Consider the following 71,555-nt stretch of genomic DNA (forward strand, 5'->3'; position numbering starts at 1 on the left):
TTTTAATAACGTAAAAGTTAGTTAGTTTAATAACGTAAAAGTTAGTGTTGTTACAGCGTGTTATGCGGATGTTTGGGTGTTTTTCGCCTTCGCCCCGCCCGCGGTGTAGCTCGCCAACAAAGTCCATAATTTTCTGCAGTAATTGCGCCACTTAGTGTTTCACACATTTTCAAAGAAGTTGAAAATTTTATGAAATAATTGTCTCATTTACTGTTTCACACATTATAAGCAAAGTGAGTTTTGTTTTTTGTTGTTGTTGTTTTTAAATAATTGCTTCATTTCATGCTTCAACCATTTAAAAAAAGAAGTGCATAATTTTTTCAGGTTAATTTCGGTTCACATGATGAAACGAGGAATAATTTTCTGAATCATTTCGCTTTGTGTTACAAAACAGTGACTTGTGGTCTGAAGCACTTGGTTTATGTATTGTTTGGTTTTCCCTAGCAGGGCATTGTCTTGTGAAGCAGTTGATTGTTTAGATGAAAGATTCAGTTAGTTTTGTCTCTGCCCTCACAGTGCATGGAATATTTCTGGCAAAGTTTAAATCCATTCCAATTTTTAAAATTATTGACATTATTTTCTCTGCATGAACACCACTTGGGATAACTGCAACAATGGGAATACATTACTGGAACAAACCTGACAAGGCCACACAGAACCATATGTGATGGTAATGCTGAATTGCAAAGAAATATGTGTGATTTATAAATGCAGGTGTTGCAATCTGAATGCACATTATAATTAGATTTTGGTACCCCCCCCCCCCCCCCCATTTATTTATTCATTTGTTTGTTTAGTTTCTGCAGATTTTGTTTAAACTTGTCACAGTGTATTTTGTGTTCAACTGGCACTTGTAAATTAATTTATAAATATTAACACCAACTTACCAATTGAGTGTATTCAATTAACAATTATTACTTCTCAGTGGAATGCAGCATTTTAACAGTGACATTGATCAAGCACAGCTTCAACAATGGTTCATTCTTTCGTGTGTTTTATTCTTACTAATATCTGAATATCAACTGGGCTTTATGTGATTCCATCTTAACTGTTCCAACAAACAGCTGGGTTATTAGAAGCTCACAAAAATACCCCGCTCTGTTCCTTTTTTAGATTCTAATTTGGTTCCGCTGTGATTTATGACTAGCATCTGAAGAGAGGTTGTGGGGGGATTGTGTGCATCACAGATGTGCTTAACATAGATTAAAATTTTTTCTTCTTCTTCTTTTCAGGGAGGCAAATTGAGCTCCCGAAGCAGAAGCGAACCATCAAGCATCCAGGTTTCATAAAATCTGAATTCTCCCTGTGCAGGTATAAACTTTGAACTGAATTCATCACAGTCTGTGTCTGCAGAAACAGGCAACCAGAGATGTCACTCAGTGCATGAACACACATGGCTCAGGCTTTTTTGGCTCTTAAAAAGGAAATGCCCACAAGAAGCCTTTGTAATGACACTGTGAAAAAAAATCCATCCTGAACAACCAAGCAAAGTAGGCAGAATCTTAAAGATGACTTTACTGGAAAAACAAGTAAGTTTCAGGTCTTGCAATGCTGCTGCTACAAAGTGTGGTGATGTCACATTAATGTCTTAAAACTGGCCATTCAATTGCAAGATCAGGATTCTATGTCAGTATATCATGAGCTTTACTTTTATTCCAGTCTTCCTATCGGTGAAACAGTCTTTGTTTCCATCTTTGAGGTAGGTTTCATCTCACTGGGAATGGTGATTGTGTGGATTGGAATAAGTGCCGGGCTTTTACAGCTCACTGTGCGGGGAAAGGTGCTTGTGGGGATTCATTTTAACAGCATTCAGTGACCAGAGCAGTGGGGCTTCATGCCCAAGAAATCAACCATTGACCGCATCCTAGCTCTGTGAGTACTCGCTGAACACAAGCAAGATTGTTAGCAATAATTGGAAGCCGATGTTGATTTTTGCAAATCATGCATGTGTTTGACTGGGTGTTGGGTCTGGTTTACGGAAAGGTTTACTGACTTTTATTTGCAGACGATGGTGCAATTTATTTATTTTTGTTTATTTTATTTATTGTTGCTGTGATTGCAGCTCTTGATAATCTGAGTGAGGACTCGGAGTGTCTGGGTTTGACATTATCCTGGCTCAAGAATGTCCAGGCTTTCCATGACTTGCTGGGCTCAACCAATGGAAATGAATCTATGCAGTGAAAGTGTTGAACTTGTCAAGAGATTCATGTGACATTCATGTCTCTGGGTCCTTGGCTTTTGATATATAGAGATTCATAGGAACACCTCAAGGGGTCATGAGGTCCCTGGACAGAGCTTTTTGTCAATGCCGACAAAAAAGATTTTCATTTTAACCTGCCAATTTATTTAGGCATTGTGAAAAAATGTGCCCATCAGAACCATGCAAACATCTAAAAATCAAATAAAGAGGAAAAAGTGTGCAAAAGGCTGTTTGATAATTGTCATTATTGTTCATTTACTGTGACTACTGACACATACACCACAAGGAAAACTACAGGGGTGTTGCAATACTGCAAAACCACAAACTTCGCCAGCTCCCTATTCATCATGTGGACATGCAAACATGTATGGTGAGCTGTGTGCATTCTGTAATTTGGTAATTGTGCACAACCTAGGTTTCTAATAAAAAACAAAAACATACTGGTTAGTTCAGGTCTTGGGTCCTGGATAGAAACCATCTAAGCAGACATCCGGTTCATCACCACCTCCTGAGAGTAGTCATGGTTCTGGATCTTTGGAAATGCCGAGATCCAGTAGTGTTCAGAATAATAGTAGTGCCATGTGACTAAAAAGATTAATCCAGGTTTTGAGTATATTCTTATTGTTACATGGGAAACAAGGTACCAGTAGATTCAGTAGATTCTCACAAATCCAACAAGACCAAGCATTCATGATATGCACACTCTTAAGGCTATGAAATTGGGCTATTAGTAAAAAAAAAAAGTAGAAAAGGGATGTTCACATAATAGTAGCATCTGCTGTTGATGCTACAAACTCAAAACTATTATGTTCAAACTTCTTTTTTTAGCAATCCTGTGAATCACTAAACTAGTATTTAGTTGTATAACCACAGTTTTTCATGATTTCTTCACATCTGCGAGGCATTAATTTGTTTTTGGTTGAAACCAAGATTTTGCTCATTTACTAGTGTGGTTAGGGTCATTGCCTTGTTGAAACACCCATTTCAAGGGCATGTCCTCTTCAGCATAAGGCAACATGACCTCTTCAAGTATTTTGACATATCCAAACTGATCCATGATACTTGATATGCAATATATAGGGCCAACACCATAGTAGGAGTAATATGCCCATATCATGATGCTTGCATCACCATGCTTCACTGTCTTCACTGTGAACTGTGGCTTGAATTCAGAGTTTGGGGATTGTCTCACAAACTGTCTGCGGCCCTTGGACCCAAAAAGAACAATTTTACTCTCATCAGTCCACAAAATATTCCTCAATTTCTCTTTAGGCCAGTTGATGTGTTCTTTGGCAAATTATAACCTCTTCTGCACATGTCTTTTATTTAACGGGGGGACGTTGCGGGGGATTCTTGCAAATAAATTAGCTTCACACAGGCATCTTCTAACTGTCACAGCACTTACAGGTAACTCCAGACTGTCTTTGATCATCCTGGAGCTGATCAATGGGTGAGCCTTTGCCATTCTGGTTATTCTTCTATCCATTTTGATGGTTGTTTTCCGTTTTCTTCCACGTGTCTGTTTTTTTTTGTTTTTTTTGTCCATTTTAAAGCATTGGAGATCATTGTAGATGAACAGCCTATAATTTTTTGCACCTGTGTATAAGTTTTCCCCTCTCCAATCAACTTTTTAATCAAACTATCCTGTTCTTCTGAACAATGTCTTGAATGTCCCATTTTCCTCAGGCTTTCAAAGAGAAAAGCATGTTCAACAGGTGCTGACTTCATCCTTAAATAGGGGGACACCTGATTCACACCTGTTTGTTCCACAAAATTGATGAACTCACTGACTGAATGCCACACTACTATTATTGTGAACATCACCTTTTCTACTTTTTTTTACTAATAGCCCAATTTCATAGCCTTAAGAGTGTGCATATCATGAATGCTTGGTCTTGTTGGATTTGTGAGAATCTACTGAATCTACTGGTACCTTGTTTCCCATGTAACAATAAGAAATATACTCAAAACCTGGATTAATCTTTGTAGTCACATGGCACTACTATTATTCTGAACACTACTGTACCTCTGGAGATCCAGAGATGCCTCGGAACAGCATAAGGGGTGATAAGGTCCCCGGACAGAGCTTTTGTAAATTGTGACACCATTGTGGGAGATCAGTAGAAAGAAGATGCAAGTCTTCAGGTTTCTGGCTCTTCCTGTCTTACTATAGGTTGTGATACTTGGGCGCTAACCAGTGTCATGATGACTGGATGCTTTTTGTTGCCAGGTGTCTTTGGAAGACTCTTGAGTACCATTGGAATGATTTAGTGTAAAATGAACGGTTACTTAGACTTGGAGGAGGACAATCACTTGAATCATGAAGGAAACCCAGTTACAAGATGTTGGCCCAGTGGTACACTTCTGAGCGTGATCCAGTGCACAGGTGCCTCAGTGCAAAGGACCCCAGCATTTAGAAAAGCCCATGGAGATGTCAACATATTACCTGGCTGGAGCAGAAACATGACTACTTTACGGAGTTGGGGATGAACCAGTTGTCTGTCTGCTTAGATGGTTTCTGTCGACGACCCAAGACCTGAACTGACCTGTGTTTTTGGCTTTAGAAATTCAAGTTGTGCACAGTTGCCAAATTACAGAATGCACACAGCCCCCCCCACCCCCCCCCCCCCCCCCCCCCCCCCCATGTGTGCATGAACACATGGTGAATGGGGAGCTGGCGAAGTTTGTGGTTTTGCAGTATTGCAAAACCCATGCAGAATTCTTTGTGGTGAATGTGTCAGTGGTTACAGTAAATGAATACTACTTGTAATTATGAAACAGCTTTTTCTGCACTTTTTCTCTTTATTTGCTAACTTCTAAAAACATTTTCATGGGTCTGTTGGGCACATTTTTCATAATGTCTAAATAAACTGGCAGGTTAAAATGCAAATGTTATCTTCACATCTTTGGGAAATACCCAGATCTCTCCAGACACTCCTGACTCACTGCCCTGAAGACTGGACACAAACGGTAGTTTTTTTTTTTCCAGCCATCTGTTTAATTTCCTTCCTTTTTCTTTTTAAAATAATCTCAGACGGTGACAGTGTCAGCTGTGTGTGTACTAACCTGTGCAGATAGACATTTTCAGCCAAACTATTTAAAAATAATACACAGCATGGATTTCATGTTTCTGCTACGCCTGAAAAAATTCCATATACATAGTGATGACAAAAGCAAAGCTCTGAAATGTTTAACCCAAATGAAGCATTTGCTGCACAAAGCAATTAAATTATCTCTTTTGGGAAAAAAGTTCTTCTGAATTCTCCTTTTTCTAGGGGTCACTTCAGTAGATCTGTTATGCATCTCTGTGTTGATTGGCAAAAGTTTTTATGCCAGATGCCCTTCTGATGCAGCTCCACATTGCATGGAGACTGGGCACAGGTGTGTTGAATTGTCTGTTTTGGAAGCAAGTGTACTGACCACTTGGCCATCACGCTGCCCCTGTGAAGAAATGAAACAGTTGCTCCAAAAAGTGATTCATGTTTAAGAAACATACTGAAAACTATTTCTTCAGAAAACAATCCCCTGATTCAAAAACTATCAAAACAATAAACAATTGCTTCAGAAAGTGATTCACTATTTCAAAACTGCAAATGAACAATTATCTGAGAAAATAATTCACTTTTCAAAACACTTGAAGTGGTAAATGAAACCATTACATCACAAAATCATTACTTCAAAAATGTTTCAAAAAACAACCAAACAAATGAAACAGCTGCTCCAGAAAATGATTCAAGTTTTAAGGAACGCAGAAGACACCAAAAGGGAATAATTGCTTTGGAAAACACTTCACTGTTTCAAAATGATCAAAGCAATAAACAGTTGCTTTCAAAATTATTCCCGCTGTCAAAATTCTGCAAACACAAAACTAAAGAATGACTTCAAGCACATCTCTTGGACAGTGTTCTTCTGACATTTTGTGTACCACATCAGGATTTCTATAAAATGGTATTCACCTTTTCTGGCAAACAGTGGTTCAATAATTAAGAAAAGTCAGATTTGCACCACCTGCATGTGACACTTCATAGTCATCGCTCTCACAAAACAACAGGCTGCCAGCTATCGTGTCATCAGTCTTTTTCTCCCGTGTTGATCCTGTTTCCATTTGTGTTGGAGCTCACGGGGCATTAATACGATGAGACATGAACTCACTCTTGGGACTCGCATCATGTGTCACATATGAAAATCCAAAAACAGAACCTTGCTTTTGCATTAAGACGTGAATCCTCAACTAAACTTAAAGCAAATAAGATGCTGATGTTAACTGTATATTAGTATGAAGTGATGTTTAAATTAGCCAATCAAAACACTGCCTGTTATTTGATTTTATGTCCATGATATAGTATACAAAGTTAGCCTCCTACTATTAATGATGTCAGGTGACCAGGCTTCCCAAACCCATGTGACATTGATTTATCCATGTAAATATAGCACTTCCTTGGGAATATCACAACAAACAGGAGACTGAGGGGTCAGCAGGTGCATGAGGATGAGATAACATGCTGGAAAAAGTGAGTGCACAGCAAACAATAGAATGACAGAGATCTGTAACCAAGCAATGTGAGACATATTGCATGGTACTGATGATGTTTGGAGTAATATCATCCTGAAACATTGCAGACTAATGTTTGTAGTGGACAGACGCTACCAAGCATTCTTTAGATGGCTTGTATTCATTTATTTACAAGATTATCAAGCACACAGACCTTGTATCTAATGAAACACAGGAACTCTCTAGTCAGGAAGCACCCCACAGTGCTGAAGACTTCTCAGCACCTTTGGCACCCATATCCCAAAGCAGCATTTGACATGCCACCAACATACCACAGTCTGAACCCATTGAGGAGAAGATTAAGTGGTCAAAGATGTCTGATATCAAAGAGTGGGTTAGCCTTGTCGAGGACTTGGACAAAGTACCACTAGCGGGAATACGAGAGCGGAAAGTGAATAGTCTCACTGAGATTGCGTACAGCCTAGCAAAGGAATGATTTGGAACAACAAAGAGAAAGGTCAATATCAAGGCAAGAAAACAACCAAACAGAAGAGAGAGAGAGATCCATCATTTAAGGAATGAGATCAAGAGCCTTAACAAGCAGCACTGAGGAAAAGGAAGGGATACAGGAGCTCACAAGCAGCCGTCGAGAGCGCCTCAGCAGACTAACAAGGGCAGAAATAGCAAGGATAAAGAAAAGAAGAAGGCCCAGTTCATAAAGAATCCCTATAACTTCACCAGGTCCCTACTCCTCCTCCTATTCAGTGGTCAAAAATGGATTTGTAAACACCTCTATCCAAAGTTAGGGATCCCAGAATTTGCGGGATGCCTGGAACACACGGGAGTCCTACGCCAGAGGATACACAAAGCCAGGTCAAACAAAAGTGGCCTAACAGTAGCCTGGCTGGACTTGGCTAATGCCTATGGGTCCAATCCTCACGATCTACTCAGGACAGCTCTGAAGTACAACCCCTGGCAATAATTATGGAATCACCGGCCTCTGAGGATGTTCATTTCAGTTGTTTAATTTTGTAGAAAAAAGCAGATCACAGACAAGTTATTTCAAATGGCAACTTCCTGGCTTTAAGAATCACTATAAGAAATCAGGAAAAATAATTGTGGCAGTCAGTAACGGTTACTTTTTTAGACCAAGCAAAGGGAAAAAAATATGGAATCACTCAATTCTGAGGAATAAATTATGGAATCACCCTGTAAATTTTCATCCCCAAAACTAACGCCTGCATCAAATCAGATCTGCTCATTAGTCTGCATCTAAAAAGGAGTGATCACACCTTGGAGAGCTGTTGCAACCAAGTGGACTGACATGAATCATGGCTCCAACACGAGAGATGTCAATTGAAACAAAGGAGAGGATTATCAAACTCTTAAAAGAGGGTAATCATCACTCAGTGTTGCAAAAGATGTTGGTTGTTCACAGTCAGCTGTGTCTAAACTCTGGACCAAATACAAACAACATGGGAAGGTTGTTAAAGGCAAACATACTGGTAGACCAAGGAAGACATCAAAGTGTTAAGACAGAAAACTTAAAGCAATATGTCTCAAAAATCCAAAATGCACAACAAAAGAAATGAGGAACGAATGGGAGGAAACTGGAGTCAACGTCTGTGACCGAACTGTAAGAAACCGCCTAAAGGAAATGGGATTACATACAGAAAAGCTAAACAAAAGCCATCATTAACACCTAAACAGAAGAAAACAAGGTTACAATGGGCTAAGGAAAAGCAATCGTGGACTGTGGATGACTGGATGAAAGTCATATTCAGTGATGAATCTCGAATCTGCATTGGGCAAGGTGATGATGCTGGAACTTTTGATTGGTGCCGTTCCAATGAGATTTATAAAGATGACTGCCTGAAGAGAACATGTAAATTTCCACAGTCATTGATGATATGGGGCTGCATGTCAGGTAAAGGCACTTGGTTGATGGCTGTCATTACATCATCAATAAATGCACAAGTTTACGTTGATATTTTGGACACTTTTCTTATCCCATCAATTGAAAGGATGTTTGGGGATGATGAAATCATTTTCAAGATGATAATGCATCTTGCCATAGAGCAAAAACTGTGAAAACATTCCTTGCAAAAAGACACATAGGGTCAATGTCATGGCCTGCAAATAGTCCGGATCTTAATCCAATTGAAAATCTTTGGTGGAAGTTGAAGAAAATGGTCCATGACAAGGCTCCAACCTGCAAAGCTGATCTGGCAACAGCAATCAGAGAAAGTTGGAACCAGATTGATGAAGAGTACTGTTTGTCACTCATTAAGTCCATGCCTCAGAGACTGCAAGCTGTTATAAAAGCCAAAATACTAGTGATGTGTTGGAGCATTCTTTTGTTTTTCATGATTCCATAATTTTTTCCTCAGAATTGAGTGATTCCATATTTTTTTTTTTCCCTCTGCTTGGTCTAAAAAAGTAACCGTTACTGACTGCCACAATTTTTTTTCTTGATTTCTTATTGTGTTTCTTAAAGCCAGAAAGTTGCCATTTGAAATGACTTTAGTTTTGTGTCATGTCTGTGATCTGCTTTTTTTTCTACAAAATTAAACAACTGAATGAACATCCTCCGAGGCTGGTGATTCCATAATTTTTGCCAGGGGTTGTACTATCACATCCCAGATCACGTCAAGGGAATGATGAGTACAGTAGCTACTTAGAAAGGGATCAGCACCAGTTTAAGACTAAGGACTGCATCACACAGTAGCAGCACCTCCAGAGAGGGATTGTCACCAGATGCACAGTCTCCCCATCCTGTTTGTCATGGGCATGAACCTCATCATCAATGAAATGGAAAAGGAAACCAGAGGCCCAGTGATGCATTCAGGGGTCCAACAATGAGCAATCAGGGGTTGCATGGATGACCTAACAATCACAACATTGTCCCATGTGCAGGCAAGATGGATCTTAGTGAATGTTGATGTGGTGGCAACATGGGCAAGAATGACATTCAAGCCAAGAAAATGGAGAACATGATTATTAGGAAGGGCAACATCAACAACAAGTACAATCTGCTCATTCAAGGCGAGATCATTCCATCCATCAAGGATAATCCCATCAAGTATCTGGGAAAGTGGTACAACAAGTCACTAAGGGACTGCAACAATGTCCGCAGCACTGAGAAGCAAGTAGACGTTTGGCTGAGGAACACTGAGAAATCTGGACTCCCAGGGAAGTTTAAGCATGGCTGTACCAACATGGCCTGCTCCCCAGACTGATGTGGATGATGACCGTGTATGAAGTCCCACTTACAGCAGTGGAAGGAGTGGAACAAAAACTCAACATGTACCTTAGATGGTGGATGGGAATCCTTCCAAGCTTCACATCAGTCAGGTTGTACATCAGATCAGGGCAACTACAACTGCCCCTCTTGTCACGTTCCATGTGGCAAAGTATTGGGTTGCTATGACCTCCAGGGAGTCAGGAGATAACAAGGTCAGGGAAGCTAGAGTAAAAACCAGGTCAGGATGAAAGCGGGAGGCCTCAGCATCATTAGCCCAAGCAGAAGGGAACCTCAAACTCAAAGACATTATCAGAGCACTATGCATGGGAAGGCAAGGTCTGGGAATGACCTGCTTCCAAAGGTGGTGAAAAGCCAACCCTTTGGAGAGGAAAACCATGGTCCTGGCAGAAATAAGGGATTTAGAGAAAGAGCAGAGGAAGGCAAGAGCTGTAAAGCTAGGTTCCCAGGGAGCCTGGATAAAATACTATCTCCTCACAAGGAAACTGACATGGGCTGACCTTTAGAAGCTGTTGAGTGCTGTCTATGACACCCTTCCAACCCCTGTGAACCTACACTGATGGAGTATGAGAGACAACTCAATGTCTAAGCTCTGCAGCCAAAATGGAACCATGGCACACATCATGGCAGGATGTAAGACTCAGGAATCAGGAAAGAATCAGGAAACATCAATGCCAGAACAGGCTACCACCTGTAACATTTGTCAAGAAGGGAGCAAAGCCACCAGGACCCAATAAATCAGGGCAAGTCTCCTGCAGTCAGCTCAAGCATGGGAGCTTAGGGTAGACCTGAAGAGGATACTGGTACAGCTCAAAGTGCCATGAGAAGAAGGGTGTGAGGAGGCATTCCAGAGGAAATCTGAGTGCTACAAAGACCTGGTGCAGGATTGCAGTGACAAAGGCTGGCAGGCATGGTTGTACACAGTTGAGGTAGGGTGCAGAGGCTTCCCAGCCCAATCAGCCTAGAAGTTCCTGGCAGCTGTGGGTCTGACAGAGAGTGGGAGAAAGAAGGCAGTTGAGCTGACAGCCAGGAGAGAGTGAGCAGTGGTTGCCCACCATTGCTGACCCGCCAACAGGAGAGTGTTATGGTTAAGGGTCGAAACAGTTTGTGATTGTTGGTAGCCATCTGATAACACAACCTCCTGGCTAAGGGCTATAGCCATTGTATAATGACCGAAGGAAAAGCATCCGTGGTTGTATGTAATCAGTAGACTTGTAATTCATATCAGTTGAAATAAGTATTGCACTGTGCACACATAGGAGTGTACAAAATATAACACTAGAAAGCTACCTTAAAAAGAATGTGCATCCACAAAAAATAAATAATCTTAATGTTAATTGTTTTATGATGCCCTGAAAGCACTTCTGCACCCTTAGAGCCCTAAAAGTATTTTCTTGATTTTACAACACCTTAAGAAACTCCCATTTTAATGTACTTTTTTTAGTGTAAAGCCCATGTGTTGCATATCAAAATATTCAGAACAATCTCAGCTTTCTGGATGTGAGACATATATTTGTCTACAACACTGATCTATTAATAGATATATAATGAAATGCTGACCAGGGCACTGGAGAGTTTCATTAGGAATTTAAGGGTTAAGCTTTAGAATACATTATATAAATCTGACAAGCTTCATTTTCAAAGCTGATTTGATGCAACTCATTTTCACTGTGACAACTTTTTGTAAGCACAGTTTTGCGATCGATAAATACGCAAACACCACATAGATTAGAACTTGGCTTCACTAGAACCAAGCCCACGTGCTCAAGAGTCAAGAGAGCTTAACCACCATCCCTCTTGTTAAATGATTATGAAGCTAACGGAAAAGAATAGAAAGTATCTGTAAAGCAAACTGAATCTAAAACTATCTGAATGTAAAAAAGGTAACTGAGAAGCTAACTGAATGTATGTCAAATGTCATGTAAAAGTAGCAGAATAAAAAGCTAACTGACAAGCCAATTTTATGTAAAACTTACCTGAATGGAAAACTAGCAGAATATAAAGTTAATTGAAAGGCTAATATAAAAATTAGTAGAATGCAAAGCTAATGGCGATGCTAATTAAAGTTAAACCTACCTGAATATACAGCTAATACAATATAAAATATAAGGATAACTGAAAAGCTAACAAAGCTAAAATTCACTTCATGTGAACCTAGTAGAATATAAAAGCTAACTTAACCTAGCACAATCTAAAACAAATTGCTTAAGCCTTAAAAATATATATATATAAAGCTAACTGAAAGGCTAATTGAGTATAAAATTTGTAAATCTAAAACCTAGATGCTAATTTAATCTAAATTGAAGAGATTATAAAACTTGCAGGATGTAAAGCTAATTGAATCAATTAGAAGTAACTAAAACAATTACATTTAAACCCATTTGCATCTGAAACTAATTGAATATAATGCTGACAAAACATAAATTGATCTTCATTTAGAACTATAACACGATGATGTCACATTAAAAAAGCTAAAACACACAAGTACTTCACTATTAGCAATAACTACAACATAATGTTTCCTATATATGTTTGTATTGTATCTGGTAAGTTATACTTGTATAACTATATAATATAAGTACGTGGGATGTGCACACTTATGAGGGGTTTATTTCCCCCAGAAATTTGTTCAAAATGTGTTTCACACTGAACAAAGCAGACTAACAATACAAAAGTTGAATGTTTTGTGCTCAATGAGTTTCAAATTGTTACATTTAGACTTTGGAGTATGAAATGTAACACTGGAAGAACAACCTAATGGAACAACTAGAGTAGACAGAATATGAGTCACGGGTGGACCAACCATCACCACTCTAAAATAAGCAGGCTATAAATCAGTCATTCACTTGATCAAATAGTGATAAGCACAACACTGATCACACTGGAGCTCCCCCTACTGGTATCAAGACGTACTACAATACAAATATGCAGCTGCTCTAAAAACAGCATGAAACACAACAACAATAATAAAGATGAGAATAATAATAATAAAAAAAAATCATATTTCCTCACAATTATGACATAGCATATTCCCCATTTGAACTTTTTGTTTTACTATTTAATTCTTTCTCTGAGCTTGTTCAGACTGCATTTAGACCAGTTCCAAGCTTATATGCACCATGTAGATGGTAATGTAAAGGATAAAACTATGTAAAAAGTCCAAAATGAAAATTGTATTTTCTCACAAAACATACACATTTCAGCTACATAGCCTTAGTGCATTTTTTAAAGATAGATTTATGTATTTGTGCCATTAAAATACACTTGTGGAAATTTTATATTTGTAGTACAGTGCAGAGGTTTTACATATTTGCTGTGCCTCGAACTTTGGGAAATTATAATGGAAAAACTAACTATGAATAAATATAAATATCAGTCTATAAAATGGGTCACCAATTTCCACCTTTAAGAATGCATGCATTGTTTTGGTGATAAAAGTTTTAGAAATTAATTTTATGTATTTAATCAGATTTCTACCATCATATTTTTATTTATTTATTTATTACTAAATGTGGTTTGTAAATTGGTCAATGGTTAGGTTTTTTATTAAACAAACAAACAACACATTTTGGACATTTCAAATTTTGTTAAGATTTAATTAAAAATTTAAAGCTGAATTATTTGGGTGAACTATCGTTATCGACAGACAAGAAAAACAAAAGCAAGAAAAATATTAAAACGAGTCTGTTGCCTGAGTTACGACAGTTCTCAGCGTTTACGATCAGCAGCTTCGTGCTTTTCCGGTAACAATCTTCCAGCCCGAAACCTGACACCATCACCATGGAAACAAACAACTGCAGTCACCCAAATATGGTCAAGGAAGAGATACGAGCCAGCAGCGTGTTGACGTCACGCGGAGCACGCTCAGCGCTGCTGTGGAATCCACTGGTCTGATCTCAGAGCAGCGGTGGAACCAAGCGGAACCCCGAATCAATAACAGTCAAAGAGCTCCGGTTCTGGTTACCTCTTTTATTATTATTACTTGCATCATCTTAATAAGTAAAAAAATAAACTATATGCCATAAAATACATCTTGATAAAATTCATGAGGTGATCTTTGAAAGTAAATGTCACCATACAGGATGATATATATTTAGGGCTACATAGTAATCCTGCTTGATTTATTTATTTATTTATTTTAATATTACAGCACATGTTTGTCAACATACATCATTAGACTATTGATCTAATTTCACATCACATTTAGGGATTTTTAAAAAGACAAGATCATACCTCTTGCACTAATAGGCGACTTGTTTTTTGCATGCATTTTAACACCATCTGAGAAAAATGCACCATCATTATGGAAGAAGTTATTACAATCACAGAATAAAAGTCGTCTACATTGATGTTCGATTACACAACATCAAAACTGACACAAGAATCATAGCTTACTGGCTGGTTACAACACAATTACAGTATGTTCAGTTACTGCATTATTTATTTCAGGGGTGTGGACAGAATTTTTCTCTCCTTGCCCCCCTGTTTGCTAGATGTCATTGCCACAGTTCTTCACTCTCAACCAGCTGATCAAATTCTGAAGCAGTTCTTTTGTTAGGTTTTGTTGCCAAACTGAATCATTTGTTCAGTGTTTCAGGCATTTTGAAACAGTGACTCGCTTTCTGAAGACATTTTTATTTGCATAAGTGTTTCACAAAAGCACATCATTTTCTCAAGTTGTTTAGAGTGTTTTGGAAAATATTTTCTGAAACATGCATTTTATTTCAGGTAAGTTAAGGGAGGTAATTGTGTGAAGTGTTCCATTTAGTGTTTCAAAACCCTGAATCATAGGCTTAATGAGTTGATTCACGTACCATTTATAATAAGTCAGTGTTTAATTTATGTAAACAATAGTTAAATTTAGTATTTAGAATGTTTCAAAAAGTTAAAAAAAAAAGTTTTAAGCCAGTAAATTAATTATAAATAAAAAATTTTTTTCTTTCAGTGGTGTCAAAATAATGAATCATTGCCTGAAACAAATAGTTTATGTAGTGTATTAAAACACTGAATCATAGCTTCTTGTCTTTTAAAACAATGAACTGGTTTGGTACTCAAATGAGCCTTTCAAAAGTGAAACATGGTGTGAAGCAATTTAAGTGTTTCATTTAATTCATTTACTGTTTCTTGCATTTTGATACATGCATTTGATACTTTGTTTTGTGAAGTAATTAAGTTACAGTTTAGATTAGATTTTTGTGAACTTATTTTCAAGTGTTTCAATTGGTTCATTTACTGTTTCAAGTATTCAAAAACGGTGAATTTCAATTGATTCATTAATTGTTTTGAATGTTTCATAAAGTCAGTTGATGCATTTTCTGTAAAACACTTTAAAACAATGAAGCAAATGTCAAATTTGGCCTTTCAAAACAGTCAATGTCTGGAGGAATTTGTTCCTTTGTCTTCTTTCAAATTTCAAAATGAGTGACTGTTATGTGAAGCAATTGGTTTGTTTTGCTGAAAGATTCAAAAAGATGCTGTGCTGGCATCATAATATTGTGGGAGGGCTTTAAATCCAAAACCAACCTGTCTTAGCTACACCTGTGATTTCTTTGCATTCACAAGGCTAAAAGAGTTGGTGAATCAAGACTTTCTTTGATGAAGTCAGATGCACCGAAGCTGCCTTTGAAGCTCTCACATCCATCAGCCAGTGAATCAATCTCAGAGAAATTAAAGGAAAACACTGTGCGGTAATTGCTACACGTTGGACTGGAAGACATGAGCGGTGTGTTTAAAGATTCAAGGTCATTTGCCACCGACTTGTAGAGGGTGTCCCAGTCTGGGAGGGAGAAGGGACCGCTCAGATCAATGTCAGGGACCGAGGCAGGCATCTCAGCCCCAGCTGCCACCTCCAGACTGGGCATCAGGTCATCCAGGTCCTCTCCCTTTAAGTCTTGCAAAGCCTCCTCCCCTGCACTTGCACACAGGAGGATGTTGGAGTTGCCCAAAATGGCGGCTGCTGCAGGGATGCACGGGATGTTGTCCATGTCTGAAGCTGTGGGGGCTTCTGCAATCGGCGTACTGTTCTGTGGGCTTTTCTCCATGATGGACAACAGCTGTGAAGAAGCCGTCTCTTCCTGCAGCACAGACTCGTCTCCAACATCCTCGTCGTCATCATTTGCAGGGAGTTTGCAGGATGCTTTGTGAGAGGCTAAGACCTGCTCCAATCTGTCCTTCTCTTTCAGCAGGTCAGCAATCTCTGTCTGGAGGGCTGATCGCTCCTCTTCAAGCTTGTCGGTTTCCTGAGATGAAAAAGGATAAATAAGATGAAGGAGGGACAAAACAAACAAACATGAGCAGGCTGCAAGGTTTGATCATTACCAGCTAGTGGCATTTATCGGGATTAATGTTTGATTTGCTGAGCTTCAGGGGCGTAGCCAGGAATTGATCTTTGGGGGTGTGGGGCCCCACTGTCCACCAGTCAGTATCGTAGTGGTTCAAGCATTTTGAAATGCAGAAGAAATTTATGAAGCACTTATTTAATTTGCTCCTGAGCATTTTGGAACATCATTTTCTGAGACAAGTGTTATTTAGTTTCTAATGTTTTGAAAAAGTGAAACAATTAGTGGAGCAATTGTTTCAGTCAGTGTTTTGAGGGTTCGACATCAAGCACTTTCTGAAGCCATTATCGTATTTAGTGTTTCAAATGTTCCATAACTAGTGTTTCATCTGATGACGTTTTTAAAAAAAAAAATGTAGTTAAATCGTAAGTATGCAGTATGAAATACACATGTTGCAGGTCATGTTCTGTCAGATGTTTGTTTATTCATGCAAAGTCCGACTGATACATTTTAAGAATATGCATTTGGCTTCTGTTGAAAAATGTGTAAAACTGCTCCTGTTAAATCCATCGCAATCCAAACAAAAAAACAAAACATTCATTTCTTTTGAACATTTTGAAATATTGAATCTGTTTCATTTAATTTCAGGCGTTTTGAAAGAGTAAATTATTTTTGATGGTTGATTATTTAGTGTCTTTTGCTTTTCAGAAACAAACGAGTCACTAAAGTGAATCAGTGGCTTGTGCATTTTGAAAAGTGTTTTTGTTGTTTTTTTCTAAAAATATTTCAAAAATATTACTTTAAGTAATCATATATTTTTCAAAGTCAGGGGTGGTGGTGAACTAGTTAGTGCCCTTGGTTTCCCTGCGGGAGGTCCCCAGTTCAAACCCCACCCCTACCACATTTCTCCATGCAATGGTGAGTTGCTTCAGTAAGGGTATACAGTGTAAAACTTGTGCCAAATCAACATGCAGATCCACCTTGGCTCTGCTGTGGCGATCCCAAGTGAAAAAAGAGAGCAGCCGCAGGGACTTACTTTAATCGTTCATTTTCAAGCTGAATCATTGTCTGTGTGAATAGTTTCATTTTGTGTTTCAAACATTGTGAAACTGAATTACTGTATAAATTTCATTTCATTTAGCTGTTTGAGCACTTTGAAACCTTGAGGGAAATTCTCAAGCAGGCCATTCATTTTGTTTCAAGCAACTAAGAATAATATTTGATGCAATTATTTAGCGTCTTCTGTTTTTGAAAAAAAAAAACTTGAATGTACCCACAGTTTTTTGTTTTTTTTTTTGGTTTTTTTTGCATTTTGAAAAGTGTTTTACTTCTGGTTTATATTTTGAAACATTTTAAAGCAGTTTTGTTTATTTCAAAGATTTTGAAGTGGAATTGTTATCTGAAAGAATAATTGTATGTATTTTAAAAACTGAATCATTGTATGAGACATCTGTTTCATTTGATGGTTTAAAATCTTTGAAACTATTGTTTAAGTATTTCACTTGATGTTGCAATACTTTTAAAAATCTGAATTACTGTTTGAAGCTATTAGTTCATTTACAGTTTCTAATGTTTTGAAACAGTCAATTATTTTGCGTAGCAGTTATTATCCTTTTTTATATGCCATTTCTGTTTCTGGAATATTTCAACGGGGGTGGTTGGGGGGTGGGGTCGGACCTGAAGTACCCCCGCTAGATGCGCCTGTGCCGTTCAGACTCACAGCTTGCAGAGTGTCGATCAGCTCCCTGCGCCTGTTCCGACACTTCGCTGCAGCAATTTTATTCCTCTCTCTCCTGATCCTCTTCCTCTCCTCGTCCTCTTTGGAGAGCTGAAACCAGTCAAGAAGAATCTTATTTTTATTTTATTGTTATTTTTCCCCGTGCCATAAAGATCCTGTCAAATCAGCAGCTGGCACTCCAGCAGTGGCAAAATGAAACTGGCGCAGACGTCTCTCTCTCTCTCTCTCTCTCTCTCTCTCTCTCTCTCTCTCTCTCTCTCTCTCAGTTCAGGCGTTAAAATGCTGCATCACTGGCACGGTCTGCCAGCCACGTGAGCGCGCATGACTCAAAGTAATTACACATTGCGCCAATTAGAGAATCCATTCATGGGCTACTGTAACTCTACAAGGAAAAAAAATGGACCGATTTCATTCAAACACTGCGATGGAGAGCTGTCATGCTGATTGATTGAAATTGATTGATTGATTGACACTTGCACATCCTTGTCCCCTCCCACCGATCGTCCCTTCGCGTACCTGCTCCTTCTGTCCTTTCCTGGTTGAGGGCTTCGCCTTGTTTGCACCTGCAGGAGCGGCCGACGCACGGGTCGCGCCGTGCGCTTTGGGCTTTGCGCGGCCGGACGCGGAGGAGACCGACCTGACGGCCGACGGCTGCACCGTCCACCTTAGATCCGGAGAGGTGGAGGTTGCATTCCCAGTCGGAGTGCAGGAATCTGCAGCGCGTGGCTCAGTGTTCTGGAAAAGCCAAATCACAGAGATGGTCACGTTTACAGATGACCTTTAAATGTGCATGTTAGATTGGATAGAAATAACAACAAAACAAAACAAAAAATCTATCTAAAAAAAAAAAAAAATCACAATAGATGATGCATCTTTGCAGAAAGTGTCTTCGTGCACTGCGTGCGTTCACGTCTTCACTATAATGTTACCAGACTGTGTGTACCTCGCCGCCGTCTTCTGGTGATGAAAGCGCGTCAGAAGGGTGCTGGCTGTGGCTGCACCCTGGGGTGTCCCCGTCAGGCGATGCCGGGCCACAGCTGGACGACGGGTCCGAGTCGGCGCACGAGTCCGGGCTCATGTTGTCATCTGATGTCATAAAAGAGCCAAATACCTGCCGTGAGCGCACCGCCGGAGCTTGGTTATTGTGCAGATAGTGAGGCCCGCCTTTTATATAGTGAGCTGGAATTTTATGAATGAAATCCGTGCGGTGGGACCGCACCATTCCTCGGGAGGGGGAAGTGAGGCAGAAACATGGGAGCAGATGTTGTTCAAATGAACGCTGATAAAACACCAGGCGTGGGGGTGGGGGGGGAATGGAATTCCCTTCGTTTAAAAATAATTGTGATTTAGTGTAGTATTTAAAAGCGTAATCCAAGGATTGTCTGCATGGAGACCCCCTGCGCCAGGAGTTGTCCACCGTCTGGACTACGTCATTTCATGTATGCATCATCTGCATCATATACATTGTGTGTCACTTCCATGTGAACACATTAACAGTGGGCAGTATGTTAGGGAATTAAATACTCTTTGAAATACAGGATCATAACTGCAATTTTTCATATTTATATATAAATTTTGTGCTTTTAGGGTTAATTCCCATGCGAGTAGATAACCTGTTTTGAAGATATCAATATTTAATCATGTGATTTATTTTAAATTTTCTGAAACACGGTTGATTCCACGCACAAAGCTGCTGATCATTCCATAAGCATCAGTGTATAGATTCCACCTGTCTGCCAGTGACTAGACCTCCAGCAACAGACCCGTCGCTGTAGTAAAACAGCCAATCGCTGAATGGACCGGTCGAACCATATATGGTGTTTCCGGGAGGACGGGGCGCGCGGCGAGCGCGCAGACGACCGTGCGTGGCTGCTGCGTGTGTGGCCCACTCATCACTCTCTCATCCACACACACACACACACAGCCACGAGAGAAAGTGCAACATGCGCTAAAAGGTTCTTCTCCCGACATCCATTGTGCCTCATCGCGGCGTCATTATTGGCCGCGGAGGCGCCGCTTTTAGGGCGCGAGGAGGAGGGTGAATCCCTGCAAGTTTATTTATAGCACGAGGCTGAGAGAAGGTTTCTGTGATTGACAGCCAGTGAACTGTAAATGCATCTACGTATCTGTAAGGAGGACAAAAAGTACTCAGAATAATGAGTTTGTTGCAAGTGGCTTGGTGCAGAGGTGGAGCTAGTAGTTCTGGTTTGGGGAAGGGGGGCATTGCCAACTAGATCCATCCATCCATTACTCCAATTAAGGAGTAATTGTAGGCCATCCCAGTAGTAATGTAATTTCAGGAACTACATTTTTGAATGAAATTATATAGACCAGCCACTCTATTCTGATTGGCTGTCAACCGTTGATTTGAGTGATTTGAAAAGTGACGTGTTAACCGAGGCCATCAAATATGGCCATTGGGTTTTGCGAAGACTTTGCATCTGTCCGTCTCTCTGTGCTCAGCAGTGGTGGCCGGCCCATAGGGGGCGCTCGGCGCTGCCCTCCTAGATGTGGAGGGGAAAAGTCATAATACGTATATATATATTTAAAAAGTATTATCAGTGTCAGTTTTACTTACTTGTATGTTCCTACATGTAATATGAATGATTAAAACAACACTTCCTCCAACTGACTGTCATTCAACAGTGCATTTCCACCGACAGGAGCAGAAAACGTACGTTCCTCGTCTTGGGCGGTCATTCAAAGCGCCCTTGAAGTGCAGCGAAATAACCAATTGTATGTAGTTACTAGGGACAATTTATTTAATTAATTAAATAATTCTCTCTCTCTCTCTCTCATTCACACACACACACACACACACACACATTCTCTCTCTCACTCACTCACACACACATTCTCACTCACTCACTCACTCACACACACAAACATTTTCTCTCTCTCTCTCTCTCTGAAGGTGGTGTGAACATTGTAATATGTACATAATGTTCTTTTGTCAATTGAAGAATTTTTCCATGTTTTTAAAGAGTGTAAATTTGATGATATTTTCCATTTTGTTAAGGTCGGTGTCATTGTGAACCCCAGGATCTGTTTGTCTGAAGATAATGGCAGTGCAGTACAGTTTGGTGTACTATGTGTGTAATTGGTGTCAAATGGTGAAATGTTCTTTGCTCAAGAACTTGAGTGTTGTATTTGTTACTGTTCCTTTCCAAAGTAGAAATGGGGCCTAATATAGCTGTAAATGATTAACTTGATCTGTAAAACTGCTGATTTTGAGAAGGACATGAAATGATTATTGTGGAATTGTAATAATTTTCCGACTGTTCACTTGAATGCCTGTACTGGAAAAGGCAAGGGAATCTATTGGCACAGTAGCCCCACCAAGACTGTTTTTCACCAGCTGCCACTGGTGCTCAGCATAAGTCCAGTCTGATGCTAAAGTCTTCAAATTGACAGGGAGCATTCTTGGGACATAGACTTTCAACAAGTTCAAAGATGGCTAACCTTGACTGATTTGAAGAGGTTAAAAACTCACATTGTGTTTTATTCTGTTCCGGTTTTTTTTTTCCTTCTTCTTCTTCTTCTTTTTAAGGGGCAGGAGTGACAGCCTATCAGAGTGGAGATGCACCGTGAAGTAGAGGTGGGCGATACGGGGAATTTTGGTATTGATCCGATACCAAGTAAATACAGGCCCAGTATCGCTGATATCGATACTGATACTTTTTCATATTTAAGCTTCATAGATCCAAAGGATCCAAAAGACCTAGGATAGAATATTGCCAACACTGTACGTGACAACAAAATACTTTATCACAATCAACATTTTTGTTTAAAAAATATCACTCAACACAACTTAATACAAAATCCCCTGAGGTAGACGGCTGACAAACCACAATACAAGGGTGCACTGCTCCGTGTTGTGTGACACAGCACAGGGCAGCGCTGCTCTTACAGACGGAGAGTAGACTTTGATGAATTTGTGTGCGCAGCAGTCAGTGCATGCGGGAGAGAAAAAAGCTTGAGTATCGACCTTTTTACATGATGATCGGCAATATCAATACCAGCGTTGGTATTGATATTATCGATATATAGATATCGATCCGCCCACCTCTACCGTGAAGTCAGTGGCTGGTCTAGCTAGCTGCAAACTCTGTTTTGTTTGTGTGTAAATATAACCTCTTTGTTATATATTATGTAAAATCTACCAAGAAATAAACACTTCTAAAACTGAAAATGCTGTTTTTGGAACCTGATAACACCTCTGAAATGTTTCACATTTTGAAACATTGAATCATTATGAAGCAGTTTTTTTTTTTTTAATTTCATGTTTTGAGTGTTTCAAAAAGAGTCACCTTTTGATGCATTTAGTTTCTTTAATTTCAGGCACTTCAAAACAAAGTGTCATCTTATGAAGTAACTTTCATTTTTGTTTCACTCATGAAGTCAATGTTCTGTTTAGTTTTCTGTAATTCAAAACATAATTTTGTGAAGCATTTTTGTCCACTTATTTTCATGCACATCAAAACAATAAATTGTTTCGTGAGAGTTGTTTTACTGGCATTTCAGGCATTTTAAAACAATCTTTGTAATGTAAGCATTTCAGTTTCTGAAGCAATTTGATGTGTTGCATTTTGAGTTGTGTTTTGAAAATGGACTGTTTTGTGAGGCAGCTGTTCCAAGCATTTCAAAGTAATCATGGATCACTGTCTGAATCAAAAGTTTAATTTAGTGTATGTCGTGTTTAAATAGGCTCATTTTGGAAAGCAGTTGGTTCATTTGTTGTTTCTTTCAGTTTGAAACAGTGGCTCATTTAATGAAACTTTTAGTTTGTCTTGCTCACTGCTTTGTGTGAAAAATATATATGAGGTTTTCAACCATAAATCCAGCCATTGGCTGCTCATTTGCCTTTTGGGGGGCTGCTTTCTTTATGTCGATCACATTTTAACTACAAGCAGGGCTGATGGACAAGTGGTTAGTGTGCTTGGTTTCACTGTGGAAGGTTCCTGGTTCAAACCCCACCCTCTACATTTCTCCTTATAATGTGGAGTTGTGTCAGGAAGAGCATCCGGCATAAAACTTGTACCAAATCAGCATGCAGATCTGCTGTGCTGACCCTGAGTAAAAACAAGGGAGCAGCCAAAGGGTCTTACTTTCATTTTAAATGTGATTTTGTAACTTTACACGGATGAATCGGATGTGTCTCTGCGCTTATTTAGCACTGATTCCTGCACATTCAGGGTTTAGATTTGGTTCATACAGGTTTTAGTTGTGCTAAATTTAGATTCATGATGACCTCAAATCCTCTGAAGTGAAAGCGATGGAGAATGAATGGAGGGGCCTCTCCCTGAGCAGAGGGCGGGGTGTCCGCTCGGGTCATTTCCCAGCAGTCCCACCCACTTCGGGTATTTTGCCCCATGCCTGGACAGTGTGTGTGGTTCAAGACCAGCAGTGTTCATAGATCCCCCCCCCCCCCCCCCTTTGCTCCTCATAATCTTGTTTTCACCAAAGCAACGTAAGCGTGAAGATGTGCACAGATGGGCCATATTTATTTTTAAGCGCAGTGACATTAGAGTTCAAAAGTTCACTGATATTGTGCAAAAAAATCAGACTGATGTGGACTAAAAACAAAACTAGGTCAAATCTCATTCCACTTGAACCCCTGAAATAACCATGAAAGCTCTCCTGTGACTTTCTTGTTTTTCTGCTATCACGGGTACAAGCTGCATGCTGGAAGCCATGAATCTTATTAAACAGCCTGCTTTCCATGTTTAAAACAAACACAGTGGGGCAGATGTGGCTGATTTGCAGGCTATTCTTGCCAACAGCTCAAACAAAACAGGAGAAAGAAACCACACAATGTAAATGTTCGGTGTCTTCTTTCAGTCCTCTGAACTGAAAACACAGACAGATGTCTCACTCTGTTGCTCTTTAACAAAACCACAAACATCACAGTGGAACAGTGTTTATTCAGTTTATCAGCAATGTTTTTATTCCTTTAATTATTTTGTCCTTTGTGATGGGTTCGGTCACTGCTGCAGTTGAATATATTGAGCTCAGGTGATTGTTATTGCGTTGCAGAGTACATACTTTTCTCTTCTTGTTTGTTCTTGATAGGAAAAGTGTTGGATCACTCAGTGTCATTCTGACGTAACGTGACGTTCACAAGCAAAGCTGCTGAACCGGCTTTTCGCTTTGTTCAGTGATTAAGTGATTGCTCTCACAACACATTCGATCTTTTTGGAGGGGGAGTATGCAAATTTAAGTACGTCACTGACAAGTAAGGGGTGGCTTGTTGCTATGACAACCAGGAATGTTCAACAAAACATTAGCGGGAAAAAATGTGAAAGGTCACAGTAACTGACACGCAACGGCTTTGATGAAATCACAAAAAATCTGCAAAATTAACATTTTCACAGTACGAAAATGTATTTTAACATCCAGTAATACAAAAGTATAGTAAATACAAATAACATCACAAAATAATTGTAAAAATTAAATGCACAAATAAAATAGGGATAAATATACAATACAGACTATATTAATTATATTAATAGTATAATGGCAACAATAAAAACAGTAATAAAATATAATAAACATGCTTTTGGCATTTGTAATGAGCAATTGTGAACATGTGGTAAAGTTGACATTTTGTATGTATGATTACTAAATTGATTACATCAAAATCTGATGACATTGTATTTGTGATTGTATTTTTTGTTGTTTTTTTTTTGTTTTTTTTACATATTAAGGTTTTCATACATGTCGAGCTTTTAAAATATGCTAAAAAGGTAGCCGCTAAAGGTTACTAAAGCAAATAGTAATAATTTTTGTTTGCATAATACTTTCAGTCAGATTTGACAAAATGGTTTAAAATTAGCAGCAGAGAATTAAGGACAGAAGAATTAATGAATAGAATGATAATAGCTAATACAAATTGCCAAATGTTTTAGAAAGTGCTATTTATATTTGCAGGATTTTTTTTTCCTTATAAAGCCTCATTAATACGAATGTCACATGTCCTAAAATCACCCATTTTTATGTCTTTAAATGCCCCTTTGTTTTTCCTTTGAATTTACATACTTGAAAATGAAAAATAAAATTAAAATAGGATGATTTTAATTTGAATTTTATTTGAGTCAAATAATATGGCCATGTTTTGAAAATCAAAAAAGCCTTTCTGCTAATGTTTTTTTAATTTTCAAATTTGCTTTTTCCATTTGAATCTCCAGATGCTTCTATAGTTTATGTACCCGTTGCTTTAAATAGAATTGAGCTGTTGCTGGCCACGCCCCCTCCTTTTCTGCCTTTCTCCCAGAGCCTGTGTGTAGTGCAGACTCACTTTGACACACAGCAAGTGTGCAGATGTGGACCTTTGTCACATATGTCTAAATTGAGCCATTTCAGGCCTAATTGTTGGTAATAGTAGTGGAACTTACATGCACAGACAATACATTTTGGGACTTTGATGATGTTTAATCTGCAACTACTATCATTTATCTGGAAAAGATTTGCATTATATCGTGACTTTAATAAAGTTTCATCTTGTAAAACTGCCAAAGTTTCATTCTCAAGCATTAATATGTAAATCTGTACGTATGACGATCATAATGGAGTGGCATTCCAAACATCCACCCTTTTTAATGACTAATTTAACGCCTCACACGGGTTAAATAAGCCAGAGGATTTACTCTCAAGAGGGAAGACCTGCTGCATGAATGACAAAACCGTGCGAAAGGCAGCCATTAATGACGTGCAGAAGTACACTAAACAAACCAGTTACAGACGTTTGTTCTGCAGCCAAAACACACCCATGCGTGAAATGCACACCAAGGTACAACTTCTGCCTGCGGGTGTTTAAACGTGCGCAACCTGTGCCATGTAGAGACATGCACGTATGTTGGTGTTGTTTGAGGGCATTCCAAATTAACCACATTCCTTTATCTCCAACACCCTCTCAAAACATCTGCCGTGTAAGCAACTGTAAATGTTTCTTTCTCCATTTATAGCCACTGTGACACATAACCAACTGAGTAGAAAAAGAAAAATACTATTCGTTTTATGTGTCACACATAGTAAATAGCATATAACATCCGGCAATACACAAGAGGCAGTTTGACTCTGAGAAATTGTGTTGTTACACTATCAACAAGAACAAAACTTTTCATGTTATTACTATGTAGCTACAGTTTTCATCAGTTCATCTTCAACTACTTATCCGGAATCAGGTCGTAGAGGACCCTAAAGCTTCCCTTTCCCAGGCCACATTTTCCACCTCTGGCTGGGGGATCCTGAGGTGTTCCCAGGCCTGTATGGAGATATAATCTCTCCACCTAGTCCTGGGTCTTCCCCAGGGTCTCCTTCCCAGCTGGACGTGCCTAGAACACCTCCTAGGGAGGCGCCAGGTGGCATCCTTACAAGCTGCCTGAGCCACCTCAGCTGGCTTATCACAAACAGGATTGGTGACCAGGTACAGCCCTGGCGGAGGTTAACCCCCACCGAAACGAGCCCAATTTACCGCCAAGAAGGACCAGGACGGAACCCGCATTGTTCCTCTTCAATACAAGGTTCGACTATCAGCTGAATCCTCCTTTCCAGCACCCTGGAGTAGACTTTACCAGCGATGGTGAGTAGTGTGATGACCCCGATACACACTCTCTGGTCCCCTTTTTTAAACATGGGGACCACCACCCCAGTTTGTAAGACCTTAGACACTGTCCCAGACCTCCACACACCGTTGAAAAGGCATCTCATCCAAGAAAGTCCCTCCACACCCAGAGCCTTCAGCATTTCTGGACCAATCTCACCAACCCCAGAGGCTTTCCCACTGTGCAGTTGTTTGAATACCTCCGTGACTTCCACTAGGGAAATTGATGATGATCCCCATCAGTTTCCAGATCTGCCCCTACTATAGAGGGCACTCTATAGTAGGGGCAGTAAATAGTAGTAAATTTCCTAAATAGTACCAAATATTTCAAAAATCTATAAACATGGCCAAGATTTGTCTATTTCCAAACATTACAACACTCCAACAAGCTTTTATTTGAAAATGTACAGTGATCAGTACAAAGTGTTACATATAAAACATAAAAAAACATCAAGCGCATCCATTTCCAAACCTACTACACTGAATTACAGTTTTCACTCCTGAAAAGTACAGATAACAGTCCAAACAAACAATGAACTAGAGCATTTTTTAATTTTCCAAACTTTCTTGTAATGCAATTACAATTTTCATTTTCAAAAAGTACAATTAACAGTGCCAACATTACATGAAATCATGAAACAAAGACAGGCTTTCATGTTTAAACCTTATTACTGTGTAACTACAATACAGCAATCAGTGCAAATATTCAATTTAATGTTAGAAAACAAACAAATGAGGGCAAATGTTTGAATTTCCAACCTTTTTTTCAACAGTGTCATTGCAAATTTCATTTTGAAAGGGTGCAGTGAATCGTGCAAATATTAAACCGAAAATGTCAATAAACAAGGAAAAATGTTTCCAGTGTCAAACGGTTTATAGCTCTAAAAAGTGCTGTTCATTCATTCATTCATTTTCTTCCGCTGCTCTAAGTTGCAGTAGCAGCAGACCAAGCAGCTCATCCCACACTTCCCTAACCTCGACCAAGTCCTGTGCTGTATAAAAAGTGCTGTATTGTGCAAAACTTTGAGTTTTTAAAAAATATGAATGATTTTTTTGTATTACTTATACTGTATATTTTTATTACTATAAAGGATTGATAATGTGGGCTGTGACTGCACTGAGGGCACACGATGAGGCATGTTTTAAAAGGACTCTGCCTTCAGGTGAGGCACCATATGTGGTTTCCTGACCTTTGGCCTCCTTACAGTGGAATCAAAGTATTGCTTTTCTCCAAACTTACACTTAATCCTGGCAGATGACTCTGGTACCGTCACTCTATCCTGAGAGGATGTTGGATATCTCCACTTTCCAGGGTTGTGGTGAGACAGCTGAGGGTGGGGAAGCCACAGGGATTTGGGGCAAAGCAATCTTTGATTCTACTTGATTTTATTTGTATTTATTTGCAAATATCATATATGTCAAGTCACTTTTCATTGTTTTAAAAAAAGATTTAGTCACACTAAGTGGTTTCTAGAGCAAAAAAATTGCCTCTTTTTTTTACCTCAATAAATATTTTACTTTAATTTGAACCAATTCTCTGCCACGTATTGACACATCTGTCATGAATAAAACTTCTGCAAGTTTACTTTGTTGTGTAAGAAGTTCTTTTGTTGACCAATATGCACTTGTTCGGTTTTCACAACAGCTCCTGTGTTTATCTTACATAACGTCACGTCGCTGTCGGCCAATGGTGCGTTTCCCAGTAATACCAGCCCACTTTACAGGATGCACCATATTTGGAAAATGACGTCTTGGGGATCCCGGTGGTGGAATATTCCATTTGTAGCGCACAGAGGTTCAGTAAGTGTTTTTAACGCTGTTTTAGACGTTTTAAAGCGCTAAGAAAGTGTCGGACGTTTAACGTTTAGTGGATTTTAATAACGTAAAAGTTAGTTAGTTTAATAACGTAAAAGTTAGTGTTGTTACAGCGTTGTTATGCGGATGTTTGGGTGTTTTTCGCCTTCGCCCCGCCCGCGGTGTAGCTCCGCCCCCGCCTGCTAGGCTATAAAAGCGCGTGTGAACAGTCGTACCGGCAGATCAACTTTTGCTAGTGGAAATTTCAAACAACAAGGAGTTACCAACAGACGAGGGAATTCCTCATCTCGGCTTTTTTTTTCCTCCCCCACACTCCTTCAGCAGCGACTCTTCGGATAGTTTGTTCTGATTTTGCAAAAAGATGTTCACCGCCCTGAATACGGAGTGCGACTCTTCCTCCCGCTGCAGCACCGCGTCTCCCTCCGTGGACAACCTGGGATACTACACGTCCCCTGCCGAGTCCTACTCCAGCGTGGGATCTCCTCACTCTCAGGTAGGTTTCAGCTGCAACTCCGAAACACTTCTTTTTAGTTTTCATGATGATCGATCAATCAAAGCATGCTTCTCCCGTCCACTTGGAAACTCCAAAGAGAGATTATAACGTCATAAGTGACATCATAAAGCTATTTTTAAACCATCATGCTTTTTATAGACCTACTGCAGTACCATGGTCACTAAGCCTCTTGCTTTTTTCTGCTTCTTCTTCTTCAGGATTTCACTGATCTCACAGTATCAAGTGCCTCCTTCGTACCCACCGTCACAGCCATCTCCACCAGCCCAGATCTGCAGTGGATGGTCCAGCCTTTGATCTCCTCGGTGGCCCCTTCACACAGATCTCACCCCTACAGCTCCAACCCCACCTTCTCCAGAGCATCCATGAGATCTACCGCATCCAAAGCTCACATCCAGGCCAAAAGGGGCAGAATGGAACAGGTAGTTATGACCCACCAGTGCTGAAATATGATGTTTTTTTTTATTTAAGTGGTGGTCAAGAAGCTTAATGTTTCCTTCCGTTTGTGCAGATGACACCTGAAGAGGAGGAAAAGAGGAGAATTCGCAGAGAGAGAAACAAGCAGGCAGCGGCAAAGTGCCGTAACAGGAGACGAGAGCTGACAGACACCTTGCAAGCTGTAAGTACCTCCACCAGATTGAGGTTTTTAACTCAACAGAAGGTAGCAGCAATGATGATAACGTCACAACTTCTGTTTCTGTGCAGGAAACCGATAAGCTGGAGGAAGAGAAGTCGAGCTTGCAGAATGATATCACCAATCTCCTGAAGGAGAAGGAGCGGCTGGAATTCATTCTGGCCGCTCATCATCCCATCTGCAAAATCCCCTCAGAGCTGGACACAGACTTCCCCTCAGTTTCTGTCCAGTCCTGCTTCCCAACCGAGGTGTCCGTCAACCCGCCAGTATCCACCATTGCTTCTTCAACCTCCAACTCCATCTTCTCGGGCAGCAGCTCCGTCCTCTCCACCATGTCCACCTCCAGCGAGGTGAAGATGACTGACCTCGACTCATCTGTCCTGGAGGAGTCTCTTGACCTGTTGACCAAAACAGAGATGGAGACGGCGAGATCAGTGCCAGAGGTTGACCTGTCCAGCTCCGTGTACACCACGCAGGACTGGGAGCCCCTGCACGCCTCTGCAAGCAACAACGACTTTGAGTCCCTGTGCACCCCAGTGGTCACTTGCACCCCATCGTGCACCACCTACACGTCTTCATTCGTCTTCACCTTCCCGGAGACAGAGGCATTCCCCACTTGCGGCGTGGCCCACAGGCGAGAGAGCAGCAGCAATGAGCAGTCATCTGATTCACTCAACTCGCCGACCCTACTAGCCCTTTAAAGACTCGTCCAAATCAACAACTTCCTATCAAGCACAAGCGTGCACGGCACAGGGCTGACTTTTAATTTGCCTTCATCTATACTTGCCGGTCACACCGATGTAGCAAGTTAACGCATGTTTCAGCTAATAACCACCTAGTCGTTTTATGAATTCTTATGATTTAATGGTGCTAGATGACAACGTTGTTGTTGTAGTGTCTGTGTGTTCTGAGCAATATTTCTATTGTTTCATGGAATGTGAGAGTAATTGTGAAACTTAAAAAAAAAAAAAACTGACATGCTTTGTCTAACTATGAGATAAAGTTTTCTGTGAAAACATTTAGTGCATTTAATTTATGGAATTTTAAATTTTATTTTTTTAAAACAAAGAGTATAAGTAAATGTTTGTAAAATAACATATGTAAATAAAAGAGTATTTAAATTCATTTATTTGTCTGCTTGACTCTTATCTGTATTGATACATAAAACATTTTTTTAAGTCGCTTTCTAGCTTCAAGAAATTATTAGTGTGTCTTAAATTAGTCTATGAGGAGTTACTATTTTTTATTTATTTATTTTTTTTTACTGCACAGCCACTGGCTCTATTTATTGTTCCGTCTGTTGCCAAGGGTAGACAAACTTTACGTCAGCACCTTTACGTCAGCACGTCTTCTTCTTCTTTTTTTTTTTTTTTTTTTTTTTGAAAGTCCAACGCGAAGACGTCAGGCTTCCGTTACCATATATGGAAACAGGGGGCGTGGTTTGCTCCTGCAGCAGATCGAGACAGACGGACTTACGGTCAGACATGTTGGTTTTTTATTTTTCCGATTTAAATCTTCTTTAGAGTAATTTTCTCCCACTGGCAGAATTTTAACAATGTTTTCGTCGCGTTTATTACAAAACAGCTGCTGCACAACAATAAACGAGCGGTTTCCTCCGTAGGTAGAATATTTTAAAGCGGCGGAGATCAGCAGCTTGTTGTAAGATTCATTTTCGTACAAAGAGTTTGGTCATCAAAGTGTTTCTGTAACAACTCGAGGAATCTGTTAATGTTAATTTTCAACACCATGTCATGTTTTTATAAATCAGTTATCTGATACGTATTTCCATAAGTATTTAGACAGTGACGCATTTTATAATTTCACCGTAAAATAAAACAATCGGTTTGTCCTTGTAGTGTAGAATTTTTATCTTTAATTTTAACAAAATATTAGGAGTCACAGCCATTTTTATACGCATTCCCCTTCATTTTCAGAGCCCTAACTAATTTGGCAAATTGAATGTTGTAAACACAAAAAGTTATATTTTTAAGACAAGTTGGGATGGATACATAAAAATGTTAGTCATTGTATTTGTCTATATACGTTTACAGTGCATCTGGAAAGTATACACAGTGCTTAACTAAGTTTTCACTCATTGTTTTACAGCCTTATTCCAAAATGGATGTTAATTTTTTTTCCTCAAAATTGTACACACAGTACCCCATAATGACAATGTAAAAAACTTTTTTTTTTTTAGATTCTTGCGAACTTATTAAAAATGAAAAAAAAAAACTAAGAAATCACATGCGCATAAGTATTCACAGCCTTTGCCATGAAGCTAAAATTGAGCTCAGGTACATCCTGTTTCCAGATGTATTTACAACTTAATTGGAGTCCGCCTGGGGTAAATTCATTTGATTGGACATGATTTGGAAAGGCACACACCTGTCTTCATATAAGGTCCCACAGTTGACAGTGCATGTCAGAGCACACACCAAGCATGAAGTCAAAGGAATTGTCTGTAGACCTCCGAAACAGGATGGTCTTGAGGCACGAATCTGGGGAAGGGTAGAGAAACATTTCTGCTGCTTTGAAGGCCTCAATGTGCACAGTGGCCTCCATTATCTATATATGGATGAAGTTGGGATCCACCAGCACTCTTCCTAGAGCTGGCTGTCCGTCTAAACTGAGCGATTAGGGGAGAAGGGCCTTAGTCAGGGAGGTTACCAAGAACCCGATGGTCACTCTGTCAGAGCTCCAGCAGTCCTCTGTGGAGAGAGGAGAACCTTCCAGAAGGACAACCATCTCTGCAGCAATCCACCAATCAGGCCTGTATGGTAGAGTGGCCAGATGGAAGCCACTCCTTTGTAAAAGTCCCATGGCAGCCGACCTGGAGTTTGCCAAAAAGCACCTGAAGGACTCTGACCATGAGAAACAAGTTATTTTATACTGTCATTATGGGGTGTTGTGAGTAGAATTTTGAGGCAGAAAAAAAATAATTTACTCAATTTTGGAAGAAGGCTTTAACATAACAAAATGTGGAAAAAGTGAATATGAATACTTTCCGGATGCACTGTACATCAGTCATGAAGAAAGTCAGTGGAACTGCATGGTACATCTGTATGGAGTAGGCAGTTCTCAAAAACTGAGCATGTAAGAAGGAGATGAGTGATGGAAGCCACCAAGACACTTTTGAAGACTGGAGTTATAGCTTTCTGGAGAAAATGTGCATAGGGCAACTTTTGTCTGTGCCATGGATTGAGACAGAGCAAGATTTTCTGAAAAGAAGACATATTTCCTCTACAGTTTACCAGAATAAATGTGGGAGCCTCAAGCCTAGATTTAATCTTTTTAATTGTGTGAAAATCTTGCTCTTCCGCTCTGCCATGAAGCTATGGTTGGGCATGCAATAGTCGAATTTGAAGTTTGCACAGCCACAGAAGCCAAAAACTCCTTCAGAGTAGTTATGAGTGTCTTAACACATGGCTTACAGTATCATACTAGTCCAACTCCATGAGTCTAAGACACATGTAGCAACCTGGAAGTGTTTATGTATCTATGTAAATAATTCTTAATTTAAACATGATGACTTGTATGAAAAATAATCCTAATATTGAGTTATTTATAGTTCATATGGTCTTTTCAAACCGAGGTACTGTATATAAAAATGGCCATAACTCCGAAATGCTTAATGTGATATTTTTGTTAAACTCCTTGAATTTCATTTAAACTCCATTGTGCTCCCATCAAGAGATGAAAGCACAAAAAATTATCTTACTTAAATACCAGGTTCAGTTTTATTTTTATTTCTCTGGATTTTTGCTGTATTTGTATAGTAATTTTAGCATAAGGATTATTACTGGCACATTTCGTTACCGTATCATCCACTTTTGGGCTGTAGGCTGTTTTCTGCCGTTTTTACTGCAAATCATTTCTCTAACCGAAGCCGTTGCTCCACTGCAGTGAACGTTTGCGTCATCTTTGCCATTCATCCAGTCACAGAGCTGTCGATCCAGGGCCGCTGCCGGTTTCCAGGATCAATGCGCATACCCGCGGCGATCGTAATCATTTCAGATAATTGACTCCAGCTCCATAGGATTTGCGTGTCAAGAATTAACACATCCCATATCACCCAGTTTATCTTGGATATCAAAAAGGACTGATGAAGAATAGAGTGCAAACCTATATTTAACTTTATTTCCTTTTTTTTTTTTTTTTTTTTTTTGCCTGTGTTATCATATCTGTGATCCATTTTTCATTGTTGTTGTCACATGTTATCCTGGAAAGCGATAAAGCGAATACAGATTTAGGTTTGTTTTTTTTATACCTTCACTAGCGAAGTTGGAGGAAGTTATGTTTTCGCCCCTGTTTTTGTTTGTGAACAGCCTGGAGTCCACAGTTTTTCATGTCATTTTTCAAATTTTTACTGAAGATTCATATCCTGACAGGCAATAACTGATTTAATTTTCAAGGTCAAAGTCATGAAAAATCTTGGAAAATTGGAAAAATCCCTATCTTTAACATTGAAGGAATTTTCAAAAAATTCATAACTCTGTCAAAAAAGATCAAATTTCTTTCATATTTGAGAGTGTTATGCAGGATGGTATCCTTTATTGGCCGACAAAGTTTGATCTGGATCTGATCCAGATTCTAGATTTTGTGGCCATTTAAATTAAATATGGCAAACCTCATTTAATGTATATTTCCCATTATATCTTCATCAAACATGCCTCAATCACTCTCATATTTGAAAGTGAGGTGCAGACTGGCACTCACTATCGACTGACAAAGTTTGATCTGGATTGTAGATTTTGTGGACATTTGAATTTAATATTGACTAGCCCATTTGGTGTGCATTTTGCATTATATCTCAATCAAAAGTGTCTCAATCACTCTCAGTTGTGACAATGAGGTGCAAACTGGCACTCTCAATGAATAGACTGTGATCTGTATTGCAGATTTAGCGGATATTTTATTTCAAACATTGAAAACCCCTTTTGATCTATAGTTTGTATTATATTTTAGCTTATGAAAAGCCACTTCTAACAGGACTTTTTTCCAAGGTAAAAATTTGTGGAATTGGAAACTAGTGTTGGTGGAATTTTGCACTCTACGAATGCAGTACTTGTTTTTTGTTTTTTTCCCAGCCATTGTTGGATAGCACCATTCCAAGTCATACCAGAGGATACCTTTCTGTCTCTAAGAGGATTTGTTCATTTCTGCATGTGGGTTCAAATTAATTTTACACCATTTGGTATCTTTCACAAAAATTATGCAGTTTGGGCAACACAGTATTGTTATGCAGCGTCATCGGACATTACCAGCCCATCTTTTATGCAAACTAAGTTACTCATTTCTTCTTGAGTCAACATTTCACCATGAGGGCAGATTGCTTAATGGCTTTACACACAGGAAATACGCTGTCCGTGCGTGAGGATGGGTGGAACTGGGTGGAAGATTACATTTGGGCACACCCTTTTGTGCAGTTGAATCTGTGGCTTTTTAGGCACAGGCCTGGTCTCTTTGAATCAGCATGATTTCTAAATGGTAAAAGTTGAGTTTTTTTTGCATTAGGTGTCTAAAAAACTACCTTTCACAAACGTATGCTGTCAGCGCTGCCGTTGCATAACAGCTAGATGCTGAGCGCTTGTATCCTTTTCTCCTTGAACTTACACAGAACCCCCTTTTTCCTGAATAAATCCTCCATGTGCAACAATACAGCCGCTAATAACTCTATTAATATCTCTCCACGAGCCCGAGAGAGATGAGGCGGCAGCCGAAATAGCTGGTGCCTATTGCTTCTTTTAACATCAGCATCAACGGCAGTAAAATTAGACCACTGTGACGCCAACCTGCGTCGGTGCTGCAACCCAGGGGAGGAACCAGGCAGTGTATACCCTTAAAAGAGAGGAGGGAAATCAGAAGAAGGTAATGGGGGGGGCATCTATGAGGTGGGGGAGCGTCAGGAGGGAACACAGGCTGCATGTCACGGTGAGATCAGCAATGATGAAACAGCTGAGTTCACCTCCATGCCAACGCAAGGGTTCAGTTTGCCCGAGCTTCGTGAGAAACTTATCACCAGCCTGGAGCGTGGGTTCGTGTCAGGGTTTGTCCACGTATTCTGTGTTAAAACGTGATCCAGAGCACACCTCTAAAGGATGACAGCAGTAACTAGTGGGTGCGGAGGAGATAGGGTTGCGTCACCATTCATTCCCATTCAGGGAAATACTGTGCAAGTTCAACATTAATATAGTGACTGATAATGAAACAGTTCGAGAATTCAAAAGTTGCAAGTTATCAGTTCAGATGTCAGAAGTGAATTATTATGGTTATTTTGCAAGTTGCATGTTAAATATTAATATGAATATGGCCCCAATTTATTTTCTTTATAATCAGCAAACATAAAAGGCAGTTGTTTTATTGTTTTAAGCATTTTAGAGCAGTGAATCAATTATTGAAGCAGTTGCTTTTGTGTGTCGGTTTCAAAAAGTTAATTTCCTATAGCTTTTCTGTCATTTTCATCACATTTCCTTGATCTACATATTTATAACATTTTGAAATGTGTCTGAAACAAATGTTTTTGTTTTTTTTTTGTATTTCAAGTGTTTTAAAGTAAATCATTTGCTGAAAAAAATTGTATTTACTGTTTTGCACATTGCAAGATGTTAATAATTATTAACCTCATCATGAAGCAGAATCTTTTTCTGAATTAATTATTTGTTTTATTGTTGTCGGGGTTTGAAGGAGTCATGCATTTGGTTCTGTTAGTGTTGAAGTGCTTTGAAACATTTATTTCAAGCATTCCAAAGCAGTGCAGTTTTTCTGGAACAAGATTTTCATTTGGGTTTTCAAATGTTTTGAAAGTGTGAATTATTATTTTATTTTGAATTCAGGGTTTCATTTACCGGTTTGATAAATTTGAAGAGTAATAGTTTATATATATGTGTATATATATATATATATGTGTGTATATATATATATATGTGTGTGTATATATATATATGTGTGTGTATATATATATATGTGTGTGTGTATATATATATATGTGTGTGTGTATATATATATATGTGTGTGTGTATATATATATGTGTGTGTGTATATATATGTGTGTGTGTATATATATATGTGTGTGTGTATATATATGTGTGTGTGTATATACATATGTGTGTGTGTGTATATATATATATGTGTGTGTGTGTATATACATATGTGTGTGTGTATATATATGTATATATGGGTGTGTGTTTCCTTTGGTCTTTTGAGCATTTCAAAATAAATATTTTTCTTATTAAGTTATTTTGTTCAGTGTATAAAGTTTTTTGAAACAGCTTTTCTAAATTCTCTAATTTTCTGATGCCGTTGTTTCACACTGGTGCAAGCACTTTGTGCGCTTGTTTCCAAAATGGAATGTTCCTGGCTCAAGACCAACAATGCAGATTTTCCACATTCATCTGAAGTTGGATCTTATGTAAAACTTAGTAAGTCAGCATGTGGAGCCACTGTGGCAACCCTGAGCAAAAAGGCATAAGTTGAAATGCAATTTTCTGAAGTAATAGGTTGTCATAGTGTAAACCATTTCTAAACAATTCATCATTGCCTGAAACATTTGTTTCATTGAGCACTTCAAGCATTATGAAACAGTGAGTCATTGAAACATTTCGTTCATTTATTGTTTATATAATTTTGTCAAGCAGTTGATTGATTTTTGATTTGGGGTTTCAAAACAGTGAATTAAGGCTTGAAGAAAATGTTTCATTTAGTCTTTTGAGCATTTCTAAACATTTTTTTTTTCTGAAGCTGTTATTTTACTTAGTGTTAAAAGTGTTTTGAAGAAACATTATTTTCTGAAGTCATTGTTTTACTCTTTTCAAACATTAATTGTTTTGTGACGTGGAAGGTTCATGAAGTTTCAAGCATTTCTGAACGATTTCAGTTCTGTTTACTTGTTTAAGCATTTTGAAACAGTGAATAATTGTGTGAAACATTTGCTCACCTCATTGTTTATATCATTTTAAAAGTGAGTCTTTTTCTAAAGCAAATATTTATTTTCTTTCAGCAGGTTAAAAATAATGAATCAGTGCCTGACAAAAATGTTTTATTTATTTTGAGGCTTTCAAAACACTCTTATTCTTACAAAGGTTTCTTGTTTAGTATTTCAAGTGTTTTGAAACAGCAGATTATTTATGAAGTTATTGTTTCTTTTCCTGTGTTCCTAAAAGTTAATTGTTTTGTAAAATAGGTTCATGAAGTGTTTTCTTTATTAGTTTAAGCGTTATGAAACAGTGAATCATCTGAAACGTGGTTCGCATGTAGTTTTGTTCATTTTTAAACAGTAAGTCATTTTGTGAAGCAGTAGGCTTGTTTGAGTCAGACATCTTTCTGTTGTCGCTATGCGAAGAATATTTGGCGATGGGTATAATTTTAAGTCCACCTATGGTAGATGCACCAATGATCGTTAACAAAATTTACACGACTGGAAGGTAACAATACAAATGTGCTCCCAGTTTAAGATCAACTTTGTAAATTAGCAAGAATTCCCATTTCTGAAAAGTTAAAATTTGTGCTAAAAAAAGGTCAGTTGCAACTACGCAGATATGAAGTTCTATGAAGTTCTCTGCAGTCTGGAGCTCTGTGGGATGGAGGAGACTGTGAAATGCTATTCTTGGAGGTTATTTGACGCACAACACTGCAATACTGGAGGGATTTCTCCATCCAGTAATTACTGTTCACTTAGCGCCATACTCTGCTCTCGGCAGTGTGTCAGCATCAAAATGGATGTTTCCCTAGCAACTGGACAGGCCAGCTTGAGTGTAATTGGGTCGTCCCCGTGCTGCTGACAAAAATAATAGCTTTTGGGATTTTCAGAATACCCAACATTGAGATATGTCAGATTTGTAATCGAGATGAATAAGTCACGTGGCGCTTGCATTCATTTGCCAGTTATAATAACATTAAAATATATTTGTTTCAAATCTTTAAATATCAGTCGGTTGCCGTAGTCAGCTAACCTTTATCGGCCGACACAGGGTATGTGTTCAACCGTTTGTGTGCTTTGTGGTATCTCAAAAACAGAAGACAGATTTCAATAAAATTTTAAGTCAAAACCTCTGATCTCTTTCTTTACTATTATAAGTTTAGATTTTCATTTTATCTCTGAAGTCATTGCAACATTGGATATTTTAAGAACTTGGTTAATTGTGCTAAAGAGCTACAAATGCTCTTGTAACTTTTTTTTTTAAAGTTTTTTTGTTTGTTTTTAGCACTGCAAAACATGGAATAAATTTATGACAATTGTTTGTGGATTGATGATGATGAACAAATTAATTTCATTCATCGTCATCACCATCATCATGATGACACCTTTTGTTCATTATCACACTCATTTTTGTGATGAAGATAAGGAATTATCACCACCTTTGTCCATTATCATCACTACTTTTGTCCAGCACCACCTTTTGTCCATTGTCACTAACATTGTTCAACATTACTGTCACTGAAACCATGAGTGCCTTGGTCCATTATCATCACTTTGTTCAACATTATCATCATTATCATCATGAGTCCCTTTGTCCATGATCATCACTACCTTTGTCCATTATCACTAACTTTGTTCAACATTATTATCATCATCATCATGAGTGCCTTTGTCCATTATCACTACCTTTGTTCATTATCAGTAACTTTGTTCAACATTATCATCATCATGAGTCCCTTTGTCCATGATCATCACTACCTTTGTCCATTATCACTACCTTTGTTCATCATTATCATTTATCATGAGTGCCTTTGTCCACCATTACGGTCTTTGTGTGTCATCATCATCATTAACTTTTGTTCATTACAGTCATCATGATCATCATATCTACCTTTGTCGATCGTTACATCATTTGTTACCATCATCACTACCTTTGATCATTATCATAATAATGAACAAGGCTTGTCCTGATGATAGTGAACTGTCAGTTGTTGCTGTGACCATCATCACTGCATTTGTTCATTACATTCATCATCAATATCACAATAAAGGTTATGATTCAGTTCAGTTAACTCAGTTTGGTCTTTATTGTCATTGTATACTGGATACAGCAAAATTGCATGTGTCCCTTGGATGCTTCAAAAAAAGTGAAAAGGTATAATAGACAAATACTTAAATAAAAGTAGAGAATAAAATCTCTATTTGCATGTATGTGCATACTATTTTGCATTGTCTTATTACGGATATTACACACAGGGTCAAATTTAAACGAGTGCCATTATTGCTTTGGGATTAAATTTTTTTTATTTTTTCAATTTATTTGTCTAGGGTTCTTAAGTGTTTGCCCGAGGGCAGTAGTTAAAACAGCAAGTGTACATGATGAGTTTGAAGGTTTGAAAAGGCTGAATGTACGTCTTTCTCCTCCTGAAGTCACTGATCAGCTCCTTGGCCTTGGTTGTGGTCAGAAGCAAGTTATTTTCTGTGCACCACACTGACAGTCATTCCACCTCATCTCAGTATACAGACTCATTCCCCCCGATAAGAGCCCCACCACAGTGGTGTCATCAGCAAACCTGATGACATATTCTTGGGAAGGATTGAGAGCTATGTGCTGAGGGCTGAGGAGATTTGGGGGCATACTCTCGCCCTATGAGAGCGACTAGACAGGAAATCTTTAATCCAAGAGCAGATAGATTGAAACAGTCCAAGATGCGACAATTTGGACACGTCTGATGGAGGATGGAGTTAAAAGCAGAGCTAAAATACACAAAAAGTAGCTCCTCTGCTGCTCCAGGTGGGTTAGGTTTTTTTTTTTTTTTTTAAATTTGGTGAACTACATTTATTATTTTTGAATTGTCGACACAAGGTGGCTGGGATATGACCTGCAGTTGTTCCTCCGTGCCGGTTGGGGGAGCGCCTGCTGCAGCAGTGCAGCTGCTGGCAGCTCTGTCTAAGCTAGCTGGCCGTCGCTGGTTGGTTGATAGCAGCCATGGCCCGACTTGCTGCGCTACTGCTGTTACCGGTCCTCATCGAATCTGTGTTTTCAATTTCTTTCTTTTTACCAGTCAACTCAAGAAAGTGTTTACGAGAAGAGATCCACAAAGACGTTTTGGTCACGGGGGAGTACGAAATAAGCGAACAGGCGAACACGAAAACGAATCTGAAGGTGAGAGCTAACGGCTTAAGCTAGCAGACTGGCGTGGAGGCCGAAGCGGAATCAGATTTATACTTAGTCGCTGTTTAAGGGTTTTATTTGGTGTAAACGAGCGGTTACAAGTTAAGCCTATAACTCACTTTAACAGACATCGCTGAAATGATTTGGTCGCATTGTTGGTAAGTAAGGCGGAAGTAAGTCTTCCTGGTTTTAGCCGCTAGTTAGCTTCTTGACAGTATCATCCAGCTGTCTAAGCTGACGTCATCAAATCACAAACTCCAACAATCAACAAAATAAACTGTACCTTTTATGTGTCTGTTGTTTATGCTGATGTTAAACGCCGTCGCTCTCAAGCAGTTGGACATGTTGAAATGTTTGTTCTTTTTTTTTTTTTGACCAACAAGTTTTAACATTAGTGAACTGATACATTTGTTTGTCAGGTTATATGTTATAACGGATCTGGTCATTGTCAACAGTGACGTCACGTCTCTTGTTACACGTCAGTCGTAACCACTCCATTCAGCTGGCCACAAAGTCTGCATGTCACTTGACAGTTTTTATGAGTGTTTTGTGTTTAATAATTATGTAAAAAAAAAAAATCAGTCGAAAGGCAGGCGACCTCACATTACAGATATCAAACATTCACTTTAAATAGTGGCTGTTTCAACAGCTGTTGATTTCTTGTGGTGGATAAGCAGCTGGACAGTGAAAGAATATTTTGCCTCTGTACAACACCATAATGGATTTGAAATGAAACCATCAAGATACACTTGTCGTGTAGCCATATTGCTTAAGTTTAAGGTGTTAGCAACAATATCACATTAACCATTTAGGAAGTATGCCCATTTTTATATATGTCAGTCTGAGAGCATGCACTGGTGTTGTGCTTTGCCACGTCCACGACACCACAGAACCACATTGGAATCGCCTGTACACATCAGTCGTTAAGAAATATAGACTATAGTACATCTGTACGGATTAGGCAGTTCTCAAAAATTGAGTCTGTGCAAGTGAGGGAAGTTGCCAATCGTGACAACTTTTGAAAGAGCTGTATGCTTCTGTGGTTGAGACTGGTGCACCTGTGCATAGTGCAGCTTTTGTCTGTTGCATCATAGTATTATGGTAGAGTGCAACAGAGAAGGATTTTTTTTTTTTTTTTTTTTTTAAGAAAAAGGGTAAAATTGCATCTTGAGTCCCCCATGTACATTCTGGCAAACTTGCACTAAATTTCCTATATATATATATCGATAGATATTAAGAAGCTCTGTTCAAAGTTTCTCCAATCACAGCCACACAAGCTTGTAACTCCTTCGGAGTTGTCAGGGGTCTCTTGATGGTTTCCCTCATTGGTCTCCTTCTTGCACATTTACTCAGATTTTGGGAGCTACCCACTCCAGTCACATTTACCACACAGTATCATATTATTTGCATTTCTTAAAGATTGATGTAAATAAAGTCAGACATTTAGTGACTTGCAAATGTCTACAGTGCATCCAGAAAGTATTTACAGCGCTTCGCTTTTTCCACATTTTATGTTTCAGCCTTATTCCAAAATCGAGGAAATTCATTTTTTCCATCAAAATCCTACTCACAACACCCCATAATGACAACATAAAATCTTTGTTTAATTATTACAAATGTATTAAATAAAAACTAAGAAGTCACATGTACATAAGTATTCACACTCTTTGCTCAATGCTTTGTTGATACACCTTTGGCAGCCTCAGGTCTTCTTGAAAATGATGCCACAAGCTTGGTGCACCTATCTTTGGGCAGTTATGCCCATTCCTCTTTTCCTCTGATGCTCAATAAAGGTTGGATGGGGAGTGTCAGTGCATAGCCATTTTCAGATCTCTCCAGAGATGTTCAGTCGGATTCAGGTCTGGGCTCTGGCTGGGCCACTCAACGACATTCACAGAGTTGTCCTGAAGCCCCTCCTTTGATATCTTGGCTATATAGTTAGGGTCGTCCTGTAGAAATATGAACTGTCAGCCCAGTCTGAGGTCAAGAGCGCTCTGGAGCAGGTTTTCATCCATGATGTCTCTGTACATTGCTGCATTCATCTTTCCCTCAATCCTGACTAGTATCCCAGTTCCTGCTGCTGCAAAACATCCCCACAGCATGATGCTGCCACCACCATGCTTCACTGTAGGGATGGTGCCTGGTTTCCTCCAAATATGACGCCTGGTATTCATGCCGGAGAGTTATGGGTGATTCGTAGACTACGGGCACTTATTATGTCCTTTGATCATATTGTATGAAAAACAGAAAAAAGGGGAAATTTCACACTTTAATAGTTATCTTTACAATGAAAGTGTGTTAAGAAATTTGTTCTAGTAGTCTATGATGACTTTTTCACCTTTTTTCAGCACCATTATATGCAAATATTGCCGTTTTGTGCTTGTCCCACACCCAGACTTTTGATCTTCAATGATAAAAATGAATGGTGAAACGTTTTTTCTAATGTTTTAAAATATCTCTGAATAAAATATCAGTAAAATAATCAAAACATAATTGGGGTATTCAGTGTCATACAACTGTTGTGATTTTTTTTAAACAAAATGTAGTTGTCCCACACTATTGCCGTAATTTCCACCACAACACTGTAATGTCCCTAAACAGTTTGTATGAAAGATTGTTTGGGTAGTTTCTATGGAGATAAACAGTGACATCAGAGCACATGTATATAGTGCCAAATCACAACAAACAGTTGCCCCAAGGCGCTTTATATTGTAAGGCAATGGTGTGGTGGAAATTACATTTACAAGGCCAATAGTGCCCGTAGTTAAAGAATCACCCTTAAATTTTTGTCTCATCAGACCAGAAATGTTTGTTTCTGGTCTAATGAGACAGAAACGAAGGCCTGAGAGTCCTTCAGCTGCCTTTTGGCAAACTCCAGGTGGGTTGCCATGTGCCTTTTGCTAAGGACTGGCTTCTGTCTGGCCACTCTACCATACAGGCCTGATTGGTGGATTCCTGCAGAGATGGTTGTTCTTCTGGAAAGTTCTCCTCTCTCCACAGAGGAATGCTGGGGCTCTGACAGTGAGCATCGGGTTCTTGGTCACCTCCCTGATTAAAGACCCCTCTCCCACGATCATTCAGTTTAGATGGGTGGCCAGCTCTAGGAAGAGTCCTGGTAGAGCTGAACTTCTTCCGATTGCAGATGATGGAGGCCACTGTGCTCATTGGGACCTTCAGAGTAGCAGAAATGTTTCTCTACCCTTCCCCAGTTTTGTGCCTTGAGACAATCCTGTCTCCGAGGTCTACAGACAAATCCTTTGCCTTCATGCTTGGTTTGTGCTCTGACATGCACTGTCAACTGTGGGACCTTATATGCAGAAAGGTATGTCTTTCCAAATCATGTCCATTCAACTGAATTGACCCCATGTGGACTCCAATTAAGCCGTAGAAACATCTCAAGGATGATCAGTGGAAACAGGATGCAGTTGAGCTCTATTTTAAGCTTCATCATAAAGGCTGTGAATACTTATGTACGTGTGATTTCCTAGTGTTTTTGTTTTTTAATAAATTTGCAAAAATCTCAAATTTTTTCACATTGTCATTACACAGTGTTGTGTAAAATTTCGAGCGGAAAAAATCAATTTCATCCATTTTGGAATAAGACAAACATAAAATGTGGAAAAAGTGAAGTGCTGTGAATACTTTCTGGATGCACTATGTATCTGTACCCTGAATGAGCTAAAGAAACAGAAATATACATATCAAAAGTAAGTTCCTTCACAGTAGATTTGAGATGGTTCTGCTGAACTCACACTTCTACTGTGGAAACAAGCATACCAACAGCTTGGACACCATGCCTGCAAAGATTTCTATAATAACAATCCTTATATTTAGTTTGTCCATGTATTTTAAAAAAAAATGACTAATTATTTTATGATTAATGTGATGTTTTAATTAAATCTGGAAGTCTAAACGACATGCATATGTCACTGTTTAATTCCATCTCCAGTGTTTTGGTATAAAGAGGCTGTGTAAGACTTGATTAATATTTTGAGCTAAATGTGAGTTCTTATGGTTTTTTTTTTTAGATCACAGATTCTTCCAGCCACACACTTTATTCCAAGGAAGATGCATCAAAAGGGAAATTTGCATTCACCACCGAGGACTACGATATGTTTGAGGTGTGCTTTGAAAGCAAATCGCCCATGGGTGAGTTCACCACAACACGAGCCAGGCCAGACAGTAAAATGAGAAGCACAGCTCTCTCTCTGCTGAGGAGAGCTCTGCTGTTTAATTTGATATTTTCACTATATTAAAAACAAGCTTGTGCTAATATGTCAGCACATGTATGCAGTTAGTTTATGCCATAAAGCAACGCAAACATCAGATTGCTGAGGTCTGTGTGCACTGTTGAAAAGAGCATATTTATATGAGCCCTTTTCTATATTTATTTGATTAAAATGTAAAGGCGGCATGTAGAAAAATGCCACTGTTAAGATTTTAAAACTCAGTCAGTTAAACTTTTTAAATAAATGGTCTGTTCCAGTTATTACATAATATGTAACAATTGTTTATCAGGAACTGGCCGAGTGCCTGACCAGCTGGTCAATTTGGACATGAAGCATGGTGTGGAGGCCAAAAACTATGAAGAGGTTAGTATTAACGTTTGTGTTTATAAAACACGGGTGCTGTACATCAGCAAGTTTTAAATGTTGGTGGTGAATTTAAGATATTGATCATCCAAACATTTTTTTTTTTTTACTGCAAATGCCTTGAAACAGTTTTGATTGTCCTACAATTTAGTAAATTTTTCAGTTATTGAACAACAGACAAAATGCTTCAATATCCCCCTCATACTCTGCTCATTTACTATGTTCTTTATACTGGATAAAAACAGTTAAATTCAAAGATCCTCCCAGTTTTCTGTAAACAGCTCAAGGGATGGATAATTGGACAATCTGGATTCAGTGAATGTGTCTTGGATTTAATTTCTCTGTCATTAACAAGTAAACTGTATAGTATTGTATAGTTAATCTGTTTAGAGGAGGCAGCTCACAAAAACTGAGCAACTGTGCAAGAAGGAAAAAAGTGAGGGAAGCCACCAAGACATCTATGACAGACCTGGAGGAGTTGCATTTTTCCGTAGATGCGATCAAAGGAATGGTGCATCCTGCAGCTTTTGTGTGTTGCATAACCAGGCACAGCTTCAAGGATAGATTGAAGCAGAGAAGGACTTTAATACAATAAAACAAATCATTCCACAGCTTGAATCTCGTGCCATTTCTCAAACTGTAGCTCGAATTTCACATCTTTAAGAGAGTTCTTCTGAAGCGGTGTAACTGGTGATGCAACAGAAAAAAAGACGAATTTTAAATCACATCCACAGAAGCCTAGAACTCTGGAGTTCCCATGTATGTGTTGGTGGCTTCCCTCACTACTGCTTAGAATTGCCTGCTCTAAACAAACTTAATAAACAGTTCTCTCACTCTCATTTTTTTGTGAGATGCCCTCATTGAGCTGGTCTTTACTTTGCAGTAAGCTTGCATGGTGTGGTGTGCACGTCCAGCAAACAGCTTTTTTATTATTTTTCTTGAACCCTTTAAAATTGGAGTGTCTTGCATGTAGATCGAATACCTTTGCAGTGAGGGGAGGGGGAATTTGTTAGATATAAACCTGACTAAATCTTTGCAACATCTGGATATCTGTGGGATATGTTTTTAAGACACGCAGTGACTTATTTTATTTCTATTCATGACCCCTTTAAGTAGCTCCCAGCTTTGGTGAGGCTCTGAGGCCATGCAGATTGTTGTGGTTGTTGTTCTGTAATGATTGTTTCCCCAGACCTAAAAAACATAACATGTAGCTGGGTGGCATCTGCCTGAGCCAGTCTAGAGACGGTTTTAGGAAAAACTCTTGATGTGTGAAATGTGCAGCCGTGGTATGGATGGGAGAGAGAAGTGAGTGATTTAATGCCGTGAGATGAGAATCACCCACTTCCCACATGTACTGCGGGGTGCCCACTCAGACACCGCAATGCACAAACGCGGCGGTGTTTTACCGAGGGAGTGCATGGGTGGCTGCAGGGGGAGCGTCTGCTGTGAAAAAGGGGCATGCCTGCCTGCAGGGAGGTGGATGGAGCTGCAGTTACGTACACATTCACCTCCATGCCTGGATGAGTTCTTTTGCAGACGTGGAAGCACTTAACAAGATTGTTTGGCGAGAATTCTTAACTGCGCGTCTGATTGGTGTCAAAGTGTTCTTGGCAGATGCACGCAACGGTATCTGGTGTTCCTTTTTCCTCCACTTTACTTGACGTCATGAATATATTTTTGCAAAGGAGGAACAAAACCAATGTGCATCCTGCATTTCAGGCTGAAAGCTGTACATTAGGGGTGGAGTTGGGGGTAGATTTTTAGATGCATCGTGATGCAGACGTGAATGATTCTGAATTGATTCGCAAATGTCAGTCGGTTTTAGAAATGTTAATTGTGGGTGTAGGAACATGGCTCTAGCCACAGTTAATAAGCACTTTTCAAATTCTTTATGTAAACCTGTGTTTCTTCTTTTGCTCGTCATTTTTTTGAGCTGGTAGCATCCTCTTTATGTCTGTACATTTGTTACGAACTGGCTCTTTGTAAAAATGAGAGGACACGATGCACTGAGCTTTTGTGCTGTGTACATGATGAACATGGAGGGTGATTAAAAACATGTTTTGGACTATATGTGACACTCCACAGGACAAGAAGCATCAAGTGATGAGATGAGGCTCCATCCAATCAGTTTTAACTTGAAAGTCTAAAACACAAATTAAACTTAATTGCGTCACAAAACAAAATTTTTGCTTTTTTTTTATCCTCATGTCTGTAAGCACAGTAAAGGCTCACTTGGTGGCTCAGACTCATTCTGTTATTTCATGAAGGGCCACGAAAGAATGCAGATGGTTATTTGCCGAGTATCACAGCTAATCGCCTGAAATCATTTCTGTCACTATCCATTTTAATGTGCACATGCATGTGTTCCTCTTTGAATTATTCTGACAAAGTGCATTCATGCAGCACAGCCAGTGTGCTCAAACAGTGTGATGAGGTGAACATAAAGACAGGGATACGCTGCAGATGTCAGTCTTAATTATTAATTTTTAATAGCATGAGTGGTCATGGTACAGACGGAGTTGGTCTGATGTCACACTTCCACAGGCTGTGTTAGCATGTGGGATGGCGTTTCAGAATTAAGAATCAGTGAATGAAAGCCACACGGGTTCAAAAATGGCTGTGCTATTAAGGAATGTATTGGAAATAAATTCATTGTGGATCATTACAAACACTTTCATTTGAAAAGTAGCAAGTAGTCACACATTGGGGGGGGGGGGGGGGGGGGGGGGGGGGGGGGGGGGGTGGGGGGGATCCTGTATCTAATAACAAAAACATGCATCTATAATCAAGTTGCAGCTCTCTGAATCCTTGAGGTGCCTAAAGCTTCCCACCGTGACTGAACATGTTTAAAAGAGGAGACATTCCATATACAATGCTGCTGCACAGTTTTAAGGCTGTTGAGACCAAAGAATAACACAGTTTGCTTTCATCCAGTTGATGCTTGTTTTGTAATTAATTTACATCAATGATTAAGAAATGTGAGCAAACATTTTTGGAAGTGTGGAGTAGGAAGTTCTCAAAAACAGTGATCGTGCAAGAAGGTGACTGACATCAACCAACAAGACACCTATTCCAAATCTAAAGGAGTTCGCTGCCTGTCGCATCATCACGTGTCACGGTGGAGTGGAACAGAAGAGTTTCATACCAGGACAAAAAGCTCTAATCTGTTCCGCATAGTGTAGCTGAAATTGATCTAAGAAAATCCTCTAATCTCATCAAAAACATGAGCAGAATTACTTACAAGTGTTTAACAGAGAAGGTTGCATTTAGATGTCAATAGATGTAAATAATTGAGAGGATTCAGTTTGTTTAATCAGATTCAGAAGCATCTGGCAGGTAACTGCAGCTGTTTAAAACCAGTTTGAAATCATGCTCAAGATAAGGACTGAACATGGCTCAAGAGTGACATCTGCTGGACCAGATTCTTCCTTATCCTTTCCTCTGTTTGAAAAGATGAGCTATTAGAATTGAATTCAAAGCTTGTCGTCTTGTTTTTTTTTTTTTTATTCAAAGCTGGTCATCTTTTTTAAGTAGCGTGCGTTTTCTTCCTCTAGATTGCTAAGGTGGAGAAGCTGAAGCCTCTGGAGGTTGAGTTGAGGCGCCTGGAGGACCTCTCAGAGTCAATTGTCAACGACTTTGCTTACATGAAGAAGAGGGAAGAGGAGATGCGGGACACTAATGGTACTTTTTTTTCCTTTTTTAAGTGGGTAGAATTAAATCTCATACTGGCTCTGTGACTAACAGTGAGGAAAATAAGTATTTGAACACCCTGCCATTTTGCAAGTTCTCCCACTTAGAAATCATGGAGGGATCTGAAATTTTCATCTTAGGTGCATGTCCACTGTGAGAGACATAATCTAAAAAGAAAAAATCTGGAAATCACAATGTATGTTTTTTTTTTTTATGTTATTGCTGCAAGTAAGTATTTGAACACCTGTGAAAATCAATGTTAATATTTGGTACAGTAGCCTTTGTTTGCAATTACAGAGGTCAAACGTTTCCTGTAGATTTTCACCAGGTTTGCACACACTGCAGCAGGGATTTTGGCCCATTCCTCCACACAGATCTTCTCTAGATCAGCCAGGTTACTGGGCTGTCGCTGAGAAACACGGAGTTTGAGCTCCCTTCAAAGATTTTCTATTGGGTTTCGGACTGGAGACTGGCTAGACCTTGCTTCTTACCGAGCCACTCCTTGGTTATCCTGGCTGTGTGCTTCGGGTCATTGTCATATTGGAAGACCCATCCACGACCCATCTTCAATGCTCTGAGGGAAGGAGGTTGGTCCCCAAAATCTCGCAATACATGGTCCTGGTCATCCTCTCCTTAATACAGTGCAGTCGTCCTGTCCCATGTGCAGAAAAACACCCCCAAAGCATGATGCTTCCACCCCCATGCTTCACAGTAGGGATGGTGTTTTTGGGATGGTACTCAGCATTCTTCTTCCTCCAAACATGGCGAGTGGAATTAGGACCAAAATGTTCTATTTTGGTCTCATCTGACCACATAACTTTCTCCCATGACTCCCCTGGATCATCCAAATGGTCATTGGCAAACTTAAGACAGGCCTGGACGTGTGCTGATTTAAGCAGGGGAACCTTCGGTGCCATGCATGATTTTAACCCATGACGTCTTAGTGTATTACCCACAGTAACCTTGGAAACAGTGGTGCCAGCTCTCTTCACCCTTACCAAAAAATAGTACTGATAAGTATATAAAAAGTAAACTGGAAGTATACTTGAAACATACTTGCATGTATTACTTTTTGGTGAGGGCAGGTTATTGACCAGCCCTTGGGGTGTCTTTGGACAGCTCTTTGGTCTTAGTGTATTACCCACAGTAACCTTGGAAACAGTGGTGCCAGCTCTCTTCACCCTTACCAAAAAATAGTACTGATAAGTATATAAAAAGTAAACTGGAAGTATACTTGAAACATACTTGCATGTATTACTTTTTGGTGAGGGCAGGTTATTGACCAGCCCTTGGGGTGTCTTTGGACAGCTCTTTGGTCTTAGCCATGTTAGTAGTTGGAGTCTTACTGATTGTGTGGGGTGGACAGGTGTCTTCATGCAGCTAACGACCTCAAATAGGTGCTTCTAATTTGGAATAATAAGTGGAGTGGAGGTGGACTTTTTAGAGGCGGACTAACAGGTCTTTGAGGGCCAGACTTTCTGCTGATTGGCAGGTGTTGAAATACTTATTTGCAGCAGTGACATGCAAATAAATTATTAAAAAAATCATACATTGTGGTTTCTGTTTTGTTTTTTTTTATTATGTCTCACAGTGGACATGCACCTAAGATGAAAATTTCAGACCTCTTCATGATTTCTAAGTGGGAGAACTTGCTTACTTATTTTCCTCACTGTAACACAACCGCGTCTTCCTCTGTCTACCCAGAATCCACCAACACACGCGTGCTCTACTTCAGCGTCTTTTCCATGTGCTGCCTCATTGGACTGGCTACATGGCAGGTCTTCTACTTGCGGCGTTTCTTCAAGGCGAAGAAGCTGATCGAGTAAGAAGAGCTCCCGACGTCCGACTGCGGGAAGTCTCCCATCAGTCGACCAACATCCAAAAAAAAAAAAAAAGATCCTCTGTGGACTCACATCAGCAGACAACAGTAAAATGGTTTGAGGGGGTTCTGTTTGTAATTTTTTTTCACAGCTGGGAGAGAGGGCAAGAGTGTCCTCTGAAAATTATTTAGTGGTTTGAAACAGGAAACAGTCTGTGGGGAGAAATATGCACAGATGATGTTCGTCGCTGTGGCGTTTCACTTTTCTGTCCACGCTGTTTTGAATGTTGAGGCTTTCCCCCTTCTTTCATTCTGAACAATGTTTTTTTTTTTCTAGCTTAGTTTGAATGGATGTGCCATGGAAGAATGTCGTTTGCCCTTCTGTTGTACAAGTTTGTTGTTATGCCAAGAAAATTAGATATTTGCTGCCCTTTTAATCAAGTGAAGATTATTAAAAAAAGGCTGCTTACTTTACAAAAAAATTGGCAACCACTGCACGTCTGCTCAGTCACTTAATTTGCATATGTTTGGTAACTAAACTGACTTTGTCATGGAAAAATTAAGTTGCTTGTTTTGTTGTTTGCTTTTGGGTGGGTTGGGGGGGTGAATGTTGTTGTCATACCCTCTTTTTTTTTTTTTTTTTTTTTCTCGCAAATGGTGCACCCCCCCCCCCCCCCCCCCCCCCCCCCAAGGAAGGGATGTGCATTGCGTGTAAGGTTATTAGATAAACATCTCATTTTTCTGACACAATTAACATATGAGTATTTGTCACCATTTTCAGATGGGAAATGTAGTCTCTTCCCCCCTCCCCCCCTTTAAAAAAAAAAAAAAAGCTGCAGTGTGTAGGATTTAGTTTCATCTGGTGGTAAGGTTACAGTTTGCATTGGGTCATCAGCAGTCAAAATTTTTTGTTTTCCTTCACATTTTAGCTGTTAAAGTTGGGGATTCAGGCTCCCTTAGGGTTTTTTTTATTTGTAAGAAGCAATATGTTTGATCCTCCAGTTCGCAAAAATGAGGGTTGCAGCATAAATGTATCCCTTTTGGGGTGACTGTATCAACGTGGCGGCCTCCGTGACATGACATGCTCCCATGTAGATACGAAGGGTTCATTCTAAGCTCATGAAAACACGTCAGTTCATTATTGCAGGTCATGACACATTGAACAGATGGTTATGAACGCTATAGTCTGTTTTTGCGAATAAATGCCTGAAATCCTACACGTTGTAGCTTTAATCCCCACTGATTTATAGTTTCACACTGGTGAGTGAAATTTTTTTTTTTTATTTTTTTTTTTTAAATGTCAATTTCTGCAGATCCATCCAGTGTGCTTCACTTTGGGTTTATGGTGGGTGCAAATACTTAGGGTTTTTTTTGGGGGGGGGGGGGGGGGGCAGTGTACCTGTTATAGGTATAATTTTGACCAGTAGACATGGACATTCTAAACAATTTTTACATTATCAAATTTTGTAAATTTGCGGGCTTTTACTGAATTAAATACTGGATGGATTTACGTTAGTAATGGTGTCATATTTTTGTGTGTACTTATGGGAGAAAACCTACATCGATTGGGGTGGGGGGGATGTAAACCCCACACAGGAAGAAGGACCAAAGACCCAGGTGGGACACGATCCCAGGACTTCATCGTTCTGAAGCAACAGCACCTGCGGATTCTTTAGTGCAAGTTTCAGTTTAGGAAAATAGTTGTCATCTCTAATAAGAGGCAGCAACATGTTTCCCATCTTGAATTGCAATGAACATGAACCTTAACTTGTAAGTAAAGAGAAAATGATTTACTTCATTTAAAGGTATGTGTCTCTGAAAATAAATTTTAGATAATGAAAAGTATGGATTTTTATAAAGAAAAGTATGGATTCCATTTACTATTACAGCTACTTTTTTAACTTTACATGCCATTTTTCATTTTGATAAGTTTGTAGGTGGATACATGAGCATTCCAAGTCACTGAATGTTTTGAAATTAATTTAGATTCATCATTTTCTGGGGGGGGGGCTTGTATGGTAAAGGTCCTCATTATTGGTTGTGAAAAACAATGATCATGGAAGGACAGTAGTGAGGGAAGCCATCAAGACACTCATGAGGACTGAAGAGCTCCATGGTGGAACTTCTGTTCTATGCAGCAGCTTCATGGTGGAGTGGCACAAAGGACCTTTAGGAGAAGTCAAATCTAAGTTTTAGTTTCTGTGTGTTTAATGGTAAACTTGAAGGTTTTTTTTTTTTGGTTTTTTTTTTAGTGACCTCAAAGACAGTTTTTATGACGTAAAATAAAGTCTGTTCAGAAAAACTGGGCAATTTTTTTCTCAACTGAATGCGTTACACTTCTGGACATATAAAGTTAAATATAAAATTTAATATATATATTTTTCCCTCTTTATTAATGATGTGAACAATATCAATCCAACAACACAAACATGAGGCTAGGGTGTTTTAATTAAACTAATTCAAGTTGTACATGGTAAATAAATTAATGGTTCTAATGGCATTCTTATTTTTGGAGAACTGAATTGGTGTTGGACTTTTTGGAATATAAGTGGAAAATTTTACATTTATGAATGTGGAATTCAGCAAGAAATAAGATCAATAGTGAATAAGTGCTGATTAGTTTTGATACATTGGGTATTTGAAAACATACATTTTCATAGGAAAGGCAGAAATTTAGGTCAATGTATAAAGACATTTAAATGTACAAACATCTTACCAAAAAATTGAGAGCAATTTCAAAACGAATCTGGAGTCAAAAATATATATATTTTTAATATCTCTTCGAAGTCTTAACCTTGTTAGTGATCAGAACTTTACAAGGTGAACTCTGTATTTTTTCAGTCCAGGTTTAAAGTCAAATTATTCTAATAAGACAGAACATTAGGAACAGATAAAAAAAAAAGTCCCTTTGAACAAAACGTATTTAAAATTTTGTGATTTGTGTCTGCACTTTTCAGGAAATAGTGACCATTAATTTGTAGGGACAACCCGGAAGTAATTTTGAAGTCTTTCCTGTGACAATCAGCTCCTCCTTTATTGACGTAAATACTTAATGCTGATTAATTTTCACGTTGATTCATTTTGACGAGAGAAAATGCCTGGCTCGGATAAAGGCAGCGACCTGACAGAGCGAATTGAAGCGTTTCTGTCCGACCTGAAGCGTGGAGGCAGCGGGACGGGTCCGCTGCGGGGCTCGGGGGAGACGGCCCGAGAGACGGCGGCGCTGCTCCGCAGAATCACCGCTCAGGCCCGCTGGAGCAGCGCAGGTGCTTCACACACACACACACACACATCTTCACTTCAGTCTCTGCTCCGAAAACTGCAGCGTTTTGCTGTGGCGGCTAGTGGGTGGCTTTAAGGCACGAACGAAGCTTTCAGCAAACACACAAACTGTTTCAAAATGCTCGACACGGTAAAACGATTCACTTTCAAAAATGAACACTCAAGCCACAAAAAGCCCCTCACCGTTTCAAAATTCTGGAAACAGTGAAGGAACCAACTGCGCAACAAAACGCTTCATTGTCGAAATTATAGAGTAAAAGAAGTAACTGGTCCAAAAAGTGCTTCACTGTTTCAAAATGGCAGAAATGGCAAGACAACAATTGCTCCAAAAACTGATTCACTGTTTCAAAATGATAAAAAATAAATGAATCAATTGATCCACCAAAGGGTACACTTTAAGAATAAACCGCAAAGGAACCAATTACTCTAAAATGTCTTCACTGTTTCAAGATGATAGAAATAGTAAGACACCAGTTGCTCCAAAAACTGACTCACTGTTTCAAAATGACAAACTGTAAATGAATCAATTGCGCCACTAAAGGATTCACTTTCAAAATAAACAGTAAAGGAACCAGTTGTTCTAAAAAAAAAAAAAAAGTCGTTTACTGTTTCAAAAATGGTGGCTAAGTGGTTAGTACTGTTCCCTCATAGCAAGAAGGTCATGGGATTGCTTCCCGCCTGGTCCTTCCTGTGTGGTTTGCATGTTCTCGTGTTTGCAAGGGTTCCCTCAGGATGTTCCTTACTCCCATTTCCAAGGACATGCAGGTTAGGTGAATTGCTGACCTTAGATGTGACTGTCAATATGTGGCCCTGTGGTAGACTGGCGTTCTGTCCAGGGTGTACAAATACCTCTCGCCTTATGACTGCTGGTATAGGTTCCAAACCCCCTGTGACCCTTGATTGGGGGGTATAGAAAATGAATGTTTCACAGGGATGGAACCAGTTGTTTCCCAAAGCACTTCATTGTTTCAAAGTGATCGTAACCAATTGCTCCAAAAAAGATCGTTTCAAAATGATAAACAGTAAATGAATGAACCAATTGCTCCACAAAGCACTTCACTGCTTTAAATACTTCCGTCACAAAACAGTTTGCAAAATGCTCATATCAGTGAGAGATGAGATTCACTGTTTCAAAATTATTGAAACTGGAAAGGAAGCAATTGCTGCTCTAGTTAAGGACCAAATTTATGAACACTACTGTGCTGACCTGAGTTTGAATGATTCAAATCTTTTGTTTTTGGACTCAGCAAGATTTAACTGAGTTACTTTTAAAAACAAAAATGGCATTCAAAATTTCATAATGACTGCCAAAATGGGATGTTTTGAAATTGAGCATATTTGACCATTCACCTGGTTACAGTGACTTAATGGAAGTTCATACCAGCACTTTAATTTTTCAAAGCTGATTACACATCTTGCAGTGAATAACTATTGGAATATTTTTATTCATTTAGAGCAGATAGGAAGTGAGAAAGTTACATTTAAGCAGGAATATTCATAAACGTACTGTCATTTAACCGTCAAATGACGAAGCTTTTCTAATGTCAGAATACTTTGTCGTGTGAGGATTGTAGACTTGCACTGAGATCATTAATGATACAAAGAGTTCTCAAAATACTTGTTTCAGGTGATTTGATGGAAATAATTCGTAAAGAGGGGAGGAGAATGACGGCCGCCCAGCCCTCAGAGACCACAGTTGGTAACATGGTCAGACGGGTGCTGAAGATCATCAGAGAAGAATACGCCAGGTGACCTGTACAATCATTGTATAATCAAAAATTTGATTACACAGTTTAAGCCAAAACTCTATAGTGTGTTGATGTGGAAATCTCCTATGATGTGTTCTATTCACAACTAAATATAAGCACTCTGAACTGTTGTCATAACACATAATCAGGATTAATTTTTCAGGATAAATAGCCATCTATTAGCTGTCTCATGTTCATAGTTCCTGTTGGACCTTCATGGCTACTATAGCAGCTGCAGGGCACACAAGGCCCCCACCGTATTTCACCCCAGCAGGCAATCCCATGCTTGATCTGACCCAGGTCGGGCCTGTTTTGGGTGTAATAGTTCAGTTCCTTGAGCTACCTCATCATTGCCCTCCATGTCCATTCAACCAAGCTCCTCGATGTCCTATTAGGGACAGATGAGCCTCCAGAAACCCAGAGAGGAAGAAAAGCAACCAGTGTAAAGAAAAATGTGGTACAACCCAGTGTCATGAAAGTTTAGTGTCCTCTCTAATGTAGGTCTCGTGGCAGCAGCGAAGAAGCGGAGCAGCAGGAGTCACTTCACAAATTGCTCACCTCAGGAGGCCTCACCGAAGAAAACTTCAGACAGCATTTTGCCCAACTCAAACCCAACGTCATCGAGGCCATCAATGAGCTGCTAACAGAACTGGGTGAGTTCATAATAGATTTTCAGTAGGTTTGAGTTTTCATCTGAGAAGACTGTGATTCTGCAATAAGTTACATTTCTCTGTGACGTGTTCCAATGTGACACCCCCCCCCCCCCCCCCCCCCCCCCAGAGGGAACGACGGACAACATCTCTATGCAGGCACTGGAGCACATCCACACCAACGAGGTCATCATGACAATTGGCCGCTCGCGCACGGTGGAGGCCTTCCTCAAAGATGCTCGGCGCAAACGGACATTCCACGTCATTGTGGCAGAGTGCGCCCCCTTCTGTCAGGTAACAGGATTATCATGTTGAGGGTGGTGGTTGGGAGCCCCTGACCAAGGTTTGATAAAATATGGGACAGGTCTTACTAAAATTGGAAAACCACCATTACATTCAAAATTACAAGATTTCTAGTGTTTAAAATAAAGAATGTGTGTAAAAACAATGATTAGACTCAGTATTTGGCTTCCCAGATTGCCTAAGAATGCAGGAAGAAGGCTGTAGTTTTTTTTTTTTTTTTTTTTTTTCTTCAGGATGAGTGGGGGGATACCCAACCAAGTTGTAATCCCCTCCCTTCACGTGAGGCCAGAGTTGTCCCTGAGTTTATTTTGTGTTTGGACCCTCTTATGCTGAATATCAGTCGTGACTGTTTTCATGTGTGTGATCATTACTGTAGCAACTGATGTTGATAAGACACAAAATATGGACTGCCACACAGACACAGAGATCGGCTCTGGTCACTTAATTAAATGGACTGCATCAGACGCTCAAAGTGCTTTACAATAATGCCTCACATTCACCCCGTTGTGAGGATGCTGCCATACAAGGCGCTCACTACACACTGGGAGCAATAGGTGATTAAAGACCTGATTTTCCAGTCAGGCTGGGATTTGAACCAAGGATGTTCTGGTCTCAAGCCCAACGCCTTAACCACTAGACCATCACCTCCCTTAATTCTTTGTTCTGCATGAAAACTGGTCACCAAGTTATGTCAAGTCTGCAGCGTGCAGAGCGGCTGAAAATCACATTTTTTAACATGTCCATGGGTTTAATCGACTTTTCCCCACTTGTGCTGATTTATTCCGAGCAGCATCCTGACCTCCCTGCGACACAGAATAGCCGTGCCGAGGGAAAACTCTACCAGAACTCCAGCAGGTGAAGCAGCTGTTTACTTGTCTGACCTTCTCTTCTTTCTCGACAGGGACATGAAATGGCAACCAATCTGTCAAAAGCCGATATTGAAACGACCGTGATCACGGACGCGGCCATATTCGCAGTGATGTCTCGTGTAAATAAGGTGCAAATATTTTCTACAGCAAAAGCATTTTAAAATGCACTCTTGAGCATGGAGGTGACCTCGTCGTCTTCTGTCTTCTCAGGTCATCATTGGCACACAGACCGTTTTAGCAAACGGAGGCCTGAGAGCCGTTAATGGAACACACACTCTGGCACTCGCAGCCAAACACCATTCAACACCGCTCATCGTCTGCGCGCCTATGTTCAAACTCTCGCCTCAGGTAAGCACTCCCGCCCATCTGCCTGTATTTTTATTGTAGCGGGATAATTGATGACAGAATTGTTTATTTTTCTAGTTCCCAAATGAAGACGACACCTTCCATAAGTTTGTCTCCCCTCAGGAGGTGCTTCCTTTCACTGAAGGTAATTTATTTTTTTGTTTTTTTTTACACTTCTGTTTTCTTATTTTAATGCAGGTATTAAACATTTATCAGATCTAGAAACTAACAATTAATTTATCCTTACCTATTCCATATTCAAGAGGTGCAGGACTTGCAGGCGCAGTGAAAAATGAGTTCAAACTGAGTATAAATGAGAAGGCAAAAGAAATATCCAAAGTGTGTTCATATTTCCGAAAAACGCGTTTAATTTTTGAAGACTTTGTTTGTCTCTTTTTGTATTTTAGGGGAAATTCTGTCTAAGGTCAACGTGCACTGTCCGGTGTTCGACTACGTCCCACCTGAGCTCATCACCCTGTTCATCTCTAATATCGGCGGTCACGCCCCGTCGTACATTTACAGACTGATGAGTGAGCTTTACCACCCAGAAGACCATGAACTTTAACTGGTGTAATGAACAAATAAAGGGAAATGGTTGGCACGGTGGTGGTGTTTGTATCTAATTTTATATGTTGTGCCCTTTTTGCATGATTAGAGTTGGGAAAATTAGAATTAGACAGTCACATTTCTGTTTTTCTTTTAGGTTTGTACCTTGTCAAATCAAAATCAGTGAGTGAAGGATTAAAATTCAGTGAACTTTGACACACTAGAACACTCTTAAAAGCACCTTTATTTTTGCTGAGGTTTTCTGCCTTGCAGCTGCTGCCGTATGTTCAGGGTCACCACAGCAGATCCAGCACACAGCCCCATTAGGATTTGGCACAAATTTTACACCAGATGCAACTGCAGTTAAACCCGGAGAAACACCCACCTCCCCCGCTGTTCCAAAGAAGTCTCCCATCCAGGTACTAACCAGGTCCCGTTCCGAGATCTGACATGATCAGATCTCTTTTATTTTTGCTGAAGTAATGATCTTCATAAAGTAGGACATTGACCCTTGGGGAACCTCGGGTTCTAGGTGTGGTTGTTTGTACTACATATGGAGGACAGCTGAGTTTTGGGGGAAATCTGTTTACAGTTATGCTACTTTTTTTTTTTTTAAGCATTGACAAAAATATTGAAAGTTGAATGTGTTTTCAGTCATGTTCAATTTTCTAAAATGAATTTTTACAGTACAATGTTCCAAGAAAACAATTTACAAATAACTGAAGTTATATATTTGCATTGTGACAGTGTGCACATTAGATCAAGTTGTTTTTTTTGGGGGGGGGGGGGTCTGTGTGAGACAATTCTTCTGCTTTGTCCAGCATGTGAACATGTTAATTCTGAGTTTAGGGTCATACCCAGATTTGAATCTGCTGTCTGGGATGTTAGAGGATGGACAGACTGAGTTAGTGCGGACACCTGATCAGCATAGTCCGCTGCAGCTCAGAGCTCCTGAGCTCAAACGGTCCGCCAGCTTCAGCCTCCCAGCAGCTTTGATTACAGGCGCGCGCCACTGCACCCGGCGAGGAGCTTACGTTCTCATCGGGCTTTTGTCTTTGACACAAGTGACGTCATCACAGAGGTCTCGACAGTGACATCTGTCGATGGAAATAACAAACTACCGTTGAAAACCTTGTTTTCGTGGGGGGGGGGGGTTTGGTGACAAACTCGACAATATCTTTAATTTTCCAGTTACACCTCATATCATTTTCCCCTTTCAAATTAATTTTTCTAAGAAATGTATAGAATTACTTTACATAATCAGATCATCTGACTTTCTTCTTGCAATTTTATGTGTTTAAACTTGCCATTTGTGTTCATCCTGTGATTTGCTGTCAAATGAAAACCATATGGTTTTAAATTTTAGGTATGAGCACTCAGTCAAGTTTTGTCCAGGTTTTTAAATTGCAGAACATTGCAGATGTACATTTAACATTTTCATCAAATGCCACCTCAGAGACAGAAGAAGAGCAATGGCAGATGTCCTTTGGTTGTTTTCAGGCACAGAAACTGCAGAAACAGGTGCAGCCACCTTGAAGGCAGGAACTGGTGAGGTTCCCTCACCTTTGGCCACCCTGAAGATGGGAACTGAAGAGGTCTCGGGAGCTGAGATGGTCACTGGAGGAAGACTTCATGTGGCTGCAGTGGTCAGTGCGTTCATCCGTTCACTCACTGCAGACTGAGAAAAGCCTGCTGGGTGTGGAACACCTGAAAGGTTTCACTCATTATTTGCCCTCAGTGTTCTTTCAACCAGTTGATCATATTGGTCGTCTTTCTGCTGCCCTGTTTTGTTCAGGGTCACCACAGTGAAGACCAACATTGGGATTTGGCACAAGTTTTACCCCGGCTCAGAATTCAATAGATTTACTGGTCTCAGATTGTCAACATGCCTTTTATCCAAATCCAGTTTAGGAAACAAAATAATAAAGAGATTGTGACATCAAGTTCAGAGTCAAGGTTTGTTTATTTTATTTCTACAAGTAAAAAAATAAAGACATTTGAACAACTATTGACTTTGCTTCACAAAAATAATATATTTGGTCAGAGGCTGGACGTCTTCATCAGATGAATCTGATGGAAAAAAAACACAAACAGAAGTTAAGAATCACAAAAAGTGAAGTCTGGTGCAGGTTTTTTTTTTAATAACATTTCAGATGTATATTTCTTCAAAATTTCATTTAATAGTGCTGCAGCTTTTCTTATTAATCCTGTTGACAGTAAACATGAATATGGACTAAATAAAGTTCTGTAACAGATATTAATAATACTCCAATCAGATATTGGAAAAAAAAATCACTCGTGTTTTTAGCAACATCCTTCATCGCAAAGTTATTCCAGAATTAAAAATGTTACATAAACTGACCTGGAGCTTGTCCCAGGCTACAAAAACCTCTTGATTGCTGTGTGCCACTTTCTGTTCATGAGTTTCATTCTGGAGAGAGAAAAAAAAATGAAATTTAATTTCAGTTTTATGCATCAACAAGTTGAATTCATCCTGAAATGTGCTGGTTTTACTGACCGTGACACTGCAGCAACAGCAACCACAGCGGCCCGAAATCGGCTGAGGGGGCTGAGCCTGGAGGTGCAGGGGGTTGAAGGTCGTGGACCCGTTTTAGAGAGGAGACGTTCACCCGCCTGGTGTTTTACGACCTCGTTTTGAAGGAAGCTCTTCTGCTCCATCAGCGCTTTCCTCCGGGTCTCAGCGCGGAGGTAGCGTTTGGACAAATGCTGCATCTACAAACCAAAAGCAGAACTGGTCATTGTTTTGTTCCTCTGCCAAATAAACATGAGAAAACATGGTTCTAAAAAATCCTGCTAAAAGTGTGGACAGCTTACCAGGTGACTCTTAATATGCAGCTCCACCTCGCTCCGGTCAAGATACTCCTCGATCTCCACCACTTTGTTCTCCATCAACTCTACTGTCTCCTTCATCTGTAAAAGTGCTCTGCACTGGTGCCTCTCCTCCTCCAGAGCCCGCTTCACTTTCTGTTTCTCCTGCTTCAGCCTCTCCATTGCAACCCTCTTCTGCTCCCTGTTCTTCTCTCCCCTCCTCATATTCTTCTCTTCCCTTCTCCTTCGACTCTGCAGATCAGCTGCCAGCTCCTCCTGCTGCCTTTGCTCCTGATCCAACCGGGCCCTCAGGTCAGAGATGACCTTTCTGTCCCTGGCAGCATCAGCCTCATACCTGCTCCTGAGTTCCTCCAGTTGCCTGAAGTAAAGGTCTTTCTCTTCACCCAGTCTTCTCTGAGCATCACTCAACCTGGACTCAATTCCACCAATATGACACTCAGCTTTCGTGACAAGACACTCCAGATGACACGTCTTTTGGACCATCTGAGCCTCAAGTTGGGCTGAATGCTGCCGTTCCTCTTCCAGCAACTTCTGTGTGTCAGCGAGCTGTTTCTGCAGCAGCGTGCAGCAGCAGCTGCAGGCTGGTCTCTCCTGCTCGAGCTGACCCTGCAGAGACATGACCTCTGACCTCTGCTCTTCCAAAGCAGAGGGCACTTTGGGCTTCCTGATGTAAGGAGCAAGCTTCTCTACCATGGAGTCCATTTTATAATTTTCCTGCTTGGCAATGTCCAGCAGTTTCTGTAAAAAAAGAGCAACAAGATACAATGAAGTACTTTAAAAGCATTTGAGTCCAATGACATTTCTACCAAATATGCATTTGGAGCCCACCTGAATCTCAGGTGATGCTTCTTTGTGGCTCTGGTCACATGCAGCACTGTCTCTGTCAGCTGGTCTGTGCTGTTCTCCAGCAGAGGTCAATTTGAGCTTCCTTACATATGGAGCAAGCTTCTTTACCATACAGTCCATTTTATAATTTTCCTGCTTCACAATGTCCAGCAGATTCTGTAAAAAAGAGCAACAAGATACATTGAAATACTTTAAAAGCATTTGTGTCCAATGACATTTCTACCAAATATGCATTTGGAGCCCACCTGAATCTCAGGTGATGCTTCTTTGTGGCTCTGGTCACATGCAGCACTGTCTCTGTCAGCGGTGGACTTCACAGTTTGAATCATAGCATCCAACCTTTTTGCTTTTCCTATCTTTTCTCTGAGCTTTGTGGTCAGTTCTGAGGAGAAACACAAGATTTATTGTGAATTTATTCAAGTATACAAGTGGCACAGGTGTCACATTTTGGAATGAAATATTTACCGCTGGTCAAGTCGGATCCTGTCCTGGAAGAGATTGAACTGAGTGGAGACGGAGGTGCTGATGAAGGGTCAAACTTGCAAAGCTAGAAGAAGAATTGTTTTTCATTTGGTCATTTTTGAAGCAAAGTTAATGATTGACAATATTAGAACAACCCAAAGAATAATATATATTATATAAGTAGAATACCACACAAATACTTACAAATGCTCATGCAATATTAAAATGATTGTAAAAACACACAAGAAGTCTCGTTATCCTTAAAATAGCTTAGAGGTTCTGCAACTTAAACTCTGGTACAACTTTATACTGAAAAATCACACGCAAATAGAACCCAGTTGTGATATTGTTTATCATCAAATTTGATATTTATCACATTTTTAATTTATGGATGGATTTATGGATGAATTTACTTGAGGATTGATTTGGTGTTGAAAAATGAATCCTTTTGTGCTGTCTGCTCACACTGTCCTCAGAGCAAGCTGGTAACCAACAGGGTTGCTGTGATACTAAAGTGGACTCTTTGAGCTTTGTGACGAAGCTTTGTTATGCAGAGCGCAGCTGTGACGTAAGCGCGCTTTTGTTTGTTGTTGTTGCCTGGAGAAGAGTTACGTCACAAACGAGGGCGTGGCTTCGAAACGCAAGGAACCCCGGTCAAATTTCTTTGAGGTGGGGGCGGGGTCACGGTCGCGGGACTTTTGTATTCCGGAAGTACAATCGGGAGCTGCAAAGCTAACGACGCTAGCTGAAGAAATGTGAGTATTGGCAGTAAACACACAGACTTAAACACTTGTACTACTGTATTTCAATTTTAAAAAATCAGCAATGAGCAGTATTGGTTTTATTTTATGGCGCTAATGGTACTCGTCCTGGCATGCTAGCTGTTAGCGTTAGCAAGCTAGCGTGCTAAATGTTAGTTGACGAACAATATTCCATAAACCTGCTGCCAAACTATTTTCACTGCACGTTTATCTGTGATGTTTGGTTGGTGGTTAAATTATAGTACTGTGTCATATAATATTATGAAGGCAAAGCCTTTGACTGAGCAGCATTTTTCCTGATTGAAATATTGTAAAAAATTCAATTGGAGCATATTCTATTAATAATTTTCTTCAGGGGTTGATGATTTAATAAAAAAAAGTGATGTTTACACAACAAAAGATATCTTTTGTCCTGACTTATGTGGGACTGACAACATGTATAATAACATGTATGCATGATTTTGCTGGCACGAACTCAGTTTACTCTGCAATATGGTTTCCGTTTGTGAAAAATTTGCAAATGAACATGATGTTGTATTCAATGGTTTTAAAAGCCACTTGATCATTTTTGGGGACGATGTTAACCCCTCTGCCGGCGGTCACAATCAAGGCTATAGATAGAAAATACAGATGTTATGTCACAAAAACTAAATCATATGTCATGAAGATGTACTTTTGCTTTCAGCATCTGCATATGAAAAAAAAACTTCATGTTGCCGAAAAAATGGTTTGATTAATCCTAATATTTAACAAGTTATGACCTGAAACGTGGTGCATTTTTAAATGAAATTAGGTGGTATTCTGTGTCACTTTAAAATAGATGCAGCATGTTTTATTATATAACAATAAAGGTGTGGTAATCTTTTATGTAAATGTTTTTCTATGATATAAACAAATATCTGTGTTCTATTTCCAGAAAATGTCATCAATTTCGGGTGATCCAAGAGACAGCTACATAGTTTTACAGAAATGAGTTACTCCGTTGTAAAATTTCATTTTCAAGACAATATTGAATGGAAATGCTGAATAAAAACAATAAAAAGTCATCCTTTGGTCTTTAAATTATGTTATTTGAAGTTTCAAGGGTGTCTAAAAAAATAAACAAAAAGATTTAATATGGCCAGAGCAATATTTTGTTTTTGGCAATGATCGCACTGCATGGTCTCAGATGTTCAGAAAATCCTGTAGCGTCCGTGCCATACCTGTATTTAAAAATAATAGCATGGTGAATGTAACTTAGGTAGTTTTATTGTCCTATGTTAGGATAATTAGAAGATATAAGTTGAATGGAATAAATAATCAGGTCCTATACCTGTTATGATGAAGGCTATAGGTAGCACTGTGTCACGGACTCTGCATGTGTAGAGTCTGTGATATATAGTTTTAAAATAGTACATGGATGATTCTGTGAGTATCCATGATGGAGTGCTCTATGTATATTGAAGAATACACTTTATTAAGCCTTATAACCAAAACCTATACCAATTTGTTTTAAGTAAATAGTAAAATAAATGACTCTCGTATTAAGGATATCCTTTCTATTGTAGAATCCGTGACGGTCAAAAGTGACTTTGCCTCTTCGTCTTAATATTGTCACCAAAAAAATATACATGAATAAAATTTTGGATTATATTGCACTAGACATTGGTCTTCATAATGGGTCTCAATTCAAAGAAAAATACTTACTTTGAATTTTGTCTTAAACTGACACACCTTAAGACACCTTGATTGTGACTGACCTGTGTGTAAATGGGCAGGAAGTCAGAGTAGTCACATGAGATTAACTATCTTGGTCATAAAAATTCTAAAGACAGAAATAACAACTTAGTTAAATATGTTGTCAGTGATTTCAGTGTTAAGTTTATTTATTTTTTTTTTAGGAGACTTTAACACTGTTACTTCAAAAGTCAAAAATTCTTTACTAAAACATTGTTGCAGTTTTCACAGTTTTCATAATTGTGCCTTCTATACAAAGGAATATGATAGATTATATGTTGCTATTAGTAAAGGTCAGCGTAAGTTATGGGGTCAATATGTGTCACAGCAGGTACTTGCCTGTTATTGCAGGTTTGTTACTACCTGATGTTATGTTCCATAAGAGATTTCTTAAGTTCTTTGTAACAGGTCTCAGACATGAGAATGATACAGTAAGTCATATATTTAGAAACAGTATCAATATCAGCTCAAGAATGGGCAATACTCTTAGATTTGTTCTTCAAAAGTATAAAATATCTCATTGGAATGTTAAAACAAATACTTAAGGCAATTTATTATCAGTTTTTTATAGATACAATACACCAAGTGCAGAAGATGCATGAGACTGATCAAATTGTAGAACTTATTGAGATGAGATCATTTTTTAAATGATGGATTTTTTTTTTTTTAACATACAAAAATTGCAATGGATCTCTTTGTTTTTACTGTTTTTCTGCTTTATTTTTCTGTTGTACTTGTGTGAAATATTTCAAAATAAAAGTGTTAATAATCTCTCTCTCTCTCTTTCTCTCTCTCTCTCTCTCTCTCTCTCTCTCTCTCTCTCTCTCTCTCTCTCTCTTTTTTCCTCTTCCCTTGCACTCACTGAGCAAATGGAGCGTTTTGGAAACAGAAAGCCTTTACCATACATAAACCATACATTAATGACTGTATCAGCATCTATACGACACAAAAGTAACTGGATTATTTAATGAAAGATTCTGATGGGATTTTTTTTTTCCCCCTTTCAACTCAGAGTGGAGACCGACGCTTCACTTTGTTGATCAAAGTCACGGCAGTAATGTGGTTCACTCAGTGTATTCCTACACCAGCCTTTCTCTCGTGTCCGACGGGACGACGGCTGCAATGACAGTGGTAACCCTGACAGCGTTCTCCCATCATGCTTCTTGTGTAATTCCTGTGTACTTCCTGTTTTAACTTCCTGTGTGCGGTGACCAAAGTGTACTTCCGGTTTGCGGTCATGGGGGAAACTGAGTCGGATGGACTACGAACTCACTCACACACGTCTCAACATCCTCGCTGCTCAGTAATATTTTTGGTCATTTCACATTTGAAATACACAACAAGAAACCAGGGGGCTAACTGGAGTGATGTGTAAACAATAGGCTTAAAAATGTCTTAAAACAGAATGTGATTCAATGTTAAAACTGTGCTTGTGTTTGTCATTAGTTGTGTATTGTATATTGTAACTTTAGAAATTCCAGGCATGCAGTGAAATGGTAAATTTATATTTTAGTGTTCATATTTTAGTGTGTAATATACAACATTCATTCTTCCCATTGTACCAATGGAAAACCGTCATTAGTTTTTTTTTTTTGTTTTTGTTTTTTACACCTGAATAACCACCAGTTGTCTCCCTGGGTGGTTGCCACCCAGGACCTGAGATGGCTCTGTGGTGTTGTGGATCCCTTGTATCATGGACACATTTTTACCAAAGCTTTGTGGGGTCATTTAATGGAGCGAAATGTAGGAGTATGAAACCCAAATATAAAGTAAATGAAACCAAACCGTGTGAAAAATACACAAATCACACAGTGAACTTTATTTCTGCAGTAGGACAAATCATTGGCAAATGACATCCAGTTCAAAATGAAACGATAACCGTCTATTTTGGGGTTACATAATTGCTTTTAAAGTGAAGGTGACACAATATGTATTTATTTATTTATTGTATTTAAGACTAAAATTAAGCAACTGTTTGAAATTATACTTTCCCAGTGTGCGGTTACTGAAGCGATAAATATTAGGATTTTGAGCCGTGCGCCAAGAAAAAACAGGAATTTCCGGCCGAGTCACAACATTGGAGAAGGAGTAGGAAGTAACATCAGCGGGAGGTTGTACTCTGATTCTTCATACATTGTGCCCCTTCCACCTGAAAAATAAAATACAGTATATTCAGAGTAGAAGTTGTGAGAGCTTTAAATGTACATATTTTTGATACTGGGTTTTTGGAATTTAAATTGTGTTGCTGTGATGATTGTAAGGATGTTTGCAGTTTTTGTTAATGTTATCTGCAAATACAAGATCTGAATAAATTGGAATATTTTGGTTTTCTGCCACTACAATTGTCTTGGAGATAAATATAAAGGGAGTATATTTGGAATGCACTTTACAATTTGATATTTTTTTCACTTACTCATTTCCTGCTTCGTCTCTGTAATGCTGTCTGTGAAGTAGACCGTCTGCAGGCCTTCCAAGTTCAGACAGAACATTTGGAATCCCTGGTGTTCTGTGATGCGCCTCACCCCTCTTCTGGACCACCATTTGTGACCCCCATTAGTGAGTCATGTAAGGTGAAGTGGGAATTTGTTGGAACTGCTGCAGGTTTAACCACGTCATGACATTCCAAAGGGTACATCCTGGTGTATAAATTTCTTTTAACAATTTTTTTAATTTTTGAGTGGTATGTTTTGCTTCCATGTTTGAAAGGGATTTGGTCATTCAGATGAGTTTAATCTTCCTGGATAAAAGAATATTTGATTTCACTGATATCTGCCCGAATCAGCCTGCAAAAAAATATTTATACATATGATTAAAACGTGCTAATTTTTCACCTTCTCAAATTACTATTTTATTTTAAAAGACTAAAACAGATTAATTCACTTGTGGTTAGCTGCAATTTCAGAGAATGTAATATGTTGTCATGTACAGTAGTGTTCAGAATAATAGTAGTGCTATGTGACTAAAAAGATTAATCCAAGTTTTGAGTATATTTCTTACTGTTACATGGGAAACAAGGTACCAGTAGATTCAGTAGATTCTCACAAATCCAACAAGACAAAGCATTCATGATATGCACACTCTTAAGACTATGAAATTGGGCTATTAATAAAAAAAAGTAGAAAAGGGGGTGTTCACAATAATAGTAGTGTGGCATTCGGTCAGTGAGTTCATCATTTTTGTGGAACAAACAGGTGTGAATCAGGTGTCCCCTATTTAAGGATGAAGCCAGCACCTGTTGAACATGCTTTTCTCTTTGAAAGCCTGAGGAAAATGGGACGTTCAAGACATTGTTCAGAAGAACAGTGTAGTTTGATTAAAAAGTTGATTGGAGAGGGGAAAACTTATACGCAGATGCAAAAAATTATAGGCTGTTCATCTACAATGATCTCCAATGCTGTAAAATGGACAAAAAAAAAAACAGACGCGTGGAAGAAAACGGAAAACAACCATCAAAATGGATAGACGAATAACCAGAACGGCAAAGGCTCACCCATTGATCGGCTCCAGGATGATCAAAGACAGTCTGGAGTTACCTGTAAATGCTGTGACAGTTAGAAGACGCCTGTGTGAAGCTAATTTATTTGCAAGAATCCCCCGCAAAGTCCCTCTGTTAAATAAAAGACGTGCAGAAGAGGTTACAATTTGCCAAAGAACATATCAACTGGCCTAAAGAGAAATGGAGGAATATTTTGCGGACTGATGAGAGTAAAATTGTTCTTTTTGGGTCCAAGGGCCGCAGACGGTTTGTGAGACGACCCCCAAACTCTGAATTCAAGCCACAGTTCACAGTGAAGCATGGTGGTGCAAGCATCATGATATGGGCATGTTTCTCCTACTATGGTGTTGGGCCTATATATCGCATACCAGGTATCATGGATCAGTTTGGATATGTCAAAATACTTGAAGACGTCCTGTTGCCTTATGCTGAAGAGGACATGCCCTTGAAATGGGTGTTTCAACAAGACAATGACCCCAAGCACACTAGTAAACAAGCAAAATCTTGGTTCCAAACCAACAAAATTAATGCCTCGCAGATGTGAAGAAATCATGAAAAACTGTTGTTATACAACTAAATACTAGTTTAGTGATTTACAGGATTGCTAAAAAAGCAGTTTGAACATAATAGTTTTGAGTTTGTAGCGTCAACAGCAGATGCTACTATTATTGTGAACACCCCCTTTTCTACTTTTTTTAACTAATAGCCCAATTTCATAGCCTTAAGAGTGTGCATATCATGAATGCTTGGTCTTGTTGGATGTGTGAGAATCTACTGAATCTGCTGGTACCTTGTTTCCCAGGTAACAATAAGAAATATTCTCAAAACCTGGATTAATCTTTTTAGTCACATAGCACTACTATTATTCTGAACACTACTGTATCAAGCAGCACACCTACAAATGAATCAGTCACACAAATAAATTATTTATGAATATTTAGTTTCTTCAATGAGAACTAAAATTCTTACATTTTCTTTTTCTGTAATAAGAACGTTTGGATATTAAAAAATAACTTAGATTCGAGTTTGCAAAAGCAACTACTTTATTTTTGAACACACTGCCATCTCCTCAGTCCTGCCAAGTCTTCTTTATTCCTCCCAAAAGTTATTTTACAAATCTATGTATAATCATTTGTTTAGAGACACCTTCAGAATCACCTTCAGACTGGACTTCACAAAAAAGCTAAGTGGAGGTCATAAGGATCAAAACTGCAGAACATCATCCAAGATCAGTTATCAGGATAAAAGGTGAAGGTGTGAAAACACCGATCACCAGCACTTCAGGGTCAAATCTTACCTCATGTTGGGGCAAATAAAATTATTTTTCTTCTGTATTGTGCCACAGGTGGTCTATTGCGATGTATATTTTGCACGCTCATCTGATGATGACAATGAAAATGCAGTTAATTGTGCAGCACTCGTCTCAACCTGCTTTCTGCTGTCATTACACATCACAGTGTCATCTGCAAACTCGTCTATGGAGGCTCCTGTCAGATCTCATCCATCAGCCTGTCTATCAACAGAGTCCATCCTTGACATAATCCCACCTCCACCCCCCTCTGTCCCCTACTGCTGTCACTGTCCTCATACACATCCTGCACCACTCTCACATACTTCTCTAACATTTTGCCCTACTTGAGGATGATTCTGTCAGATCTTCAGTGGGTCCTGGTGTGTCGACTGCTGGATTTTGGGGTGATTCCAAAATATGTTCCAGTCTGTTCCTGGAAACGTTGCATCTTTGTGCTATTGGAAGATCTTCAGAGAGTTCGTTACAGCGTCACAATTTAGGATGCACACAAGATAACTTCAGTGGCTTTAGCTTGGAGCTCAGTAAGAGCAGTAAATCTAATGCCCACAGCTGAGAGGAGCCACCAAGAGTCTCATAACATGTTCTGTCAACTATTTTCACAATCATTCATTATTACTTGTACTGTGGAGTTTACTGTGTAATGTGCTGCAACTTGTACATTTTCAACACAACATTAAACAAATTTGTTGTCCAGGCATTTGTTGTCTAGGAAGTATTCTTTCCAAAACAGGAAATGATGTGTCATATTTCCAGTTCCCGAGCATGTCATTTTGAAAATGGCGCCACCTTCAGGCAGACTGTGGTCGTGAAAATGACATTTTTTTCATTGTTTTGCAAAATGTTTTTGCGCTGATAGCGAGAGACCTTAAACCCGCTCAAAGCACCTTAAACCAATGAAATGCAGGATATTATGATTAATGTTTGCTTGAACCAATTAAATGCAATTACAAGTTTATTTACTTCCAGCAATTAAAAAAAAAGTCACAAAGCTTTTAATATTCAAACATGAGTTTTATAGGATAAAAAAAAAGGCTCATGAAAGGCCATGATCGTTTGTGACACATATAAATTAAACGCACACCAGCTGCGACATCACAGGAAGAAAAGCTGGAAGTTCTCACACAAGGAACTGACTTTAGGATGTAAAAATAAAGTTTGGTTCCACAAACATGATCATCCTGAAAATGTTCCTGCTAAAATAAAATATTTTGTTTAATATACGCTTTGTGTCACAAGCCCTTTTTTATGATTATGACACAATCATAAAAATAACAAAAACTACAAAGCAGTGAGATTTTTATTTATGCCTTTTGTAATATTTGAATAAAATTAAATACTCCATAAGTTAACTCAAAAACATGAACCATGATTTGCTGTGGCGACCCCGAGTCAAACAATGGAACAGCCGAAGGGTCTTACTTTTACTGTTGTGTCCTGGGTACACAGTTGTATGATTGGAATTAATTTTGTGAAATAAAAGTCAACCAGAGCACCGCATTTGTAGAGCGCAAACCTCCACCTGAAATGATGTTTACAGGTTCAAACCTCAATCTGCAGTTTTTAAGTCCCGAAGTGAAAACGTATGGTCCAACAAATTCTTAAATGATGCTTTGTTCTCAGCTTCAGGTTTCTTGAAGGTTCAAGTA

General features: G+C 39.3%; 4 protein-coding genes and 1 long non-coding RNA gene across 5 annotated transcripts; 4 read left to right on the top strand and 1 right to left on the bottom strand.

Annotated features, from left to right (window-relative positions):
- Positions 1-15,272: 15,272 nt before the first annotated feature.
- On the bottom strand, positions 15,273-19,089 carry LOC117503316 (proto-oncogene c-Fos-like). The gene is made up of 4 exons (XM_034162535.1): positions 18,914-19,089; positions 18,487-18,705; positions 17,953-18,060; positions 15,273-16,193 (listed from the first exon to the last, which is right to left on the bottom strand). The coding sequence occupies exons 1-4, from the start codon at positions 19,064-19,066 to the stop codon at positions 15,510-15,512; spliced, it is 1,164 nt and encodes a 387-aa protein (XP_034018426.1). The 5' UTR covers positions 19,067-19,089; the 3' UTR covers positions 15,273-15,509.
- A 9,581-nt stretch (positions 19,090-28,670) lies between these two features.
- LOC117503111 (proto-oncogene c-Fos-like) lies at positions 28,671-30,371 on the top strand. Its single transcript, XM_034162278.1, has 4 exons — positions 28,671-28,880; positions 29,099-29,320; positions 29,410-29,517; positions 29,604-30,371. The coding sequence occupies exons 1-4, from the start codon at positions 28,749-28,751 to the stop codon at positions 30,231-30,233; spliced, it is 1,092 nt and encodes a 363-aa protein (XP_034018169.1). The 5' UTR covers positions 28,671-28,748; the 3' UTR covers positions 30,234-30,371.
- Positions 30,372-40,401: 10,030 nt separating this feature from the next.
- On the top strand, positions 40,402-51,205 carry tmed10 (transmembrane p24 trafficking protein 10). The gene is made up of 5 exons (XM_034162457.1): positions 40,402-40,613; positions 44,651-44,771; positions 45,141-45,214; positions 48,769-48,895; positions 50,609-51,205. Exons 1-5 carry the CDS (start codon positions 40,437-40,439, stop codon positions 50,728-50,730), a joined length of 621 nt encoding a protein of 206 aa, XP_034018348.1. The 5' UTR covers positions 40,402-40,436; the 3' UTR covers positions 50,731-51,205.
- A 2,612-nt stretch (positions 51,206-53,817) lies between these two features.
- On the top strand, positions 53,818-58,519 carry eif2b2 (eukaryotic translation initiation factor 2B, subunit 2 beta). The gene is made up of 8 exons (XM_034162553.1): positions 53,818-53,989; positions 55,633-55,753; positions 56,255-56,406; positions 56,534-56,697; positions 57,608-57,703; positions 57,786-57,923; positions 57,999-58,065; positions 58,328-58,519. Exons 1-8 carry the CDS (start codon positions 53,818-53,820, stop codon positions 58,483-58,485), a joined length of 1,068 nt encoding a protein of 355 aa, XP_034018444.1. The 3' UTR covers positions 58,486-58,519.
- Positions 58,520-63,302: 4,783 nt separating this feature from the next.
- LOC117503485 lies at positions 63,303-70,598 on the top strand. Its single transcript, XR_004558578.1, has 3 exons — positions 63,303-63,379; positions 66,114-67,657; positions 70,055-70,598. It is a non-coding gene; the product is annotated as an uncharacterized LOC117503485 (long non-coding RNA).
- Positions 70,599-71,555: the final 957 nt, after the last annotated feature.

Source organism: Thalassophryne amazonica, chromosome 21 (assembly GCF_902500255.1).
Source record: "Thalassophryne amazonica chromosome 21, fThaAma1.1, whole genome shotgun sequence".
Lineage (NCBI taxonomy): Eukaryota > Metazoa > Chordata > Actinopteri > Batrachoidiformes > Batrachoididae > Thalassophryne > Thalassophryne amazonica.

Bases quoted from the DNA above. Each gene is read 5' to 3' on its own strand.
- LOC117503316 (XM_034162535.1), bottom strand. From the start codon at position 19,066: ATGACATCAGATGACAACATGAGCCCGGACTCGTGCGCCGACTCGGAC. The intron at 18,706-18,913 runs GTACACACAGTC...TGGCTTTTCCAG, and splicing joins CACCAGAAGACGGCGGCGAG to AACACTGAGCCACGCGCTGC. The intron at 18,061-18,486 runs GTACGCGAAGGG...GACTGGTTTCAG, and splicing joins GGAAAGGACAGAAGGAGCAG to CTCTCCAAAGAGGACGAGGA.
- LOC117503111 (XM_034162278.1), top strand. From the start codon at position 28,749: ATGTTCACCGCCCTGAATACGGAGTGCGACTCTTCCTCCCGCTGCAGC. The intron at 29,321-29,409 runs GTAGTTATGACC...CCGTTTGTGCAG, and splicing joins AAAGGGGCAGAATGGAACAG to ATGACACCTGAAGAGGAGGA. The intron at 29,518-29,603 runs GTAAGTACCTCC...GTTTCTGTGCAG, and splicing joins TGACAGACACCTTGCAAGCT to GAAACCGATAAGCTGGAGGA.
- tmed10 (XM_034162457.1), top strand. From the start codon at position 40,437: ATGGCCCGACTTGCTGCGCTACTGCTGTTACCGGTCCTCATCGAATCT. The intron at 44,772-45,140 runs GTGAGTTCACCA...ATTGTTTATCAG, and splicing joins TGAAAGCAAATCGCCCATGG to GAACTGGCCGAGTGCCTGAC. The intron at 48,896-50,608 runs GTACTTTTTTTT...CTGTCTACCCAG, and splicing joins GGAGATGCGGGACACTAATG to AATCCACCAACACACGCGTG.
- eif2b2 (XM_034162553.1), top strand. From the start codon at position 53,818: ATGCCTGGCTCGGATAAAGGCAGCGACCTGACAGAGCGAATTGAAGCG. The intron at 53,990-55,632 runs GTGCTTCACACA...TACTTGTTTCAG, and splicing joins GGCCCGCTGGAGCAGCGCAG to GTGATTTGATGGAAATAATT. The intron at 55,754-56,254 runs GTGACCTGTACA...TCTCTAATGTAG, and splicing joins ATCAGAGAAGAATACGCCAG to GTCTCGTGGCAGCAGCGAAG.